This window comes from Cibotium barometz, chromosome 17, assembly GCF_041138505.1.
Source record: "Cibotium barometz isolate CiBa-2024 chromosome 17, ASM4113850v1, whole genome shotgun sequence".
Taxonomy (NCBI): Eukaryota; Viridiplantae; Streptophyta; class Polypodiopsida; order Cyatheales; family Cibotiaceae; genus Cibotium; species Cibotium barometz.
In genome coordinates this window covers 25,448,481-25,520,569 of record NC_141062.1, presented here as the reverse complement: position 1 = coordinate 25,520,569, position 72,089 = coordinate 25,448,481, and the positions used below count along the sequence as shown (strand labels likewise).

General features: G+C 42.4%; 2 protein-coding genes and 1 pseudogene across 2 annotated transcripts; 1 reads left to right on the top strand and 2 right to left on the bottom strand.

Annotated features, from left to right (window-relative positions):
• Positions 1-3,452: 3,452 nt before the first annotated feature.
• On the bottom strand, positions 3,453-4,740 carry LOC147629821 (tuliposide A-converting enzyme 1, chloroplastic-like). The gene has a single exon (XM_086811354.1). The coding sequence runs from the start codon at positions 4,634-4,636 to the stop codon at positions 3,662-3,664; it is 975 nt and encodes a 324-aa protein (XP_086667480.1). The 5' UTR covers positions 4,637-4,740; the 3' UTR covers positions 3,453-3,661.
• An 8,889-nt stretch (positions 4,741-13,629) lies between these two features.
• On the bottom strand, positions 13,630-14,228 carry LOC147629820 (uncharacterized; annotated as a pseudogene).
• Positions 14,229-40,589: 26,361 nt separating this feature from the next.
• LOC147629819 (uncharacterized) lies at positions 40,590-65,041 on the top strand. The gene is made up of 5 exons (XM_086811353.1): positions 40,590-41,716; positions 42,317-42,396; positions 42,485-45,223; positions 45,360-45,552; positions 63,697-65,041. The coding sequence occupies exons 1-5, from the start codon at positions 41,572-41,574 to the stop codon at positions 64,443-64,445; spliced, it is 3,906 nt and encodes a 1,301-aa protein (XP_086667479.1). The 5' UTR covers positions 40,590-41,571; the 3' UTR covers positions 64,446-65,041.
• The last annotated feature ends 7,048 nt before the right edge of the window (positions 65,042-72,089 follow it).

Genomic DNA, 72,089 nt, shown 5'->3' with positions numbered 1-72,089 from the left:
GTCATAACGCGCCCGAAACGCGTTTTCGGCCGGTAAAAATTTCGTTCGATAGAAGAGTATAGTTGCCCTATAGCTTTACTCCCGCGAAGAAAGCTTCTTAATCAGAGATCGTTTGCCGGTGCATCCCTCCCGACAAGGGTGTAGTTGCTAACACAAATAGGGAAGAGTAGATGAAGCTCTTACCCTCGTACCGCTTCCTGTGCTTCTCTTGCTTACAGCTCAGCCCTTAGCATGAACCAAGCTCTGATACCATGAAAAGATGCAGGGGAGAAGAGAGCTTGAGCTCTTGCAAGCACACACACACTCACAAAACCCTAAAAGAGAACACACAAGGTAAGAGGCTGAAAATCTTCTTCACTCTACACTCAACACACTATATACAAAGATAAGAGTACACACGATATGAAAAGGTACTTAACCAATACATACTAGGGTTCTCTATAGTGTGAACCCAGCTAAATGAGCTGGCGCTATAACTATGCCAGTCTCTAGAATGGCTGTCACACAACCTGTCATCCCACTTGGCCACATATCACCCATGATCTCACCAACCATGCCAGTGGTGTAAGTGTGGGGCCTATCCCCCAGGCGGGTCATCAGTGTCCACCGCCTCACTAGTTGAGCTCGATATCTCAACATTAGCTATATCAGTCTCCACTTTCTTACTGGCCATGCCTAAGAAACTGCTCTTTGCCTTAAACCTTCTTTGCGAGCTATCCTCCTTTAGGCTCAATGTGGCCCCAAGAAACTCCACCCATTTTAGAGCAATCTGATTAATATCACCAATCTCTTGGCCTCTCTCATCCCTAATGTGCCGTATTACTTCCATGTTCCCTTTCTCTTTAGCGAACCCAAATAGGTATTTGGCTGGCTTCCTTCTGTTATTAAAAGCTCTCCACTTGTCTCCCTTTTCTCTTTCCCTGGCCAACTTATCATCTTATCTCTTCACTTGAGCTTGGCACTCAATGTATTGATTAACCTCTTTCTTAGAGAGACCTCCAACCTGTCCCTTCCCTTGTAAATGCTCCGATAGCTCACTCCAAACCCTTCTATCCTATCTCTTCTCCCCAACCCTTAGTTTACCTACTCTCCTGATAATTCCATGCATCTCATTAGTTAACCTTCTCCAAGATCCATCCATGCCCCCTTTACGTCTCAATCTTCTAATAGCCTCTTTAGTGAGGGAAACAAACAGCTCATCCTTTAGTACAAGATTATTCACCCTCAGCTTCCTTGTAGGAAATTGTCTGAGCTTATCTTCTCCCCATTTAGTCACATGCCACCCCCATTTTAAGGGCATATGGTCAGATAAGGCTGAACAAGAATCCATTTTTGAAAAGAAGGTATGAGGTACGCATATGGCTTGGTGACTAAAGAAAACTCTATCAATTCTTGATGATGACCCAAAGTATTGGAGGCTAAAGTACGTATGTCCATGTGCAGATTCCCAAGCCGCCAGCTCCCTTCCATCAATAAGACCCATCTTTCCTCTAAGACTTTCCCACTTCCTCTTCTCTTAACCCATCAGAACTGTACTCCCCCCACACCTATCAACATGTTTCTCTACCATATTAAAATCCCCCATAATGATGCAAGGGCATTAAATGCCCAGCTTAGCAATCCATTCCCACATCTCACCTCTTATCTTATGGTGAGCTCCATATACATTGACTATCCACACCTTCTCCTTATCCACCTGAATTTCAACCACCCGAATTTTACCATTGGAATGATTAGCTATAATGCTAGGCTTTAATTCCTTCTTGACAATTGTCAAAACCCCACTGCAACCTGATTTCACTCCCCCATACAAAACCATCCAATCCAAAAACCTATCCTTTCTCAAGCACTTCAAACCGAACAAATTATGTTCCTGAACTGCCATCACTAACATCCCCCAAGCTTTCACTAGCCGCCCAAAGGCTGGATTCTTCTTCTTGTCCCTTAATCCTTTCACGTTCCACATACACCCCCTCACTTCATAGCTCCTATTCAATCAAGAGCAGTAGTGGGTATCATATCCACTTTTGTCTCATCTTCCATAGCTGGCCCCCTCCCCCTCTGTTTTGTTTTGACTTTTCCTTGCCTTCCCTTTAATTTGTCTAAGACTACATCCCCCTTTTCCCCTACCATAGTCCAACAACCTTGCTTGTTAAAAACCCCCTTCCTCCGATACCATCTTCTCCATCCCTTCTTGAAAGGTTTATCACTCGTCCCAACCTTACTTCCCCCACTCGATTCCTCCTTCGTCCTCTCCTCCCCACCCATCTTCACATTTCTAACCATGCCACAGTTTCTCGCAATATGACCAAAGCCACCACATCTAAAGTAGGCCCCAAGAAAGGCGCCAAATTTCAACTTCAACTCCCATCTTTCCCATCTCCCCCAACTCCACTTTAGGCATCTCTGGCAAAGTATTCCAAGTAATGTAGATTTTGTTCGAATGTCACCCATTGTCCAACACTTTAGGCATCTCTGGCAAAGTATTCCAAGTAATGTAGATTTTGTTCGAATGTCACCCATTGTCCTCATCCCTCAAGACAAACAGCACCGGTCCGATTACTCTAGGCAAGTCCCCCAAGTCGACCTTAGCCAGGGTGGAAGCCCCCACACCGGGCACGTCTCACGAACTTGTTCACATCAAATGTGGGGTCGAATGGCATAACATGCACCAGCTTTTGATCCATAAACAATGGGGCTCTGACAAAGAGATCAACAATAGTCTATCCTTTCACAAACATAACATTAAAGAACCCTCTCCCTAAACAGAACACGTGGATACCACCTTCTTATGGAATACTTCCTCATGTAACCACCTCCCTAGCTCCGCCTTACTTGGCGGCCTCCCCGGCATAGCAAGATCGCGTTACACATAGAAAACAGACCTATTTGCCTCCTCACAAGATCAAGGGAGATGTTAGCACATACCTTCCCTCTAGTGAGGTTTCCTTGATGCGCTTGTGCGTTTAGTCTCAAAGAAATCCAATTTGACTACACCTTCTTCACCTTTCTATTGCCCTCTTCATCCTCTTGGCTTCTCTTCATTTCATCATTTGCCTCCCAATCCCCCCATCCACCATCTCCAAAATCATCAAACTATTCCGAAGCATCGGCCATCCCTCGGTTCTCTCTACCTCACACACTTACATGCGCGAAACGTGTGTCAGACACCTAACCTTGTATTGGTGCATGCACCACGTGGTTATTAACTCACCTAGGACACCCACTTGCCTGCCACCACCTAGTGAAATACATTTGAAACACATAGCTTGACAAAGAACCGCACATCACATGTCTTTTTCTTAACACTTGTAACCCTAGTTATTCAACCTTTGTTTAAGCTCGGCTACAATGACTTTTTATTTTGGATTGTGCTAGTGTAAATGAATTGAAGAGTATTGACACATTTCAAGATGTGGTTCATTATGAACTCACCTCGTTCTCATATATAGTAAAGGAAAACAGCAAGGAATAAGATTTATCTCAACAAGTATAGAGACATGTAGTGGTTCATTATTAATTCATGAAGTGCTAAAACTAGAAGAATTAAGACTTTTAAACAAACATATAACTTATGCTCTGTTGCATACATCTGGGCAATATAGTATGACATGTGTCACACAGAGAATGGAAAACTAAAAGAAATGTTATTCAATCGATCCTAAAGGTTGATGAAATGGCACAGCTCGTGGAGAAAGGGGGGGACGTTTTTGGAAAGCGGGGTCAAGAGATGGAACACGTGGTTTTCATCCTCCGAGACGAAGAGCTTGGCCTCTTTGCCCGCTTCCACCAAAGCCTCGTAATAGACGATCCCTCGGTCTCTCAGCCCATCGTTGTTAGCAACCGCAACAAGCGTGCGCGGGAAGGCCGCACGTGCCAGGGAGTGGGCCTCAGAGGCTAACGGGTCTGCAAACGGGTGCTCTTTGCTTACCCCGCTATACTTCCAGACGTTATCCTCTAATGCAGATGCTGCTGCTGTTGAAGCCCCGCACGAGAAAAAAGGATGGATCAAGATGATACCCTGCACCGAAATCTCCTCCAAACTCTGCCCTAACCCTACCCCTCCATCACTTCCAAACCCTAGCCCTGCCGCTTTCATGGCCACATGGTGAGCAATGTTCGCCCCTGCGCTGTCCCCGCCCAGAAAGCACCTCGAGAAATCAGCATGGCTAGCAAGCCATGGATCGGCCGATGACGCCTCCATCTTCGCCTGCTCGTTGAGCCACACAAGGGCTTCGAAGCAATCTTCATAAGCTGCGGGCAATGGATTCTCCGGGGCCAAACGATAGTCCACAGAGACAATCAGGACGCTAGCCTCCACGGCGAGCTTGCAGAGAAACGCATGGTTGAAAGGGAGGGCAGTGCTTCCAATGAGGAAGCCTCCGCCATGGAAGTAGAGGAGAACGGGGAGCTTCTGATTGTTGTTGTTATGGCAGACGGGGGGCAGGAAGAGGCGAGCCCAGGTGCCGTGGCCAGGGTTGAGGGTAAGGTCTTTTGTGGCAACCTCATGGGGGGAGGAAGAGGAGGGGGGCAATGGTGCGGGGTCGTATGGAGCTCGATGGATGGAGCCATCGGTGTAGACGGTGAGCTCATGAAAGGTAAACAATACATCAGAGTGCTCCACAACAGTAGACATTGTAGGGGAAGGAAGGATGAGGATGCTGTGTATGATAATGCGTATCTACGTTCTGGGAAGAGGTGGGGGGAGGGTAGGTTGTTAGACGTTTCTTCACCAAAAGATAAAAGTACAAAGAAATAAAGGAGAGAGAGAGAGAGAGATGGACAATGTCCACTTTTACTTAAACTATGGGCAACACGTGCTTAGCATGTCTTTTGAGACTCCAAATTCAAATTCTACTCAAAACTTGTCAAACGTCCTCTTCCCTTTCCAGAACCTCCACATTCTTGCCATGTGGAGCTTTGTGAAATTCTTCTCCCCTAGGATAATATAGAGAAGAGAAGAGGAGGGATGTACGTGATGTGAGGTGGGATTTCTATCCGAAGGGACATGGTGCCTTGAGGGTATGCTAGTCCGCCCCGAATAGTTTGCCTCTATATGGGGAGGAGGTACAAGGAGAGGCAAAGCACGGATCCATGGTAGGTACCTTAGGAACGCACTCACGCACCGGGTAGGAACGTTACGTGCCTTCCCGGGTGCGGGAGAGGTTATTCCGTGGGGTGCCTACCATGGGTCCGTGCTCTGCCTCTCCTTGCACCTCCTCCCCATATAGAGGCAAACTATTCGGGGCGGGCTAGCATACCCTCAAGGCACCATGTCCCTTCGGATAGAAATTCCACCTCACATGTAAGACTTGAGAGACAAGGACAAATGACAAATAAAAGAAAAGGGAAACTTGAGAGAGATGGATAAATAATACAAAATGATAGGTCACTCCTTGAAAGACCAACTCACTTTGATGCGACATTGCTACTTTAGAGACTAGAAAGAGCACTTTGAGTAACCTTGAAAGACCAACTCACTTTGATGCACATTGAGAGACTACAAAGAGCACTTGATAACTACTACTCACTTTGATGCACCTTGGGAGACAAAACCTACTCACTTTGATACACCTTAAGAGATTAAGGGGAGCACCTACTCACTTTGATACACCTTAAGAGATTAAGGGGAGCACCTCTTTTAAACAAAACTTACTTCGAATTTTTGTTAAAAGGCCATTCTTTTGATACACCTTAAGAGATTAAGGGGAGCACCTCTTTTAAACAAAACTTACTTCGAATTTTTGTTAAAAGGCCATTCTTTTGCAAAGGTAGGCCAAACTAGTTATACAAAAGTACAAAAGTAGGAATAAGATATGAGATCTCTTTAAGTAGGCATGCCTTTTTAAATATGTTATTACTTACAATTTAGACTACATGGGGATATATATATATATATAGAGAGAGAGAGAGAGAGAGAGATGGTCAAGATAAGATATAAAGTCTCCCATACCCTACTCTCATCTCCTCCTCTCTCTCTCTCTCTCTCTCTCTCTCTTGATAAGATATAAAGTCTCCCATACCCTACCCTACCCTACCCTCATCTCATCTCATCTCTCTCTCTCTCTCTCTCTCTCTCTCTCTCTCTCTCTCTCTCTCCACATGCCCACATACATGTGGGTGTGCATGCATGTGTGTGCATTGACAAAAATGAATTAAACCTCCATATGCATGCATTTGTAGGTAGCATACAGGGGTGAAGGTGAAGTGGAATGGGTAGCAAAGGTAGAATGCGATGTGCTCTCTATTATGTGTGTGGGTGTGTTTTTTTTTTAGTGACTTGAAAAATTGTTGTTTTTTTTAGCAAGTGACTTAAAAATTATGTTAGAATATAGGCATGTGTGATCAAGCAATTTGTGTAAAGGCTTGTAATGATATGAACAAAAGCCTAAGGTTGAAAGCCTTCTATAAACGGGTAAAAGATTGTCCTTTTTTTGTGGGAATCCCGTTGATTTAGGGACATGGGAACTTCCTTAGTCTTAAAAGGAATCCATGGAGGTAATTTAGGATCTAAGATGCTCTCGTGTGTGAGCCCTCTATAAATGTAACGCTTCCACCTTTGTTTAGTGGGATAACTAATACTTTCACTTTTAAGTAGTGAGATAACTAATACGATCTTAGTTTTTAGGGCTAGAAGCATGTTAACGTGCTACGCTTTTTTAATAGTTCACATGTGTGAACACGCATTCCTAGTTAGCATAAGTTTAGGCATGTAAGTCACTATATTAGTAATCATATTTAAAACTTCTGGCTGATACAAAAAGCTCAAATGAGCACTTCAAAAAAAAGAATAATCAATGAAAGTTGTGGTATATTGAATTACGAGCTAGTCTTTGAAGCTAGTTAGCGCGGGCGTTACAGCGGAGTGGTGGGGTGATGAAGTGCAAAGGCCAGAGCACCATGGAGCCCGCAAGCAAGGTGGCGCATTCACGTTCTCCTATACACAGAAAACGCAGAGCCCCTTCTGCTTCTCCATCTCCCTGCAAAAGCACAAAGCGATCTCAAGGTTCCCCAATGTCCCTCTAGGGTACTCTCTCTCTCTCTCTCTCTCTCTCTCTCTCTCTCTCTCTCTCTCTCTCTCTCTCTCTCTCTCTCTCTCTCTCTCTTGTGTGGGTTCTGTGTGTTTTCTCTTCTACTTTCGGCTTCAGTACCACAAGAAGCTCCATGCAATACAGTTGAGCACATTTCCATGCAATATAGTTGAGCACATTTCCCTTTACAGTTGAGCACATTTCCCTTTGATGTGTGCAGGCCGATGGAAAGCTCCGAAGGTCGTGATCCCCATGCAGGAAAAATTCTGTACAACTTTAGTAGAGTTCAATGCTGCTTATGGCCTTTCCATGGAGGGTTTAGATCCCAAAATGGTTAGGTGGGAGCAGGTCACTGATGCTGAATGGTTCAGTGTGTTCAAACAAACAAAGGATCCCAGCCAGTACTACCGCATCAAATGCAGTACCATCCACACCGAAATGTATGAGTCGATGATGAAACTGCACTACAATGTATACCAGAAGTCCCCAACCAACATGGAAATTTCCTCTGCATTTGCAAAGGGTTTCGTGAAAGAATTCAGTCCTGCCGTGAGATTGCAAGCGGGACAGCCATTAGGTTCAATTGGGCCGAGTTTGCAGTGCAGTACTTGCAGGATATTCGAGAGAAGGGCTATTATGAGGGCCATGTTAACAAGTGGAGACTACGCAATCTTCAGCTTCCAGCTTCAAAAATTGAGGATGAGTTTGCTGACATCTGCGAGGAAAAGATGGCATTGGCAGGAAAGAGTACTGCCAAATCTACCAAGGCCACACTTCAGCCTCATCAAGATAGTCGACAGGAGATGGAAGCTTCTTCATTTTGTGGGTTGGAGGAATGGCAGTGCATGAAGGCAGCTGTCCTTCAAATGAAAACACAGCTACATTATGAGAAACAGAATCTAAACAATGTGCAAGAGGGCCTGGAACTTGATAGGGCTTTGAATGCAAAAAATGCGAAGGTCACTCCTATTGTCACGTCCATGAGACAGAGGTTGCAAGCAGCTGAGATGGAGTTGCAGGCTCTATTGCAAAGCAATGATGTGGATGCCCGGCGAAAGATGGAGCTTGAAGTCAGAATAGAGACAACCAAAGACACCATAGAGGCTATGGGGTTTCCTCTTCGTGAAGATGACCCCATAGATAGTGACATAGACATAACCTGTAAACTGGTAAGTGTCCGTAAGTTTCATCTCTGCACTTTATGTTTGGTACATGTGCTCAGGTAACTCATGTACTTACCATTCTCTTTTTGTCTTGGTTTTGTAAGTTGAGGTGGAAATTGCAAAATCCAAGGTGCAAAACTCTGAAAGCCAACTTGAACTTCTGATGCACATGCAGTCCAAGCTGCAGGGCTCGTTTCTCCAAACTGCCCTAACTAATCTAGCCCTTGCTAGTTTTATGAAGGATAGAGAGGTGCAAGACAACATCGGAACAAACCTGTGTAGTACTGGCTGTGGTCTTCCCCTTGAGGTCCAACAATTCCTTGCAATGGTCAAGCTCCCTTGTGAGCATAATTATCACCTTCTGTGCTTTGCTGCTACATGCTCCCTTGGGACCGTATGTAGGGCTCCCTTCTGCAAAAAAAGCATACCTACCGCATGGTTGTGCAACCTTGCAACACAACGACATCCAACCACACCAGAGATTCAACCACACCAGAGATTGGTAAGAAACCATACTTGAATGTATGCTTGCTAGCTAGCATACAGGACATATAGTCTGCAAGCTTGATCATATTGGGAATAAAAGGTGTGCTAGTTAGCATAATGAATATGCTAATTAGCATGCCAGGTATGCTAGTTATCATACTAGATATGCTAGTTAGCATATACAGTATGATAGTTAGCATATTGCATATGCTAATTAACATATCCAGTATACTAGTTAGCATACTAGATATGCTAGTAGGATGCTAACTAGCATATACCGTATATGCTAGTTAGCATACCCTGCATGCTAACTAGCATCCTCGTTAGCATACTCTGTATGCTAACTAGCATCCTAGTAAGCATACCCTGTATACTAACTAGCATAGCATATATGCTAGTTAGCATACCCAATATGCTAACAAGCATACCGGATATGCTAATTAGCATATCAAGTAGGCCTACTAGCATATCCAGTATGCTAACTAGCATACGGGATAACTAGCATACGGGATATGTTAACTAGCATGCTAACTAGCATACCGGATATGCTAAAAAGCGTATCTAGAATGCTTATAAACACAACGGATATGCTAGTTAGGATACTGGATACACTAACTAGCATACAAGATACGCTAATTAGCGTAACCAGTATGCTAACTAGCACACTGGATATGCTAGTTGGATGAGTGGATGCTAATTAGCATATCCAATATGCTAGTAAGCATATTGGGTATGCTTATTAGCATACCGGAGTTAGCATACTGAATGCTAATTTAGCATATCCAGTATGCTAGTTAGCATATTGGATTGCTATCTGAAATGCTAATTAGCATATAGGATATGCTAATTAGCATATCTTGTATGCTAACTAGCATACTGGTTATACTAATTAGCATACTGAATATGCTAGTTAGCATATTCAGTATGCTACTGAATATGCTAGTTAGCATACTTGATATGCTACTGAATATGCTAGTTAGCATACTTGATATGCTATTAAGCATGTTGGATATGCTAATTACCAGTTTTTATATGCTAGTAAGCATTTTGGAGCATATTGGATTAGCTTAGAGGTTATAAGGTCTACTAGTTAGCATACTAGGTATGCTAGTTAGCATATTGGATATGCTTATTAGCATATCGGATATGCTAGCTGGAATGATAGTTAGCATACAGGATATACTAATTAGCATATCCAGTATGCTGGTTAGTATACTGGATATGCTAATTAGCATATCCTATATGCTAACTAGCATACTGGATATGCTAATTAGCATACTTGATATGCTATTAAGCATGTTGGATATGCTAATTAGCATATACTGTGCTCTAGTAAGCACCGCTTTTGGGTACACTTGAATTGCTTAGAGATTATAAGGTTTACTAGTTAGCATACCTGGTATGCTTGTTAGCATACTTGATATTCTAGTTAGCATATATGATTATGCTAGCTAGCATACACAGGAATGCTAATTAGCATACTGGCCTAGCTGCACACATAGTTAGCATATGAAACATACTATGTAGCATACATGACATGCTTATAAAGGGTGTAATCAAAGATTTTTTTGTTGCAGGCCTCTCAAAGCCAGTATGCATGACACCAAAGGTAAGGGAAAGGCTGCAACAACTGAGAACCCTTCGACTGAGAAGGGTGGTGAGCTAGATACAATGAATGAAGGAGTAGGTGCGGGATCCCAGCAAATGCAAAGTGCAAGCATGAAAACAACAGAGGAAGGCGGTGACGTGAGCAGTAAATCAGAAGAAGATGATTTTTTTGTCATGGTTCCTCATGCGCGTGCCATGCCTGCTGCAACTGACACAGTAAAAACTTCTCAGCAGACAATGGCTAGTGCCAGTGCATCAGGGGAAACATTGAAGACTAACAGCATAGAGGACCCGCAGGAAGTTGGTGATAACAGCCCTCTCAAGGGTTTTTTGCAAAAGGCTAAGGCAAAGAGAAAAGTGGGCCCGGAAGAGGTACCTGAAGAAACTGCAAGCAACGGTTATGGTTCCCCAAAGAAGATGGAGGACAAAGCTGAAAGCACCAAAGGTGAAAAGAAAGCCACCCGCTCTCAAGAGCTTGCAAAAAACTATGTTAAGACCTTTCCTTTTTTGCCCAGATTCTGTACTGTAAGCAGGCATCTGTCACTGTTCAGTTGTTTAGCCTTTACTTAGTGTTCCCATACCTATGCCCTTCACTCTTATGTCTATGCCATTTTGAAAACCTAATGCCTCTTGTGGCTATCATGTAATTTTTTTTATTTTCTCGGTGAAAATGTCTTTGTGTAATATAATGTTGAGCAGCAGTCCATTATAATTTTCTGCCAATCTATGAACTTCTTCACTTCGTATCGATGTTTCTTTGCAGAGGAAGAGAAACTGGCATTAATTGCCTTGCATGATGTAAATGCGGCCATGCAATGGCAAAAATTATGGAAATGGCGAGTCCGCAAAGCCAAGCAGATAAGGAGACAAAAATTGGAGATTGAAAAGCGGCTCGAACGATATTCACAGCGTGCCCATAGAATTTTTGAGCGCCTAAATTATGTTCACCCATCAGGGGAGGTTATATATGCTGAATGGTATCCTCTTCTAGACCCAATATGGGTGCCTAAGCGACTGTGTGATGAAAAAAGGGCTCTTTTACTAGATCTCAACGGTCTTTTGCTGAGGGTGGTAGAGACTCGCTTCGGTGAAAAGCCCCTTGCATATGCAGATGAAATGTTAAAATACAATGTAGAGGATAAGCAAGTGTTCTGTCGCCAACAAGGACAGCCACATGTTTTTGGACTGGTGTCTTCAGTTCTTCAGTGTGTATATTTGCAGCACAAGCATGCATCGTAAAGTCATAAATATTTGCAGGGCTATTTTTAAATTGCAGGTGCCAAGGATTGCCGGTAGTCCGCAACCCTGGCAGATCTTGAATAAACCTGTGTTTATGAAAGATTTAGCCTTGTTTTGGAAATACAATCCGGCGTACAACGCCCAAAACACGCTTCTGATTGATGATAGCCTCTACAAAGTGTTTCAGAACCCAGCACAAGCTTGGCTCGTTACTCCGAAGCTAGAGGACCAGAGTGCTGAGGAGAGACAACAGTTTCTTATAGAAACTTTGAAAGACTGGCTTTTTCTTTGGCTGCAGTCGGGCGGATGATCGGGCAGTGTATGTGGCTGACAATTTCTTTGATATAGGCTCTAATAACTTCTCTGATGCAGTCATCAAACAGTTGCTAGAGACTGAGAGACAAGCAGAACTTCGTCAGAACCAAAAGGAAGATGACCTAGAAGCAGAGAGAGAGGAGAAAGCTAGGCTGGAGAGGGAAAGAAAAGAAAAGGAACAGCAGAGAGGCGACCTAGAAGCAGAGAGAAAGGAAAAAGGAGAGGAAAAGGAGAAAGTAGAGAAAAAGGAGGGAGCAAAAAAGCCCGGTTTCACTACAAACGCCCTCTGAGGAGGCCTAAAGATTTTTGGCGGGTGTGACTCATTGTAAAATTAAACCCTATGTAATGTTATTTGATGCTGGAAGTTAATGATAATGAGATAATCTTTTCAACAGTTGCCTCCTACTATTCCATTTTTATGTGTTACAGAATTATGTATTGGGGTTTTTTGTTAGGTAGCACACACTATAAAGTAGCAAGTATACAGTTAGCATATACTGTGGTAGTTAGCATACACTATATGCTAGTTAGCATAATCCTGTATGCTAGTTAGCACACTATATAGCAGCTAGTTAGTATACAGTTAGCATATACTGTGCTTGTTAGCATACACTATATGCTAGTTAGCATATACTGTATATGCTAGTCAGCATATGCTGTTTGCTAGTTAGCATACAGTATATGCTAACTAGCATATACTGTATGCTAGTTAGCACACACTATATAGAAGCTTGTTAGTAAACAATTATCATATACTGTGGTAGTTAGCATACAATATATGCTAGTTAGCATATACTGTATGCTAGTAAGCACACGCTATATAGTAGCTAGTGAGTATACAGTTAGCATATATTGTGCTAGTTAGCATACCCTATATGCTAGTTAGCATACACTATATGCTAGTTGGCATATACTGTATGCCATAGCACACGCTATATGCTAGTAAGCACACAATATAAATTAGGTAGTTAGTATACAGTTAACATGTACTGTGCGAGTTAGCATATAGTATATGCTAGTTAGCCTATACTATATACTAGTTAGCATACTATATATGCTAGTTAGCATACGCTTTATGCTAGCTAGCACACACTTTGTAGAAGCTTGTTAGTCAGCATATACTGTATATGCTAGTCAGCATATACTGTTTGCTAGTTAGCATATAGTATATGCTAACTAGCATATACTGTATGCTAGTTAGCATATGCTTTATGCTAGTTAGCACACACTATGTAGAAGCTTGTTAGTAAACAATTATCATATACTACGGTAGTTAGCATACACTATATGCTAGTTAGCATATACCGTATGCGCACACGCTATATAGTAGCTAGTGTGCATACAGTTAGCATATACTGTGCTAGATAGCATACACTATATGCTAGTTAGCATACACTATATGCTAGTTGGCATATATTGTATGCTAGTTGGCATACGCTATATACTAGTAAGCACACAATATAAATTAGGTAGTTAGCATATACTGTGCTAGTTAGCATACACTATATGCTAGTTAGCATACACTATATGCTAGTGTATGCTAGTTGGCATTTACTGTATGCTAGTTGGCATACGCTATATACTAGTAAGCACACAATATAAATTAGGTAGTTACTAGTTAGCATACTTTATATGCTAGTTAGGATACACTGTATGCTAGTTAGCATACGCTTTATGCTAGCTAGCACACACTTTGTAGAAGCTTGTTAGTACACAATTAGCATTTACTGTGGTAGTAGTAAGCATACACAAAATACAAAATAGAATAAAAGACCATGACGCTCATGTCAAAAATCGAATGGCATGCTGTTATAGATTGCTTCATAATCTTCGGGGGTGATTGTGTACATTTACCTTCTCTTTTGCATGTGTTTCATGGGTATCTTGATACAACGTACAAGATTTGAAAGTATGTGAACAATAGGTTGATTGTAATACAGTATGTGAACAACAGGTTGATTGAAAGTATGTGAACAACAGGTTGATTGTAGTCTAGTTTGAAGGTGTATGCATCCACTTGCTTGTAATACAGTCCTTGCACGACATAAGAGCCTTTGTCAATTACATTGTTCCACTCATCAATGTAACCCTGTTTTGCCTTTTCTTTTACTACAATGCACTTTACCAAGTAAAAGTCTACATTCTCATCATTGGTTGTAGCATCCGGATTCACTGCAAAAGTGTCACCAACACACAAAGCACTACTTAATGCATCATGGTGGCCTTCATACACGAATTTTTCATATCCAATGATCTGTCCTTCAAGCGCATCATCAGTCGGAGTGTCTTCTTCATCCTCAACTTCATCAGACAATGGCATCAGAATGTGATAATCCCAAGGCTGCACATGAGATTTGTTAGTGCAGTGATTCCAACTATGGTTCATGCATGCATCACAAAAGCATGCCAATGGTCTTGTGGCAATGGCAGTTGCATCCTGCCGGTTGTGACCGCGAAAAGCATGCAAGGTGCGAGACTTCTCAACCGTGGCACAATTCCATTTAACCTCCATGTTTACATCACCTACTTTGATCTCCCAAAACACACGGGCACATTCCCTTTCTTTTAGAGGATATGATGCAGCTGCTTCCTTTGATAGGTTGGCTTGGCAATAGGCAACCACATCTGCAGCACACTTTAAAGTGGCCCCATTAGGCTTCAGCTCTTCATGTGTCAACGATCTTTTAACAACTACGCCTGCACCGTCATGCTCTCCCTTGCCATGTCCTGATCCAAAGAAGAACCAGCTCATCTCCATTCCTATCAGTCCAGCATACCTTGCAACAAAATAGAAAGGCCTAGCAGCCTTAAACTGTGAGGCAGCACCATCTAACCAGACCCAGTGACGTTTTGGAGTGACACCTTCTCTCTGTAACCAGCCACAATGCAGCATAAAACAATGTTGGACAAACAATGTGTCATGCACTTTGTCATCTGATATGAAGAAGTGGATTTTCTTGACTACTTCCCCTTCCCTGTGGTAGTATGTTATGTGCACAAAAATAGTTACTTGACTTGAGTGCCAATGCATGGATTGAATCTCATTTTGCTCCTTGAATGCATAGTTTTCTGCAAAGTCTACAACCGACACAACCACATCGTCACAGGAAATCTAAGAATACAATCCTTGAACTGTTGTGCTTGCCATCGAGAGATATAGTTATGTTTGATAAAAACTTTCAGCTTGGTCTGTAAGAGTTGAAGAAACTCCCAGCACTGCATTTCTTTAGTCACAAGATCTTTTCTCTTTTTTTTGGTCTCCGTGCTTATCTGTTGCCTCCACATATGCAAACAATTTTACAAAGATATTCTTACATGGGCTTTGTGTCTCTAAGCAGCATGTTTCTAGCTTTTTCACACCACATTTCTTACATTCGCCCATCAAACACTCACTATTGTGGTAACCAGCATCTATCTGCTTCGGGCAGAGAACTGACTCCCATATATGTGTGACACCTTTGTAAGTTTGACATAAAGCCATGCAACCCCTGCTAGTTTCATCACCTCTGACGCAAATGCTGCATGTACATCTGCATTGGGCTCCATGCAGCCCGAATGACTGAGACCGCATATGGTTAAGTGTGTCCTTTAAAAAGGACATCTGCACATGATATTCGCAGCAGCATGTGTATCTATCTTTCAGCCGCCGTACAAAAAATGGCTTCATCATCTCAAACATTCTCATACCTATTTTGCAATCTGGATGCTTTTCTTTGAATCTGTAGAAGAGCTCAACCTGCAATTATGAGAGTTAGAAGGCGATTATTATGCTAGTTATGCTAATTAGTATATAGGCCATGCACGGAAGCATACTGTATGTAACCAGCACTTACAGTATGCTTCCATGCATGTGCAGTATGTTAACTAGCACTCACAGTATGCTAACTAGCACTTGCAGAATGCTAACTAGCACTGACAGTATGCTAACTAACACATTCAATAGGCTAATTGGTACATTCAGTATGCTAAGTAGCACATTCAGTTAGCTAATTGGTACATTCAGTGTGCTAACTAGCACAAACAATGCTAACTAGCACAAACAGTGCTAAACTAGCACAAATAGTATGCTAACAAGCACATTCATTATGCTAACTAGCACATTCAGTATGCTAAGTAGCACTTACAGTATGCTAACCAGCACATTCAGTATGCTAAGTAGCACTCACAGTATACTAATAAGCACATACAGAGTGCTAACTATCACTAATCATATGCTAACTAGCACTTACAGTATGCTAAGATGCACCTACATTATGCTAACTAGCACCTTGAGTATGCTAACTAGCACTTAGAGTATGCTAACTAGCACTTACAGTATGCTAATCAGCACCTACCATATGCGAACTAGCACTCACAGCATGCTTACTAGCATTTACATGCTAACTAGCATGTAGAGTGTGCTAATCAGCACATAGAGTATGCTAATTAGCATACACAGTCTGCTAACTAGCATTTACAGTGTGCCTCCAGGTATGGCTTGTATACTAACTAGCATATAGAGTGTGCTAATTAGCACATAGAGTATGCTAACTAGCATACACAGTCTGCTAACTAGCATTTACAGTGTGCCTCCAGGTATGGCTTGTATACTAATTAGCATTACTAATATGATAAATAACGCACTCTGTAAGATGATCAACATATTAAAGATTTGAACTAGCATATATAGTATAGCATGTTCTAGCATGTAGAGTGTGCTAATTAGCACATAGAGTATGCTAACTAGCATACACAGTCTACTAACTAGCATTTACAGTGTGCCTACAAGTATGGCTTGTATACTAATTAGCATTACTAATATGATAAATAACACACTCTGTAAGGTGATCAACATATTGAAGATTTGAACTAGCATATATAGTATAGCATGTTCTAGCTAGAATAAACCATAAACAACCACAGTGTAAATAACAACCAGTATGCTAACTGTAAAGTTTCACATGCTTTTTAGTGTACTCGAATAATGGTGCTTTGGTTAGATCAATTACCTGAGGTTCATCAAGGAGGTGTACGTACAGGGTGCTTTATGTAATTTTTTCTCCCCATCCTCTTTCGACAAACATCTTTTGTCTCATCCCTCCAAAATGTGTAAACCAGCTCTTTCATATCATCTGTGATTGTGCTACGACGGGCATGTTTTTGACATGCAGCCAATGAAAACATTCCACCGTCAACATTCGATGTCACCCGCAATTTAGCCTTGTACAAGGATCGACGCGAATCTTTAAGGAGTCTCGAGACTTTTGACATTTGCATGTTCTCCTTTGAATTCAACATCATGGACAATGCTGTATGCTTCAAATACAACTCCTCATTACAGCTTGGCTGCTTTACAAGCGCCAAGGTATTACGAACATTGCACATGATTGCACTTTGAATAGTAGACTCCTCTGGACACACTGCTTGCACGACAGGATGATGAGATACTAGATTCCAAATTTCTTGCTTGTCTTCTATACCAATTCCTTCAGTCCTCCTCTTGAACAGTGCCACAATCTCAGACGAGATTTTCTTCTTCTTTTCCTCCTCAAAGGCAAGCTCTCGAACCTGAACCTGCTTAAGTTTTTTCTTCTCTCGTTGTTTCCTCTTTCTTTGTCTCTCATAATCCCTAATGGCAGTACAAGTTGGGTCCTCCAAGTTCGGATTCATTGTCTGTAAAGGATCCCTTCTGCTACCTTCATCTGCTGCCCTTGAACGCGCAAGTAAACCTACCAGATCAGATTGCAAGGTATGGTTCGCCGTAACTCTATGAGATGGGGAGGAAGTGGGCTACACGGAGAGAATGCGAGGCAAAGGGAGAGGGTGAGACTATTTGAGCACCATCACAAAGAGAGAGAGAGAGAGAGAGAGCGCTCATCCACTACACCATGACTTTAGTAACTGAAAAGATGCTACATTTGAATTTGGCGCCGAGTAAATTTAACATTAATTATGGAAAGTTTATTTCAAAATGGACATATTCTTGGCTCTCGAATGTATGCTAACAAGCACTACTAACTAGCATTGTCTGGGACAGCATTTTTTGTGCACGTTAACATGCTTCTACCCTTAGGTATAGATATGCTTAGCATCACTTCTTGTGTGCTTATTGAGTTAAAGGAACTGATGGGGCTGGAGGTTTGGATACAACACTGTTGCAAGGGGTTCCCCCTTGACAAATCTTTGCTCGTCATTGGGACTCCGGCCAAAAGGTGGTTGCCACATCCTTGCATGTGCATCATACTTTCCTTGGCTAGCTAGGGTACTTTACTCCTTCTTGGTGACCTCCCTCCAGGGTTGCTGATGAAGTCAAGGTTTGGGGGGTGGTCTTCGTCTTCATGGGGTGAGTTTTTAGATCTGCATAATGGTTTGAGGGGTTGGCCAATGGTGGCGGTGAGGCGAGTGTGTTGTTTAGTGTTAGAGGTTACCTGAGGTGGTGGTTTCTGTAAGTGGAGGACGAGGCTTCGAATGTTGAAAGATTTGGGGTGTCCTCATCCACTAGTGGTACGATAACCATTTTGAAGGGGAGCTCAAGTTTGCGGTACTTTTTTGCCAGATTGACGTGATGCAATCTTTAGCCGCAACCCATCTCCTCCCGAGGATGATGCTCTCTTTCAATGTACCTGTGAGTCAATCAAAACTATCACGATGAAGGTTTTATCCAATTAGAAAGTCCGTGGTAATGGTTACTGTTTTGCAGATGGTGAGAGGGGTAGGTGGCCTAATGAGGTCCACATCTCCCAATATAAAATTTTATAGGTAGAGTGTCAAACCAGGGCAGGCCATGTAGCTAGGTGGTTTGTTTGGAGGAACTCTAACTCAAGACAAGCTGGTTCCACTCATTCTATCTCGAACATGTCAAGCACGAACATGGATATGATTTCAACACCATCCAATTGTGTAAACCTTGTCCCAAGCTTCTGGGGAAGAGTGTCCATGGTAGCAAGAACATGAATCCAGTCCTCGGAGTCAGCAAGCTCCAGGAGGGACTCATATTTTTGGTCCTCATCTTCACCATCCAACATCTTGTTTTAACAATGCTTATGGATGTCAATCGACGTGGTGTGAGCTTCTACGTTCAAGCACGCTTATGGATGTCAATCGACGTGGTGTGAGCTTCTGCGTTCAAGCATGCTTTGTAAATATTGAATGAAGTAGTCATTGGTGAGAATGCCTCACCCCATGGGATGAGTCTTTCCTATTTTCAAGTTTATTTTTAAGGAATGGTTATGCTTGCGTATGTAAATGTGATTGGTTTCTCCCAATCTCGTGAACCAGCCTTGTGTCTCTTATGGGTAAGGCCTTTCGAGGATCATGGTGTATAATCCTCTTTTGTGAAAATCCATAACCATGAATGTGTGGTGGAAGCTTAACCCTAAGGTCCTAATTTGTATCTTACAAGATGCCTAAGGGTTTGGCTATGTTAGGCTTGACCATGAGGCTTGTGCCTATCAGTGGGCTTCCCTAGGTGGGATTTCCCAGGGTTCAATAATCCTTGGTGATTATGCTGACACTAGGACCACCATCCAAGATTGCAGAGACTGTCATGCCTTTATAAACAATCGATAACATGCCATTCATTTCATTGCCTTTTCAAAGTAGTATCCCAGCTTGTACATGGGCACTTTTGGTCATCATTTTGTTTTAGGTATGGAAGGAGAGTGCTTACTATAGCATGGCTCATCCTCCTCCTCCTCCTCCTCTTCAGGTTCAAGTTCAGCTGTGTGGGCTCTTAAGTTCCCATTCATCCAGTCAAATAAGTCTCTCAAAAGTTGAGAATTCCCTTGTAAAAGAGAACTTATTAGGACTTGAACTTCCAAGGATAAGAAGGCTGCAAGGCATGCTATGCAATATTCAAAGCTCGTCTTGTCAAAGATACCCCTGCCACAACTGGGTGATTATCACTCACCTGGGACAATCCTAGATAGCAATGGTGGCTGATGCCCCTACCAACTAGGGTGATTATCACTTGGTTGGGAGAATCCTAGTTATTAGTGGTTGATTGATGCCCCTACAAACTAGGGTGATTATCACTTGGTTGGGAGAATCCTAGTTAGTAGTGGTTGATTGATGCCCCTACAAACTAGGGTGATTATCACTTGGTTGGGAGAATCCTAGTTAGTAGTGGTTGATTGATGCCCCTACAAACTAGGGTGATTATCACTTGGTTGGGAGAATCCTAGTTAGTAGTGGTTGATGCCCCTACAAACTAGGGTGATTATTACTCGTTTGGGATAATTCTTGAAAGCATGTTCAAATCCCCACTTGTAACATGTTCCTCTATATGGAATGACGTTGGCGTTTGGCATTGGATTCAAAGATGTAGTTGGGGCATTAGATGTGATGGTTCTAGGACTCTCAACAATTCCCTCCAACAATCGAGGTGGAGTTAGATAGAGAAGAGGAGAAGATGTTGAAGAAAGACGAGCAGTCCTCAGGAACTGTCCTCAGGAAGTAGGTTTCTAACTCATAGAATGTGTTCTCTTTCTTTCTTCTCATTTATATAATTCTGATATTGATGTTTCTTGCATGTCATTTCTACAGCAAGATGGAAGGCCCCTAAGGTATATTATCCACTTCAAACCACTTTCTGCTTAACAAAAGAGGATTTCCACACACAGTATAGCCTCGACATAGAAGGCAAGGACCCAAGGCTCTTAAGGGTTTCAAATGTCTCCGAAGATGATTAGTTGTCAGTATTCAAGCACACGAGGGAGACAGGTGCATATCGGATTAAGTGCAATAGTATTCGAGCAGAGCAGTAGTATCAGATTAAGTGCAGTAGTATTTGAGCAGAGCAGTTCCAGGACGTTTTGATATTTTACAAGGTATACCAGAAACATCCTACGAACATGGAGTTTAATGCCTCATTTGCTAGAGCATACGTGTTGCAGTTCAGTCCAAGTGTTGTCAGAGCAAGAAAGGCAATATCTTTTACTTGGGTTGTTGTTGCCGAGATCACAATAATGATCTTCGAAAAGGCGGCTACTTTGACAACCATTTCCTCCGTTGTTTGGAAGGTAAACAATGGTGGCGTGGACAGTGCCGTGGAGGACAACAAAGGGACACAACTCCAAATTGAAGAAACTCCTAACTCAAGAGCAGCAGCAAGCCAAAGCTTAAGTTTCTTGCATGCAGATTATATGTCTGAGAGGCCTTGAAGATGAAAGCATTAATTGAAGGTGTAGAAATAAGAATGAGAGAGGCCAAGGATGCATATGCAATTTGTGAGAAGAAATTGGAGGCTGCAAAAGTTCAGAAATTGAGTGAGGAGAAATTTGCCAAAGCCCTCAAGCTGTTAAAAGAACAAATGGAAACAACACAATCCAAGTTGGCTTCCTTGCCTGATGAAGACTCCATCACAAGAACCACTTAGTGAGCAGCTAGCAACACAGAAGTCGATGTTGCAGGTTCTTGGAGGAGGATCAACAGATTTTGTGGACCTATCTGTGATTGAGGTGAATTTATTAGTTTTTTTGTTTTTTATATTTATTATATGTGTGTACATTTTGATTGACTGCCTTATGTGTATTTTCTATATGGATATTGATTGACTGCAAGTTGATATGGAGCTATAGGCTGATGTACTTAAGGAGCTAGAAATGCAGCATGCTTTTGCTTATAGAGATGCCTAGTAGAGTCGAAGCAGGCCAACAAGTGTGCCTCTTCCCATCTCCACCTTCTCTAGTCTCCCACACCATAGACAACCTTACTGTAGACAGCAGGAAAGTGTGCTGGGTGTGGGCAGGGTTTTAACGTCAACGAAACCCTGATGTTGGTAGTACTTCCATGCAAGCAGACATATCACTCAATGTGCTTTGCATCATTATGCACTCTTAGGGATCGATGTATATTTCCCTATTGTACTATGGTGATTCCACGTAGTGCTCATTTGAGTGTGGTTTGGAGAGCAGGTAAAGACCTTTGTTTCATTTTTACATGTATATAGTTTGTCACCAATATGCTAGTTATCACTCACATGTATGGTAGTTGATAGGATCCAGTATGCTAGTTAACAGTCACTAACATGTTAGTCAACAGTCACCTATGTTAATTAGCACTCAACATGTTCTAGTTAGTAGTCACCTATTCAATAGTATGCTAGTCATCAACAGTCACCTATATGCTAATTTATAGTCCCCAGTATGCTAGTTAACACTTACCAGCATGCTAGTTAATAGTGCCAAGTATGCTTATTTTGCTTGTTAACAGTCACCTGTTAACAAGCATGATAGTTAATAATGCCTAGTATGCTTGTTAATAGTCACCTATTAACAACCATAATAGTTAACAGTGCCCAATATGCTAGTTTATAGTCCCCACTATGCTATTTTATAGTCCCTAGTATGCTAGTTAACAATGCCCACTATGCCCACTATGCTATTTTATAGTCCCTTATATTATGGTTGTTAATAGTCACCTATTAACAACCATAATAGTTAACAGTGCCCAATATGCTAGTTTATAGTCCCCACTATGCTATTTTATAGTCCCTAGTATGCTAGTTAACAATGCCCACTATGCCCACTATGCTATTTTATAGTCCCTAGTATGCTAGTTTAACAATGCCCACTATGCTTGTTAACAGTCACCTGTTAACAAGCATGATAGTTAACAGTACCCAGTATGCTAGTTAACACTCCCTAGTATGCTTGTTAACAATTTCCAACATATTATTTAACAATCACCTATTCACTAGCATGCTAGCCAACAACCACCCATGTTAGCTAGCACTTAAATATGTTTAGTTAACAGTCACCTGTTCATTAGCATGTTAGTCTCAATAGTCAGCTATGTGTTAGTTAGCACTCAAGTATGTTTTGTTAACAATCACATGCTCACTAGTATTTGACTAGGTCTGTTAGTTAGCAGCACTCATATGTAGATAGCACCCATACGCTAGTGCAATCAACTACTCCCTAGACTCATATGTAGATAGCACCCATACGCTAGTGCAATCAACTACTCCCTAGACTCATATGTAGATAGCACCCATACGCTAGTGCAATCAACTACTCCCTAGACTCATATGTTAGATAGCAAATGCTTTCCAGTTTGTACTTATGTTTTCTAGTTGGTTTGTCTATTTTTGTAGCTCCGTTGACATGCAGCTCATCAAGATGAACAAATGCCCAAAATATGTTTTCACGTGGGAAAATGGAGAGCAGCGTAACAGCGGGTCATATGCACATACATGATAAGGGTGGTGAAGACAACGGCTCTTCTGTAGATTTAGCCAATTTGAAGAATACTACTGATAGTGTCAGTGTTGACATACACCCTATTTACGACATGTCAAATTTGGAGCAGAAAGGTGACATACATGACCTGAATTATAGTGAGACACAAGAGTTGGAGGAGGAAAAGGTACAGGATGAATCAAACCACTTGCAAGAGGACACACTACCGTCTGCCCCATATGAAGAAATTGCAGATGTCCTGGAGTTGAAAAGTCACGGATATGATCTAAAGATTGTGAATGTAGGAGATAACTCTCCCTTGGGACACCTTGTAGGTCAGATTGCAAGGAAGAAGGGTCATGAGCACATGGTGAGCCGAGCATCTCCTGCAAAGAAATGGAAGGTCACGGTAGGTAGTACAACAAAATCCCAGAAACCAAAATCACCTAGTGTAAAAGTTGGCAAAACTCGTGCATGCAAGAAACTATGAGGTCACAAGGCTAGGTCTTTCTTTTGTTCATCCTAGTAGCTGCTCACCTCATGGAGGTGGTGTATTTTGTAGTTCTCAATTATATTGGAACTATGTTTTGTAAACCAACGATATAATAAAAAATGTCATTTTTTAATCCATAAGTTCCAATTTTGTGTGAGTGCCTAAGTAGTGCAACTTTGTTTGCATGATACTTTGTTCTAGTTATGTGGATGCCCCCATGTTTATGTATTGCAGTTGACTGGTCAGTAGGGGGTTTAATGCATGTTCTTTGGGTGCCTCAAGTTTTGTGTTTGGATGCAAGTTTTCAAGACTATAATCAATTTAGTGAGGTGTTTACACATCTAAACATACCAATCATAGTTGATGTGACGAACCGTTAAAGCAATTGTTGGCCCCTGGGTGTCACAGCCGATAAAGAAACGAAAACAAAAGAAAAGAAAACAAGTAGTCAGGCAAGTGGAAGAAATAGTGATTGATCGAGTGCTACCTGCGGTAACATGTGAAGAGCTACCCCAGAAACCAGCTTCAGAGGAGAATGATTGTAGAGCATTGATACTCGATCTTAATGGTGTGCTGTTGTGCCATTTTAAAGAAGGTGAATACATTCCAAGGTATACAACATGGATGAAAGAGGTGACATATGCCCATAGAGAGCGAGTATTTGTCCATGAGGGAGCCTCTACATTTTTGCTATGGTGCATGGAGAACTTCACTGTGTTTATATGGAGTTGTGCGAGGTCAAAGAATGTAAGCAGGCTGCTAAGGGCAGCATTTCCAAAGTCTGCAACCAAATTAGCAGGCCATATTTTGTCCCAGCAGCATTGTCAAAGACAAAAAGACAACGCAAAAGTTCCTGGAACAGAAAAACTGATTTTTTATAAGTGCCTGTCTGATTTCTAAAGCCACTACAAGCATTTTAACGATTCGAACACTTTGATAGTTGATGATTCAGCTTACAAGTGTTTCAAAAACCCACGTCACTATTGTTAAATCATTCCAAAGCTTGTAGATGTGGAAATGTCAGAAATCGCAGGGTTTCTTAATGACAAGATTCTTAATTGGATTTGGCATTGGTTGCTTGCAGAGAACCGTCCAGAGTATGCAATCACCAATCTTATGTGTACACCCTTGGATAAAGAGAGCCTGGAAGTGTTTTACATGGCAACTAAAAGTAGCTTTAGAGGGATTTTGTAAATTTGTGGCCCAATATGTAATCAATACTTCTTTTCACCTCTTGCGGCCTTTTCGAGGGGCTTTTGTAAAATTTTGTAAATTTTTGGCCCAATATGTAATCATTACAATGAATATACATTCAAAGAATGTGCAGTCTATTAAAGTGTGTATAAACTAACATGTACAATTTATGAAAGAGTGTTGTTTGTTCAAATGAGTCACCTGTTGATTAGTTACAACATTGACCTATTCTCTCTAGTTAGTCAATATGTTTAGTTAATAATCACTTGTATGCTAGTTAATAGTTACCAGTGCTAGTTAATAGTCCCTGGTATGCTAGTTTACAGTCACCTGTATGCTAGCTAACAGTTACTATTGCTAGTTAACAATCCCTGGTAAGGCTAGTTAACAGTTAGGAGTATGCTAGTTAATAATCCCCAATATGGTAGTAGTTAATAGTATACTAGTCTTCTTTTCACTGGGAAAACAAAGAGGCACCTATTCTGTTCTCTCTAGTTAGTTAGTTAGCAGTCTCCTGTATGCTGGCTAGCAGTTACCTGTATGCTAGTTAACAGTCATATGTATGCTAGTTAACAGTTACTAATATGTGTGTTAATAGTCACCTTTCCACTAGCATGCTGTCAACAGTACCTATGTTAGTTAACAGTATACCAGCCTTTCGTTCTCTGTCAAAACAAAGAGGCACCTATTCTGTTCTCTCTAGTCAGTTAATAGTCACATGTATGCTAGTTAATAGTTTACCAGTATGCTAGTTAACAATCCCTAGTATGCTAGTTAACAGTTACCAATATGTTTAACAATCACCTTTTCACTAGCATGCTATCAACACAAGTCACCTATGTTAGTTAACAGTATACCAATCTTCTGTTCTCTGGGAAAACAAAGAGGCTAGTTAGTTAACAGTATACATGTATGCTAGTTAGTTCTCTAGCTAGGTAGTTATTAGTCATGTGTATGCTAGTTAACAGTTACCAGTATGCTAGTTAACTGTTACCTATATGGTAGTTAGCAGTCACTTGTATGCTAGTTAACAGTCACCTGTATGCTAGTTAACAGTCACCTCTATGATGCTAGTTAACAGTCACCTGTCTTTTTTCTAGGAAAACAAAGAATGTGCAATCTATTGAACTGTTTAGGTTTATGTAACGTTTCAACAACTACCTTTCAAAATAAAAATCGTATTAAAATATTTATTATTACCTTAACACTTTATAAACCTCACCCATAGAAAGAAACATGGTTTATAGGCTTATTCTCACTATGCCTTTATGCTTCACTTCCAAATTTTGGAAATGAAGAGACAAAGTAACCACTAAGTACAAATCTTGTCAAGTCTTAAGGCTTCCTAATGTTACTTATTCTACCTTTCCAAAAATTATGCTTCCTCATGTTTTGCCTAGGGAGGAATCATGCATTAACTCATACAGGAAACACTTGTATTTCTAGGAGCAAGGTACGTGATTCTTAAAAATCATAAGTATTTCTTATGCTTACCCAATCTTGGAGGGAGTAACCACCTTAAAGAGGAATAAAGTAATTTGGATGAATTGACACACCAAGTGCTATTAGGAAAAAACTATCAAAAATAACTCTAGAGCTAGGAGCAAATAAGAAAGGTTAAGCAAATGCTTGATGGTATTCTTCTAGGGTCTTACTGATCCTGGTTCTAGTTGATTCCCTAGTGATTTTCTAACTAACCTGGGCATTTCTTCTGATTTTTATATGGCCAAGGGCTTACTTCCTTCTTTCATTATATCGTGCTATATCAAAATACTCGTTCATGGACTCAAAAAAACCTATGCTTGATAACCTTATGCATCGGGTGTTAAAACCTAATTTAATAGGTTTTTGACTTGGTCCCCTAATTTTTTACATATTTTTGGTTATGATGTAAAAAGAAAAACAACCCTTATGTTTTAGAAGAAGCTACTCCATCTAATTATTTATACACAAAGATTAAGTATTTGATTAAGCTTATTTTAGTGTAAAAAGTCTTGAAAAACAAATAATGAACAAAAGCTTCAAATATCAATGGAAAAGATGAGTATGGCACTTACTTGTAGCTTGATTTTCGATGCTCCAAGGGTACTCCTCCATGCCGCTAATGCTCCAAATGAGATCAAAATCAATAAAAAAACAAAAAAGTTAGCCTAAACAAATTGGTGGATTTGTATTCCAACCAAGCAATGATAAACACTAAATGCAATAGTATAGCAAGGCAATCCTAAGCTAGGGTGCCTCCTAGATAGCAGTGCCAAAGTTGTTTATTACCAAAATGGGAAGTCTTATGCCTTTCACAAATTAGAATGAATGTAAGCCTACATATCTTCTTTCCTTTTCCCCCATTCTCTTCTGCATCCTCTCCCTTGAAAAAGCAGGTAAGGGTTTCCTATATGTTAGGATTAGTTTTTTTAAAGTTTTGCAAAAAAATTTCCCATGTTTTGCAAGTCTTTTTAAGGTTCTCTCCTCATTCTTGCCCTTTTCTACAAGTAAGTAGACTTGTTCTTTCCTTCTTCTTGTACTTTTACTACGTATACACTATTTTTCCATTTTTATTTATTTACTATATGTTTTTTTTTGTGGGTTTTCCAATTTCTCTTAGGTTTGGCACCGCACTACAATAATTTAAGTAACCAAGTTATCCACGGGTAAGAGACTTGTCTTTTGCATCATCTTTTCTTATAATGATTATGGTTTTGTTGCACCCTCAAGTGCTTGGGAGTTTGTTTTTAGGCTTGGGAGCATGCATGCTCTCATGGGCTCTTATGAAAGAGAACATAAGGGTATGCATAAGCTCTCTTTCTATTCTTTGTTATATTTCTAATGTTTTCTTATATATTTTGGTTCTTTATTTATAGGTTGTCTTTATTGAAGCCTAGAAGCAAGAAAGCTCCGCACAAGCAAGCAAGCTCTCCATGGGTAAGCCTTAAACATACCATGTTTTCTTATAATTCACCCTTGGGTTCTATGGGAGCATTTTCACTATTGGTTTCCAAGTCTATGCATAGTCTTATGCATGGACTCTGTGCATAGGGTCTGCAATTTTAAGACTATGTAGCATAAGAGATAAGACTATGCATAGTGTCTTGCATAAGACTCTATGCTCTGTGTCTTATACATGTGACTCTATGCTCCGATTCTATGCAAAGAATCTATGTGAAGACTCTAGGCATAAGATTGTATGCATAGAGTCTATTTCATAGTCTTATGTACAAGAGTCTATTGCATAGTATTATGAAAAATAATAGAGTCTATACATAAGACTCTATGTATAGTATTATGGATAGAGTCTTTTGCAAGTCTTATGTATAAGAGTCTTTTGCATAGTATTATGCATAGAGTCTTATGCATAGACTCTATGCTTACACTCTATGCATAGAGTCTATTACATAGTTAGTCTTATATGCATAGAGTCTATCACATAGAATCTATTATATTGTCTTATGCATGGACTCTATTACGTAGTCTTATGCATAGATTCTATGCAGATTCCATAGTAAAGTATGTGCATGAGGCCTTGCTCTATGTGATTTGGACATTACTGTTGTGTGTTCTTTTTTAAATCTATGGACTCACCTCCTAGACCATGGTCTAGTAATCCACAAGATTACACGTAGGATGAGATATAGAACATCTTCGTGATGCTCTCCCTTGAGCATCTTGTGAGGACTCTACATAGAGACTATGCATAGTCTTATGCATAAGACTCTATACATATAGTCTATTGCATAGTCAGTCTTGTACATAGACTTTATGCTTAGAATCTTATGTATAGAGTCTGTTACATAGTCCTATGCATGGGCTCTCTTGTGTAGTCCTATGTATGGACTCTGTTGTGTAGTCTTGAGCATGGATTCTCTACATAGAGCCAATAGTTAAGTCTATGCATGAGGTGATTTGGACATAGGTTATGTGTGTGATTTTCATATCTATGCACTTACCTCCTAGACTATGATCTACTAATTTATGTGTGTGTGCTTTTCATATCTATGCACTTACCTCCTAGACTTGCCAATAGTTAAGTCTATGCATGAGGTGATTTGGACATAGGTTATGTGTGTGATTTTCATATCTATGCACTTGCCTCCTAGACTATGATCTACTAATTTATGTGTGTGTGCTTTTCATATCTATGCACTTGCCTCCTAGACCGTGATCTACTAATCCATAGGATTACACATAGGATGAGATCAGAAACTTCTTCAAGATGCTCTCCGCTATCAGCGAGACGAGAAGTATCAAGGATTCTCTCCCTTGAGCAATAAGAGGCAACCAAGCTAGAGCTTCACACAACCATTCCATCATTCCACATTATAGACTAGATCGATGATAGAGGATTACATGCAAGATGAGATCCAAAACTTCTTTAGGATGCTCAGCCCTTAGCAGTAGGAGGCAGCCAAGATGCTCTCCCCTAAGCAATGGTAGGTATCTAGGATGCTCTCTCTGAGCAACAGGAGGCAGTTAGGCTAGAGCTTGGCACACCCAGCTCGTTTCGCAGCCCATTGTCGAGCATTGTAAACACGACAGAGAGAGTTCATGTCGTAGGTCTCACCAAAGTGGAAGCAGCCACCATGGTGATTGTACGAGTGGTGGTGGTAGGGGTGGTGGTAGGGGTGGTGGTGGGTCCGATGCTCATACTCTACCACATCATTTCACAAGAGAGCTAGCAATATGTTAGTTAAGGCCACTATGGGCCCTACTCCAGACATTTGTAGTCTTATTACTCCTCCTCGCTCTCCATATACCCCCACTCCCTTAACTACTGAGGAACCTTTTGGCTACTCTTATCGATGCTACAATGATGGATCCATCATCGACGTCCTATTGTCTTCACGTGTATATTGTCAACTATTATCAATACAGTCTAGCCATAATATCCTCACAAAGTGGAAGGACCAACCTAATAAGAAGAAGAGCTACATCCTTGACCAACTTTATCAAGAGTTACAGCCCAACAAAGACATCAACTTTAGTAGAAACTGGATGCTCGTGATGAGGATGATGGCCATAATAATGAGCCATTGAAGATTGGAAGTACAAGATGAGATTAAAGAGGAGGTAAAAATAAGCCCCATGTATCTCGATGTAGATGATTGGAAACTGAGATACTTGACACCTCGGACAAGTATAAGCAACAACGAGAAGCAGTTAGAGTGTATCTCGAATCAAGGGCTTCTCTTCTTGGTGCCCTCAGAAAAGGCTTTGCCTTTTCTGAGGGCAAGTATAAGCAACAACGAGAAGCAGTTAGAGTGTATCTCGAATCAAGGGCTTCTCTTCTTGGTGCCCTCAGAAAAGGCTTTGCCTTTACCTTTTGTACTGGTAGTAAATGCATGATCTCTCACATGCATTTTGTTGAGATTGCTTCTCTTTTGCAAGAGTACTATAACCAACTCATCAAACGTAAGTACATTAGGATTACCCTTCATCATAAGCAAAGTATGGATGCAAAACCCTAATATGAATCTGATAAAGCTGTAAGACCATTCGACACCACTGAACTATTCAAATAGGCCTCATTAATACATGCAAGTTGCTCCTTGAGATATTTAATCCTTGTGAGGTACTCGTCCATTAAATCTTCCTCATTCATAGCTTGAATTCTAACTATTTGTGTAAGTAGGCCACTCGTGTGTCATAACGCACTTGGTAAAGCACAACAAGCTCATCCAAGCCTCCTTGGCAATTTTACATAAGCGAATATGATAACTAATGCTCCTTTTGCCACTAATGCATGTGCATGTGTATCCTTGCCATTTAACCCAGCTTGTTCTCCCCATTGTGGGAGGTATAGATGGAGATGCCACTGTTATATCTGAACTAGTGTCACTATCCAAATTACCTATACTATCCTGTGATAGTGAGAGAGGGCATGTCCCAATGCCAATAACAACATTCCAAAGCCCTATGGAAACCAATACCTCAATGGGTGATTGGTCCCATCAATCTTATCCTCAACGAAAAGCATCCCAAATACATCACGGCTTGCCATTTTAGCCTGTAAGTAATGAATCTCTAACACAAAATATAAATATCCTAGCTATGTGTAGTAGTATTAACAATGCCCCATTAAATGCAACTGAGATAGTGTATGAAAAATGGCAAAATGTAGAAAAGTTACTAGCAAGAATGCAAAGTGTATGAAATATGGTAGAGTGTAGAGTGTAGAAATGTTACTAGGAAGAACGAGGACAAAGATGATGATGATGTTGAAGCTGCTGATGTGATGAGCTCGAAGATGCAGCGTCAAAGACAATGATAGCCTTGTCTGCACACCAAATGCTACTATATATAGAAAACCCAAAATCAAATAAATGAAGTTCGAATTGACACTATCCTGATGTTGAGATATCAAGCTCAACTAGTGCTATGGACATTGATGACCTGCCTAGGTGATAGCTTTCACACTTATAGCATTGGAAGAGTATGGTTGATATACCGCCATAGTGGATGAGAGGTTTCCCTTATAGTATGTACTCTTATCTTTTTAGTTTTATGGTTGTAGAGAAGAGAAGAAGATAGAAGAACATCTCTCTCTTGTATGTGTGTGTCTATTTTCTTGCAAGAAACTCAACCTCTCCCTCTTCCCCACATTCTCTTTACCCGAGATGTTTGCAAAAAACTTACAGCATCAAATGAGTCCCGAAACATGTCTGAAATGTCGTGAAATGCATAAAATTTTTGTTAGTGTTGTTACATAGTCAACAACATAGTCAACAACATACTATACCTTCTCCACCTAAGAGGATAACTTAATTTGAGACAATCAAAAGAGCAGCTCGAAGAGAGGATGACGGGTGAGGGCTAAGAGAACTTGCTTTGATACTAATTGTTGAAGATGAAGGTAGCAACATATAACAAGCAAGGAGAGATAGATGTTACCATATTATAGTAGTGATGTGTGTGAACACACTTAGGACCGCCGGGGCACTTTTTCCCTCACTAGGAGGTTTTTTCCCCCGTGCATTGTATATACGCCCATTATCTTCTAGGGCTGGTTATCTTTCATTTTTGGCACTCATAATACACTACTGTGTTGTGCTCAAACTTCCTCATCTTCTTGAAGTTGTGTGTGCATTCCTGCAACCCTAATTCCAACAATTGGTATCAGAGCAGGCTTCCTCCTCCCGGGCAGCATCACCGGCACTTGCCGCTTCATCTCCTCCGATTGCGACGAGGTTTCACGAGCGTCTGCAGGTTAGTATATGCCGTGGGATAGCCCGTAGGGCTAGTTCGTTTCAGAATTTTGATCTGAAGTCATTTCGCCCTCCGTTTTTGCATTCCAAGTACTGCGCAGGCAAAATCGTCCTACTGTGCAGATTTTCTGTCAAGATTAAAATCTGCAGGACAGGTGCCCATTCGTCTGTTTTGGGCTGTGCTACATAGCACAGGTCGATTTTATACAGGTTTACCTCTTACAGACAGCATTTACATCTAGTAGTACAGTCATTGGCCATGGCTGACAACAATGATGTATTCCGCATGTTGGCTGCTGAGGATAAGTTGGATGGCACCAACTATCCATTGTGGGCATATATGATGCGACATGTATTGGTAGCAAAGGGGTTATGGAACATTGTGCAGGGTATTGATGCACGTCCTATTGTGGCTGGGAATGCTGCAAATACATCAGAAACAGGTACTGTTGATGATGGTGCAGGCACAAGTGCTGTAGCAGCTGTTCGAGAACCACCACTTTCAGCAGAGCAGATTCGTTGGGATGGTAGAGATGCGCAGGCTCATGCCTTGATTGCGCTGTCTGTCAAACGTACCATTATCCCACATATTCGCTCCTGCAGGACTTCTAAGGATGCTTGGGATGTACTTGCCACATTGTATCAGGCAAGAAATGAGGCTCGTGTTGCTTATCTCCGAAAACAGTTGGAGAGTGAGCATATGAACGAAGGTGATTCTATGGATAGCTTTTTGACAAAGATCAAGGATTTCAAAGAGCAGCTCATTTCTGCAGATGAAATCCTGTCAGACAGTTTACTTGTGCAGACTGTTTTGAATGGTCTACCAGATTCTTATCAGGGTTTTGCTTCCACTCTTCGCTTGATGATGAAAGGCAATCCCAATGCCTTATCATTTGAGGAGTTAGTTTCTGTTTTGCTGCAAGAAGACCAGTCAAGGCAAAACAGGAATATTATGCGTGTCGCAGATCAAGCTTTCGTTGCTAGTCAGAGAAGCGGGAAAGGTAAAGCTGGCTTTTCTTCTAGTAAGCAGAAATCTGCAAATGCTGCGCAACCAAAGAAGGAAGACAAAGATGAGAAGAAGGGTGACAAACAGAAGACATTTTGCAAGTACTGTAAGGGAAATGATCATGTCATCAAAGCGTGTCCTAAGCTGGCTGCGAAAGAGGCTAAGAAGAAAGAGGCTGGTATGGCTGTTGTTGCAGATGCCTCTCCTTCTAACAATGAATCTGCTAATGTTGTGCTAGATACAGAATGGGCATTCAATGCGCAGTGCAGTTATGACCCATCTTTGCATGACACATGTATGTCTGCAGTAGATTCAGATGTATGGTACTTTGACAGTGGTGCCACTAAGCATATCACCTCGCAGCGCAGTTTATTCACTTTCCTTGAGTCTGCTTCCACAGGGAATACTGTCACTTGTGCCAATAACTCCTCTTATCCCGTTGAAGGAGTTGGACAGATTGTGCTGAATGTTGCAAATGGCAACACCTTTACACTTTTTGATGCATTGTATGTGCCAGGGATCAAAAAGAATCTGCTGTCAGTCTCCGCATTTGCCAAAACAGGTTTGGTTGTAAAATTTGTGGATGACAGATGTACTGTTCATGATCTCTCTTGTGGTGACATCATTGTAGCATCTGGTTCACTATGTCGAGGGCTGTATAAGCTCAATATGGATGGCAAATGTGTAGAGGATTCAGCATGTGCTATTATGGATACGCAGGCTATTTCAGATGCAAAACTGTGGCATGCACGTTTTGGTCATCTGAATTTTGCAAGTTTGCTGCGCCTGCAGAAATCTGAAATGGTGTCTTCTTTGCCTAAGCTTGAGGCACCTGTCAAGCATGTTTGTGAGGGCTGCATATTGGGTAAAATGCAGCGTGCTACCTTTCCCAAAGATGGATCAGTGAGAGCTGAACGCAGATTGCAGCTTGTTCACAGTGATGTTTGTGGTCCCATGCAAACTCCATCATTTGGAAACTACCTTTACTTCGTGACTTTCATTGATGATTTTACCAGGCATGCATGGGTATATCCTTTGAAGGCAAAGTCCGAAGTGTTTTTGTGCTTCAAACAGTTTTTGGTTATGGCTGAAAATGTGTCAGAAAGTAAGATGGGCACCCTCCGTTCAGATCGAGGGGGGGAGTATATGTCTTCAGAATTCAATGCATTTCTGGCTGAGCGTGGGATAAAACACCAATGTACAGTGCCGTATACACCACAGCAAAATGGTGTGGCTGAGAGAAAAAACAGGTCTCTCATGGAAATGGCAAGATGTATGGTTAAGAGTCAAAGTCTACCACATGGTTTTTGGCTTGAGGCTGTCATGTGTGCCACTTATGTACTAAACAGGTGTCCCACCAAAGCATTACAGGTTGTCACTCCATATGAGGCTTGGCATAGCCGCAAGCCATCTGTTGGCCATTTACGTGTTTTTGGTTGCCTGGCATATGCATTAGTGCCTGTGCAACATCGCAGAAAATTGGATGACAAAGCTGTCAAATGTATTTTTGTTGGATATAGTGCTGAGAGCAAAGGCTATCGTTTGTATCATCCACAGACAAAGCGCATTTTGGTTAGCCGTGATGTTGTATTTGTGGAAGATGCAGTTCAGCCCTTGGTTTCATGTACTAAGGAGACAGATATCAACTCACGTGATGTCTATGATACATTGTTGCCTCTTTTCAGTGGTGCACAGTCAAGTGCAATACCTCATGAGGCAGTTTTTCAGCCTATGCAGGTTTTAAATGATAGCACAGATCAGCCTATATCTGATGCAGATGTGCATGATGCACTTGAGGATGAGAGACAAGAGATTGAGGGCTCTAGGAATATGCCTAGATGGCTGGTGCAGACTTTGCGTGACAGCAAGTTGGATGCCCCTTTGTCTAGTCGCACTCGTTCTGGCTCTCATGGTGCCTCTTATGCGTCAGATTGTTATGCATTGGCTGTTTCTAGTATGTGCGATGAAAGTGAGCCTGTTTCATTTGATGAGGCACAAAGTTCAGAAAATTGGATGACTGCTATGCAAGCAGAATACGATGCTATTATGAAGAATGGTACATGGTCTTTATGTGACTTGCCCCCTGGCAAGAAGGCCATTGGCACTAAGTGGGTTTACAAATTGAAGCGTAAGCCTGATGGCACAGTGGATCGCCATAAGGCTAGGCTTGTTGCAAAAGGTTATGCTCAAGAGAAGGGCATTGATTTTGATGAGACTTTTGCTCCCACATGTCGTATGACCACTGTTCGTAGCATCTGTGCATTAGCAGCTCATAATGGTTGGAATGTACATCAGCTGGACATAAAGACTGCGTTCTTAAATGGAGATTTGCATGAGGAGGTGTATGTATCGCAGCCTCGTGGTTTTGTTCAAAGAGGGCAGGAAAACAAAGTGTGCAGGTTAAAAAGGGCTTTATATGGTTTAAAGCAAGCTCCACGAGCTTGGTATGAAAAAATACATGCATATTTGACTGCACATGGGTTTCAGAATAGTCCAACAGAAAGCACTTTGTATGTTAAACGTGTGGATGGTGTACATCTAATCATTGCTCTCTATGTCGATGACATGCTACTCACAGGACCAAATGAGAGTCATATTGCTGATTTTAAGGCTGATTTGAATGCCTCTTTTGAGATGTCAGATTTGGGGCATTTGCATCATTATTTGGGGATACAATTTAAGCAGTGTGATGGAGGTATTGCTTTGTGTCAGACAAAGTATATTGAAACATTGTTGCGGAGATTTGGCCTTGAAGACTGCAAGCCTATTGCTACTCCAATGGAGACAGGTTTGAAGTTGAGTCTTCATGATGCTGGAGATCACTTTGATGTCACACTCTATCAGACAGCTGTTGGTTGCCTCATTTATGTATGCATTACGAGGCCAGACATTCAGTTTGCAGTCTCACAGGTGAGCAGATTTATGCATAGCCCAGGCATTAAGCATTGGCAGGCAGTGAAGCGTATCTTTCGCTATTTGAGTGGTACTCGGCATCTTGGGTTGTTTTATCCCAAGGGGGGATCATTGCCGCCAGATTTACATGCTTTTTCAGATTCTGACTGGGCTGGTTGTTATGACACACGCGTGTCCACGAGTGGTTTTTGCTTCATGCTTGGAAGCTCATGCATATCATGGTTGAGCAAGAAGCAGCCTACTGTGGCCACTTCTAGTTGTGAAGCTGAGTACAGGGCAGCTTTCACAGCTACGGTTGAGTGTGTGTGGCTCAGACGCCTTATGGCTGATTTGGGTGTTGGGCAGCCATCTGCCACCACCATCTTCACTGACAGTCAGAGCGCATTGGCAGTTGCGCGGAACCTAGTGTTCCATGCTCGTACGAAGCACATTGAGGTGCACTACCATTATGTCAGGGAGAGACTCTCTGCAGGAGAGATCAGTTTGGCTTATGTGCCAACACAGGATAACCTTGCAGACCTTTTCACAAAGGCTCTGCCTCGTGAGAAGTTCGAAGCTTTTCGCAAAGCTTTGGGCTTACTCCCTTTTGTGGATTCGTCCACATAGCTAGACACTTCCCTATACATGAGTGCTAGCTCTTGTTCACCGCATCACTCCAGGGGGGATTTGTTACCATATTATAGTAGTGATGTGTGTGAACACACTTAGGACCGCCGGGGCACTTTTTCCCTCACTAGGAGGTTTTTTCCCCCGTGCATTGTATATACGCCCATTATCTTCTAGGGCTGGTTATCTTTCATTTTTGGCACTCATAATACACTACTGTGTTGTGCTCAAACTTCCTCATCTTCTTGAAGTTGTGTGTGCATTCCTGCAACCCTAATTCCAACAATAGAGAGTAGCACAACACTCAAAGTAGATTGATGAGAATGAGTGAAGTACAAGTGAAGTGACATGATAAGGTTACTTACACAAACTAGATTGATGAGAATAAGTGAACTACAAGTGCCATAATACACACACTCATAAGAGTGTGTACATATGCTCAGGGAAAAAAACCTCCTAAAGAGGGAAAAAGTTTCCCATCCCATTATTAGTATACGTCCACAAATCACTACCATATAAATGGTGACATGAAGTGTCTTCATGTCACCATTTAGGGTGTATACTGCTTTAATGTCGAACATAGTTTGATGTTTTGGAATTTTAATATTGAGGAATTGAAAATTGGCTATCATTTCTCCACATCGAAAATTGAATCCTCTATTTTGCCAATTTCTAAATCTAGATTATAGTTGTTTTGACTAGCTTCTTTCAAAACCATAGAGAAGATATTAAATTATTAGCACTCAAAAAAGCACCAAGCTATATTACTAAGTTCTAAATTATAAAACATTTCAAATTCTCCATCTTAAATGCTTGTTGACTCCATAAATGTTTTCATTTTCTTCCTTTCATGTACCATGATATTCCTTTCTCAGTATGGCCTTTTAACCCCCCAAATCAGTATTCATTAAAAAAGAACCTAAAATAATAGCATGGTACTTTCTCAAATTGAACTCAAATGTATATTTACACCTTATTTATTGTATTACTAGAAAGAGTTCTTCTTGAATCTTTGTGGTCTTGGAAATGCATAGAAACACAAAGATATTTCTTTACTTCGAAATAAAATTATAATTTATTCCTTAGAATTTCTCATGGATGTGATAAATGAAGCTCCATAAATGTTTATTTTGAAGGACAAGATCAAGGATCATAAAAGATATTGTCATGTAAAGAGATAAATGACACACATGACAAAGGAAGGGGATAAAATATATTTCTAACATCCTATACAATGCGAAAGAACAAGAAGTACATTTGATGGGGCCAATTTTGATGTGAAACACAAGACATTGATAAGCAAAAAGCTTAATGACTTGTCCATCCACATAGAAGAAACTATTATGTACACATCCATGAGAGACTTTCTTTTAAAGTAAGTAAAAGGTAAAAAGCTTAATGACTTGTCCATCCACATAGAAGAAACTATTATGTACACATCCATGAGAGACTTTCTTTTAAAGTAAGTAAAAGGTAAGAAGGCATGGTTGGTAAGTAATAATTTTCCAAAGTGTGCCTTGTCATGTCACAAGGGGTGCATTTTACTTACTACCTATCGTGAGGGTATTATATACGGCAACATGTTAGTTGGAACATGTTCTAGCTAGAAAGTAGTAGGCAGCAAGATAGACTAGACTAAAAAAGAAACATGCGTGTAAGGTGACATGTTAGGTGCAACTTTCAGGTGATTTTGATAACATTGCATTGCATTGGACAAAACTCATGTGAGGCTTTCAATTGAGGTTGCAAGGTGCTATGGGGTGTTGAGACATCAAATCAAAATAGAATTGAAATTGGTCATTGAGTGTAAGAAAAAGACCGGTAGAGTGGAAATATATACAACATTTGAAGAAACATTTTCAGATCATTTAAGTGTTTTAAATCCTTGTGATAGACCCCACAACTATAAAGACTTCTTGAGTGCAAAATCATAAGATTGATATTACCTTTAAGGAGAGCTTTTATAAACTTCTACAACCACCAAAGGGCCATTGGGTCCAAGAAACCAACTTGAACAAGAGATTGAACACATGAGAAGTAAAATTGATTGATTTCCTAGATGTGTTTATATAGTTTGTATAAACTTTCAAATAAAACGGGACATGGGGTCTAGGAATAGAAGTTGTACAATAAAAAACATGAGAAATGGCATTGTTGAACCTCTAATTATATCTCAATAAAGCTTTTACAAGTTTAAAAGGGCTATCAGGCCTGGAGAAGTTGCTAAGGCTGCCCTAATTATTTAGGATATATCTTGGGCTTTAGTCAATGAAATTCTTGAGGCATCATAAAAAAGAATGCATGATATCACCCAATACTTTCAACTATCTTTTTTACAATGAAAATTCTTGAGGCATCATAAAAAGAATGCATGATATCACCCAATACTTTCAACTATCTTTATATTTACAATAGATGTTTTGTTTATTAGCTTCTAATAGTTGTCAAATAGCATTCATCTCAATCGCATATGTATTGGTTGTCCAATAGTATTCATCTCATACTCACATAAAGATACATGTAAAGTAAATCTAGTTTTCATTACCCTCATCAATAAGGTGAAGGTAAGGCACATCGATCCAATTTGTCCAAAGCCCATTAATTGGGAAAATAATCCTACATTAATAGACTCTTTGAAAACTAGGAAACCATGTCCATAGTTCATCTTCTTCTTCATAAGTGAGGGAATCATGTTAGCTTACGTTAGCTTTGCTCTTTGATGGTGAGATGAACTTACTAACCAACATAAGTCTTTATAAGAGGATGAGTAAAAGAAGGTGAATATATATTTCCCAGCCACACGGGAACTGCTGCACTCAAATGCTTAGGGGGGCTAATGATTGAAGTACTCTCATTTCTTAAGAAGCACGCCCCACACTCACGTCTTGTGTCTCAACCATGTCCCATTCTCCTCCTCCACACAGAGAAAGAGCATCCCCTACCTCCTCCATCTATCTGCCCTCAAGCATGCCCCACCCTTCATCCTCACATCCTCCTCCTCCTCTTGCACATCAACCATGCCTCCCTCTTCCTCTTCCTCCTCCTCCTCCTCCTCCTCCTCCTCCTCCTCCTCCTCCTGTGCCTCAATGACACCCCACCCTTCTCTCCTCTGCACATAAATAGAGAGTGTCATGTTGTCCTACAAATAGGTAGGTAGGTAGGTAGGTAGAGAGAGAGAGAGAGAGAGAGAGAGAGAGAGAGAGAGAGAGAGAGAGAGAGAGAGAGAGAGAGAGAGAGAGACTCCTCTTGCAGGCTATGTCAAACCTAGCCGAGAGAGAGAAAATGTGCATGGCCTATTCAGAGTTCAAGATATGGAAAGTGAGTAGGGAATGAGGGAGATATAGAGAGGAGGGTTATGTGAGGGGGAAGACATTTAATTCTCCCAATTGCGAGAGATTTTTCAATTTCCTCCTCACTCTCTCCCCCCTCTCCACTTACTCCACCCTACACTTCCCTCGCTCATGCCCTCTTCCCCTACCCTTATTTTGCAGGCATGTAGGCGAATCCTTCATTTTAGTCAATGTAGGCATCAAGATTGCTTCTCATCACAACAAGTGGGCCCTTTTTTGGAGGGGGGTGTGTGATAATCCCTCTACGCTAAGAGGAGTTGCCTGAAAGCAAAGCTCTCATTTAGTCGATGTAGGCATCAAGATTGCTTCTCATCACAACAAGTGGGCCCTTTTTTGGAGGGGGGTGTGTGATAATCCCTCTACGCTAAGAGGAGTTGCCTGAAAGCAAAGCTCGAAATTGATGCTTCACATATACCTTCACGATGAGAGAGAGAGAGAGAGAGAGAGAGAGAGAGAGAGAGAGAGAGAGAGAGAGAGGTTGTGTACGAGGAAGGATGGCCTCAACTCTTCCATTCTTACTAAATGAAGAAGCTTCTTTGTGCTTTCTTTTTATTTTTGACACACACAAATTATTAATGCTAATCATAGCTTTTCATAAGGTTCAAGTGGCACCAAACAAGGATATACTTTAGAAATTAATTTGAAGAAGAACAAGGGGGACCTAATAATAATTACTAGTACTCAACTCGCACGTTGCTGCGATATGTAAAAAAACAAGGATATACTTTAGAAATTAATTTGAAGAAGAACAAGGTGGACCTAATAATAATTACTAGTACTCAACTCGCACGTTGCTGCAGTATGTAAAAAAACATTAAGAAGCGAAATGCAGGAATGGAAACGGGAATACAAAGGGTCAATCAGTATACAAAGGGTCAATTCCAATACAAAGGATCAATCAAAGGGATTTTTTCCTCTTATTTTTTAGAAATCCAAGATTTCTTTTTTCTGTTCTCTCCTCTCCTTGGTTAATATGTAATATAAAGATAGATTAGCAATAATTGGTTTAGTGAGAAGGTAAAGGTCAAGCATATTTAATGGCACGTTTTCAGAGATTCACCATGTCACAGCAGCGTCAAAAGTCTCTGAAGATTTGTAGTGCATTTTGAAAGCTTGCCTCAGCGTTTTTGAAATCGTCGGGGAAAGCTAAATTTGGCGGGCGCCTTGCTAAATGTAGAGGCGAAAAACGCATCGTTTGTTTTGAAAAGGCGCCGCTACCTGGCTTTAACTCTTGCTAAAATACAAAGCTTTTGGCCTGCTTTTTACTGGCCCATTCTTTTTGTTGTTGCTGCGTTCCTTCACCTTGCTTTTCTAGCAGCTTTTCGCCTGCTTCTTTCTCCCTGCTTTCGTCCCCCTGCAATCGTCCAGATCAGCTCATTTTCTTATGCTAGAAATCCAGCGTCTCGAACCCATTTCATCTTTTTGGTTCTCGAGGAAGCGTGAAGCTGGGTTTATGCACAGGAGCTAGAAAAAAAAGCTGATTTGGGTGCTTTAAAAAAGCAGTAAATCAGAACTGGTAAAGCAGAGGGGGATGTACTGGGTCCTTTGAAAAGCAGAAACAATTGAATTGGCTCTTCCTCTGCAGCTGAGCTGTTTTTACAAAATTTGGGAATAATCCAAAAGCTTGAGTTGTCTTCTTTTACTATTTTCTTTCCCAATCTTTTTTTGGTCGAAGAAGCAAGGGCAGGACCACTTCAGCGACATTAGTCTCCTTCAGCTTCTATTTTCTTTTGGCTTTGTTTTTTGTTTTTGTTAAAAAAAACAAAAAATAAAAACACCCATTTCTTCTCTTTCCTTTGCTTTCATATCGTGATGGCAAGCAGCCCATCAAGCATACCTAGAAGGAGAAACAGGCCTGGCTGCATGGGGGGCGTTGCTCACCTGTTTGATTTCAACCAAGCTCTGGCTGGAAGGAAGCTGCTCACTGAAAAGAAGTATGACAAGAAGTATGGAGCAGGTAAGTGCACAACCCCTACGCATAAAGATAAATAGTGCTTAATTCTGTGCTTCTTCCTCTCATTTTTATTGAGGGCAAGACATGGGCTTCTCAACATACAAAACATGCATAATTCTATGGTTTCCTTTGCTCCCTCCCTCCACACACTATGCTCCCAACCCCTGGCAATTGCAAAATGCCTCTTGTGTGCACGCCATCTGTTGTCCCTTGCTTGTCCAGTACACAATTTCTCTGCAACTATGGGGACGTGTGGGCAATGGGCGTTGAGTCTTAGCTTCAAGCAATGCTTATGAATTGCTCGTATCAAGCCCATGCCTACATGTATGCAATGGTTTATTCCTGCCACAAACCCGGCTGCTCCATGACATAGCTGATCTTCCATCTTGGTTGCACACCTATGGCTCATCATCTGGATCGGGCTGTATGTATGTACTGGGTCTTCAGGCATTATATTGCCTGTATATGAAGTGTAAGTAAGATGTACCTAACATGGATGCTATAGTCGTTTCAATTGTACATCCAGCTGGGTAGTGTGTATCTGCCATGTTTTTCTTCTTGTTGTGTAGCTGGAAGGGCAAAACATTTGCTGTATTTTGCCAGGTCTCGAGCCTTCCAGAAACACTCCTATTGATGGCCTGGAAGAACCCAAATCCAAAATCAGCAGTAATGGAGAGTCTCAGGTAAAAAAATTATATTTCTATAAGGTTTGCTTGTTTCATTGGTTTGATTGCATCATTTGAAGCGTGCTTTTGAATGGTGTGGGTGCAGTTTGGAAAGAGTGCATCAGTTTCCAGAAGATTAAGTGAAGTTCCCATTAAAGCTCTGATAGCCGAAGAGATCTCAGGGGAACTTGCAAGGGAGCCGGAACCAAAGAACCGAGCTCCTAGTGTTGTTGCACGGTTGATGGGACTCGACGCATTACCTAGTGATTTAAAGAGTGAACAAAATGCACACAGAGGCAGTGGGATGGAGAATCTTGTACAAAACCCACCAGAAAGGCGTCAGCATGGAAAAATGCCATCGCATGGCCCCCTGGCAAGTGTGAAAAAGGCCAAACCTCTGCCTACTCGCAGCATGGCCAACCACACTGCTTCAAAAGTGTCAGACCAGGAAGAATGTATACTGGGCTTTGAATCTCTTTCATTGCAAAGCCATTCACATGAGCAAGATTTCAAAAAAGAATTTGAGGCATGGCAGAACTGGAAGTCAGAGAGTCATGTACAGACACAGGTGCTGGATGATCTGGATTCACAGTTGGCTGCTAAGCAGATGCTCATTAAGAAGAAGCTGAGCGAAGCTAAGCTAGGGCTTTTGTCGAAGCATAGTGGCCCACAAGGGAAACTCTATGAATCAAAGGAATTCATGGACGCCATAGATTTCTTGCAGGCTAATAAAGATTTCTTTGTAAGGTTTCTGGAAGAGCCAGACTCTCTGTTTGCAGGGCATCTGCAAAACAATGAAGAGCCAGGCAAGGTGACACAATTTGCAAAACACACACGACCTCATGCAGATGGGTCACTGGAAAACGGTATCAGGCCTCAACCTTGGGGGAAAGAGCCTCTGGAGTCAGTGAAAAGCCATCAAAAAAGCTCAGGAATAGATTTTCCAGTCGAAGAAAGGCTCTCGGACAGCTGCTTTGTGCCACCATTTCTGACTGAAGCTCAATGGAAGCAGATGCTTATTAAGAATAAGCTCAGTGCTGCTAAGCAGATACTAAAAGAGAAGAAGCTGAGTGAAGCTAAGCTAGGGATTTTGTTAAAGCATCGTGGCCCACAGGAGCTCTATGAATCAAAGGAGTTCATGGATGCCATAGATTTCTTGCAGGCTAATAAAGATTTCTTTGTAAGGTTTTTTGAAGAGCCGGACTCTCTATTTGCAAGGCATCTGCGAAACAAGGAAGAGAATCCAGTGCCAGAAAAGGTCTCAGAATTTGCAACACACATGCAACCTCATGCAGATGGGTCACCGGAAGATGTCATCAGGCCTCAACTTTGGGACAAAGGGCCTCCAAATTCAGTGAAAAGCCATCAGAAAAGCTCAGGAACAGATTTTCTGGTCAAGAATAAGCTTTCGGGCAGCTTCTTTGCACCACCATTTTTTACTGAAGCTCAAGGTAAGCATGAGGCTTCTCTGCGGAGCATTGAAAATAATGTAAGCAGCAGTGCCAAGCACCAGCAAGCGCTCACCAGGATAGTAGTGCTGAAGCCGGGTCCTGGAAAGGTCCGGAACTTGATGTCTATATCCCAGAACAGCTCCAGGTCTCCTAAGGACTTTTCTAATGCAATGGAGGTCATCAAAAAGAACAATATGGATGTTCTCCATGAACTCAGAGAAAGGCTTCAGCAAGAAGAAGACAGGGAAAGTTTGAGGAAAACCCGATCTAATGTCAATGTGCATTACAAACCTTCAAAGGATCCCAGAGAGATAGCTCGAGAGATAGCGAGGCAGGTGAGGGAGAATGTTACCAGAGACCTGATGGTTAACTCAAGGAGTACAGTGCCATCGATGAGTGGGGTCAGCCCAGGCGGGAAAATACAGTTTGATGAAATAGCCAATGAAGCTGGGGGTATGCCAGGTAGCAGCAATGGGGAGAGTTGTATGCGAAAAACCCTTGATCGATTCAAACCACTGAATGCTGAAAGGTCCAATGTGTGCCTACCAGAGCTCGAGAATGCTGTGTTAGAAAGGAGGAGTCATCTTGATGACCATGGCTGGCCTCCTCATTACCGGAGAAATCCAGGCAGGCATAGTGTAGATGCTACTAATGCAAGCCAAAACCATTGGATTATACCGACCCATGTGGAGGTTGATGGTGATTCAATCATTCATTCCCTCTGTAAGTCAGAAGCTGATGCTTATGCAAGAAATGAAGAGACGGTCAAAGATGATATGTGTAGAACATTACTGAGATCAAGATCTGTTCCCATGGGCTCATCCTCTCTTCATAGAAGCCAAGGGGAGTTCCAAGGGGAGGATCCAGGAATGCAAGTAAGTGATCTTTTTGTAGCAGGTGCAGCGAAGGGTGCAGCGAAGGCGGTGGTTGCAAACAGGTCATCTGATGCAACCACATGTCAGGTTGAGCCCTCAAGGCGATCCATCTTCAGCAGAAAGTGTTCAGGATCGAAGGGTAGCTTTTCCAAAAGCAGGAAACAAACTAGCAGCAACAAACAGGTGGATGAAATACCTTTTGCATGCAAAGAGCCTCCTACCCAGCAGTCAAGTAGAGATGCTTTAGCTGAAAGTGAAAAAAATCAATGCCAGATAGATGATACAGGACCAACCCTTGACATTGATTCGTCTGCATCCTCGTTTGAAAACTTTCTATCCTTGGAGGCCGCTCTTATGGAAGTAGACTTGGTTGGGGCCAAGGTTATTGTTCACCAGCCTTCCGGTATGGGATTGCCTGCCACTGGCAGTATTATCTTAGGAAGGCCTATGATATCAGAAGGTGAAGAGAGAAAAGATCAATATGAGCGTGAATGTATAGGGATTGTGGAAGACTCTGAAGTAAGCGATCTTATTTCTTATTATTTGCTATACATTGCAAAGGCAATGCTTTGCAACAGTAGTAATTTGTCACTGTTTTTTGTGAGTAGCTCTAGGGATGTGCAAATTGTTTTATTTTACTTTCTAACTTTGGCAGACTTCAACACATAGCCCATCACCAAGCCCAAAGAGACTAGCAAGCTTGGCAAGTGATGGAACTATGAGCATCAACTCCGAAGTTAGCAAAGGTCCGTCTGAACAGCCCAGTCCAGTGTCCGTCTTGGACGTACCTTTTCATGAGGAGTCAGCAAGCTCCGTGGAATTTGCAGAGATTAGCGCTGGGTTACAAGGTAATAACTGGTTATGATAAACCTAAGCAAGCATATTAGTCCTCTTTTAGTCAATACTGATTTGGTCTCGTTCTCATGTGCAAAATATCTGTGGTAATGCGGAAGAGTAGGTGGCTCTAATTAATGGTTTGCATATCTGCTCATCACTGAGTCGTTCTCTCTGAAGCCGCTTACATGAAAAGTTGAAAGACAGTGTCTGCTCAACCTACACCTTGGAGCGTTTTGGATGCTCCACATAGGCCTCAAGTGTTGTTCTTAATGATGGAATTGTACTTTATGATGGCTGCCATCCAGCGTAGGTTGGCTTGCACATAGGCAAACATCGTTGGCTCTTGAATTTGCAATCTCTTTGTCACAAAAGCATGATTCACAAGGTTGGTGCAAGTCTGGTTTTGCTCATGTATTCTCCTAGATCTTCAGATCTCTTCGGAGGGCATGCAATTGATCAATGTGTTTGCATCATCCAAAAGCTGCATTTACCAGTGGCAATGGCTCAGCCTGAGGTGGTGTAGCACACTTTTTTTCTTCATCTTCAAAGTCCACCACGTGTGGACCAAGTACCTCTTGCTTCAGAGCATCAACTCTAAGCAACCTCGGCTTTCTTTTTGAGCATTGTCATTGGATCAGATGACACATCTTAATGCTTTGTATGTTGATCACTTTAAAGGTTCACAAGTTGTAATACTACTATCATAGTCACAAGGGACGGGGGACGGGGACGGGGACGGGACGGGGGACGGCCATAAGTAGGGAACGGGGACGGGGGAGGGAACAGCACTCAAAAAATACTTTTTTTTTAAAGTTTTTCTACTCTACAGTTATTCTACTTTGGAAGTACATCAAAATGAGCACAAATTTACATAAAATGGTAAGCTTTTGAGTCATATTAACACCGGATGGTGGCCGATTGTGGCCAGATAGCATGAGACGATTCTGGAGAAGGTTGGCACACTGCCAACCAGGCTACATGCATATGCGGTGAGTTATTATACACCTACTGCATATGGGCTGTAAATTTTGGATCCGTTGCGGCGCGCAGTTTCACACCAGCCTACTTGGGGGAAGGTGCGGAGGGGGGCGTGAGCCCCTCTCTGCAGGGGGTCCGGGGGGGAGATGACTCCCCCCCGGCCCAAAGGGCCGTTTACGCTAAAGCCTAAACTCCATGCTTGTAGCCTTGTAGCCTTATATAGATATTAGATAGGCAAGAGAGAGGCAAGGGCAAGTGAGAGAGAGAGAGGCAAGGCCCAAGGCCCCAACGCTCAAGCCTAAAGGCCAAACCTCAAGGCAAGAGAGAGGCAAGGGCCAAGGCCCAAGCCTCAAGGCCCAAGCCTCAAAAGCTCAAGGCCTCCCCAAACGGCCAAGCCAAACAGCTAGAAACAGCCCCGCAAACGGCTAGAAACGGGCACAAGAAACAATAGAATGTCTCCCTGCCGTCCCCCCACAGGGCCGTCCCCCACAGCCGTCCCCGTTCCTACTGCCGTCCCCTTCACCGTCCCTTGTGAGGGACGCCTCCAGGGGGACGTCCGTCCGTCCCCTGCCGTCCCCGTCCCTGCGCCGTCCCGGCGTTCCAAGCCTCCGTCCCCTCCGTCCCTTGTGACTATGACTACTATAGTCTTTGGCAAACCACATCATGGAGGAGAGCTTTTTCAGCTGAGTTACAGAGGCTTGAGGGGGAGTATGGTTTCCGGCAAAAGCAAGTTTCGAAGAAAGAGAACCCTCAAGTCCAGTGGGGCAGTAGTTAGCCAGCATCTCCAAGGCAATAGCACGTACGATGATGGCTTATATGACATTGGCAAAGGTTATGATCTGGGAGACTTCATCCTAGATGGTGTGGTTCCAGTAGAGATATTATTTCCCGGGATAGAGCTCTTAGAGCAAGATCCCGATATCGAGCAGATTCCCAAGGAGGTTTCTCTCTCTGAATCCTGTCGGGAGAAGGATGAGGTCAGCATGTCAGTTTGGGAGGAACTTCAAGCATGAGCCTAAGCTTTAATACCATGATACTACATGAATACTCAAAGAGTACTTGCTTGCATACTTAAAAAAAAAAAGGTTACATATATGTAGCATGCGCCGAGCTAGGACCGTGTGAAACAACGAAGCCTTTCTTTAGACTTGAGTTTAGTGAGTCTAACAGCATACATGAATCTGAAAGAGATGTAGTAGAGATGACACCAGATGGGGTCCCGAATTACCCACTGAAGGCCCCCTCCATGCAAGCACGAGTATTTGCTTTATTTCTTCTTCTGGAGAATTGTAAACAAGCTGAACTATGTTCACAAGATTGAGCGGACACATTGACTAACTGACCGCCAAACGCAAGGACAAAGTGACCAAACGTTGGGCCGACTGTACATAAGCTTAGGCGATTGTGAAGCTATCTTCGAGAGTAATACAACGAAGCCTTTCTTTAGACCTGAGTTTAGTGAGTCTTTAACAATCCTTTAAAACAGTATACATGAATCTGAAAGAGATGTAGTAGAGATGACACCAGATGGGGTGCCGAATTACCCACTGAAGGCCCCCCCCATGCAAGCAAGAGTATTTGGTTTATTTCTTCTGCAGAACTGTAAACAAGCTGAACTATGTCCACAAGATTGAGCGGACACACTGACTGACTGACTGCCAAACGCAAGGACAAAGTGACCAAACGTTGGGCAGAACTGTACATAAGCTTTAGGCGACTGTGAAGCTATCTTCGAGAGTAATACACCGGCCCGAGACTGAGGGAGGGTGTGCTGAAAACTCCTGAAGAGACTGAGCTTCTTTGCCTTGGGCTGAGAGCACAAGTATGGCTGTAAGTATGCACAGGCACAAGCCTAAGCATACATGCTTGAGTACTGATGTTGATCTTTGATTTTCTGACTGATGTTCTTGGGACTGAATTGCTCTTGCCTCTTTTTATATGACCTATGGGGGCTGGTCAGCTGCCTGAAGAGGCTGTCGGCCTGCAATAGATACTCACGACTGGCTGCAAATGGCATTAAATGCCTTATGTGCATAGTCGGCTGGTGCAAGACTTGGTCGGGCTGTTGGGGCTGGTTAGGCTGCTGGCCGACACAGTCTGGCTTGGCCGACAAGCTGTCTGGCTTGGCCGACTGGTTCCCCAAGCCCATAAAGGGCTGCCGACTGGTCTTATGTGCATGACAAGGGGCTTGACTACCCCTTGCAAGGCTAGCCACCACTTGGGCTGCCTTGGGGCTGGCCTTAGGGCTGGGCCTTAGGGCTGGCCCCTTCTACATGTAATGCAACTATATGCCTAACATGCAACTACTGCTACGGTTGACCTTTACATGCTCTTGAATGATGAACACTTACTGAATTCTCCACACTGGCAAATTCTAGACAATCTACATACTGGCTAAATCTTTTCCCTGTATCTCTAACACAGTGGACTCTTGGACTGCCTGAATACTACCTTTACGAGAGAGATGCTGGAAATTCAGTATATTTCATATGGTACAAAAAGGTACCTACATCCACAGCCATAGGCTGCCTTTCTTAAAAGGTGAAACACACCAAAATAGTCCTAGTCTAGGGACCCTAAGGACCCACTCCATAAGGGAGTGAATGGTCTAACTCAATGAGCATCTGCGCCTATTTATAGGCCTTTGGACACTTGGACTGCAGCCGACTGGGCCTTTTTCTCCATAAATGCTGGTCCGCCACCATAAACGCTGAAGCGCATGCAGCCCCTTCTTCTGGTACAGCCGACTCCCATGTCATGCAGCTGACAGCAACTGTCTTTCAGCCGACAGCCCGACAGGTCATCCTTATCCTCTTCATGTCCTTCTCCTAGTCCACTACTGCCATATCTGCAGTTTGTGCTCGAAGTCCTGGTTTTAATGCTCTTTTTCTGGTTGCCCCTTCTGGACTAGCTACTGAGAATGTTCATGGCAATGCTTGCACATGACATCATCGCACACTCAGCTGCCTTTCTGACAGCTCTACTGGCCTGAAGATGGGAAATAAGTGGGATACCTTGAATACTCCAATCCCCACGAATACTAGTAGGCTCAGGCAAACCTTCAACGATTGTAAAGGTGTCCTGCCTCCAATCAGGAATGGGCGCATATTAGCGGAACCACTGAATCCCAAGGATCATGTCGCACCCGAGAAGGGGTGCGACAATGAAGTCCCTTTGAAACTGGGCCTTTTGAAATGTGAAGGCAAATTGTTGAGCTTTCTGAGAAATATGAGTACGTAGGCCGAGAGTGAACCCGTCCACGTCCAAATGATACGACAAGGGCACATTTCATCTTGGTCGCCAACTGCGGAGAGATGGCATCTTCTAAACTGCCCATGTCAAAGAGAGAACAACAAACTGTTGCCTCTTTGTTGTGCCATAAGCTTTGATAAGACCTTTTTGACGCTCCTCAACTCCGCTATCTTGCTTATCATCAAATACCACTGCGGGTACTGCATTCAAAGTGGGCAAAAGTGGGCAAAAGTTGAACAACATTGTGTCAGAATACGCAGCAGAGATGAAGACTAGATTTGGGAACACGAGCAAAACGCAGTGCAGAAAATCACAGCACAAGAGAGAGAGAGAGAGATAGAGGCGTGTAACTCTGCTCTATATACACAAGAAGATCCCGAGAATGATACAAAATGGAATGGGGGCCATGGGGCCATTTTATATGGCCCCAAATACCCAGTCGGCTTGTGCTAAAGGCAGCCGACTGACCCTGAACCTCCACGACCAGCAAATACAGCCAGTCGGCCAGCTGTCAGCAGTCGGCCATCATAGATATGGAGTTGTGGACCAGTACCATCAGTCGGCCAGCACAGATGTGGAGTCGTGGACCAGTACCATCAGTCGGCCAGCTCATAGGCCCTCCTGCCAACCCTGGGAAGCCATCCAAGCCATAGAAATAATAGGGAAAAATATGGGAAAAATACGGAGAGTAGGGAAAAATGAGAAAACACCTCATAAGGGTGGGCACACCCACAACAAAGGCCCTGGTGTATAAAAATAGACAGGAGATGACTTCTAACACCCCCTCTGAGCTCCTGGCTGTGAAACCAACCACAAGGAGCTGGGATGCCGCCTGAGCAAATCCTGAGATAGCGACTTTGTGAAGAGGTCCACCGTTCTCTCCTCTGTCGAACAGAACTCTAGCAAAGCAACGATCTGTTCACGAACAAAGTGCCTCTGGATGACCATGGTTTCCTCCAGTGGAAGCCCAATCCTGCAATGCAACCTCTGCATCCTCACCACCTCACAAGCAGCATCACAAGCAGCCCGGTACTCTGCCTCTGTCCTCGACAAGGCAAAAGATGACCGCCTCGTACTGCTCCGTAAAACTGCTCCTGGGCCTGATGTAGATCTCCTCGTGTCCGGATCTCCTCCCCAAACTGAGTCACTCCAACCGTGGAGTCAGACTCCATCAATCAATCCCCCTCCTGTGTAAAAGAGTCCATGATCCTTTGCATGCCGCAGAAACCACAGGAAACGCAATCCTGCCTCCCAAAGAGTCATCTGCAACCATGAGCTCAACTGCCTCATCAGGAAGCTCCCGTCCAATCTGGTGTCTATCAACCAGATCAATGAACCATTCTGCTTTTGAGTCAAAGAGGCATCACACTGCTCACAAGGATCAACACCTGTTACGGTGCAAAAACAAGTCCTCGAAACCTGATGAAGACCACGCAAGGCCTTTTGAAACTTGTCAACCACCCCCTCTGAATCCGCAACCACAAAGCCTGGAGTATGCACCTCCTTCTGCAAGTAATCAACTGCCACTTGCTTGGCTTTCCGAAAGGTCCCCGTGGAAAGAACATCCTCATCTACAGGAGGTTCTTTGTCCCGAATACTACGAGACATCAGAGCATAAGTTAGCTGTTCAGTTTCCTCTGACTGGCAAACACAAGAACTACCAACATCAGTACTGGAGAGTTTTTGCCAACTGCTGCCATCTACTGGCAAGCTATCCACCATCTGGTCCCGGAAAGTCTGCACCTGCAGGTGTCCACCACCTCCAGGTGCACAAAAGTCGGAGTCTTCATGATTGCTGCTGAGGAATCGTCACCCTTCTCGGTCTTCTACTTGGGACATTGCCTCCAATAGTGGCCTTTCTCGCCACAATCATTACAGGTCCTCTCTGCCTTTAGTTTCTCGCGGTCAGTAACGGACTTCTTCTCAGAAGACTTCTCCGACGAAGCCTTCCCTTTGCCCGTGTTACGGCCTTTCGACCGTTGGCCAGTTAAGGCCTCCGAACCTCCACCCTGAGGAGGGTTCGTGAATCGTTCCTCCTGGTCCAGGACCATGGGCACAAGCTCCTCCCACGTGATGGTGCTGAGCCTGCTAGCGGTAATCAAAGACGAGTAAAATGCTGAGTACTGAGAGGGCAAGCGTGACGGCAACGTTATGGCCATGTCCTCTGACGATATCTCCTTCCCAGTTTGAAGAACTTCTTGCTGAAGAGCTTGCAGCTTGTTAATATGCTCCCGCATCGTCGACGACTTTGCAGGGCTCATAACCCGCATCTGTACTTCCAAGGAAATCCTCTTCATGGGCGATACCCTGTTGTAAAGAGAGGCCAAATGCTGCAATATACCTCTGGCCAGTGTCATATGCTTTACATGATTGATTACCTGCGGTGTGCAGTTGAGAAAGATAAACGAACGGATCCTGGCGTTGACATGACCCCACATCTGTGTCTGAGCCTCCCAGTCCTTTCGGATCGACGGTAACTCCCCTTCCTCTACCTCCGGCCGTGGAACCCCAACAACGACGAAATCAAATGGGCGATACCCTGTTGTAAAGAGAGGCCAAATGCTGCCATATACCTCTGGCCAGCATCATATGCTTTACATGATTGATTACCTGCGGTGTGCAGTTGAGAAAGATAAACGAACGGACCCTGGCGTTGACACGATCCCACATCTGTGTCTGAGCCTCCCGGTCCTTTCGGATCGACGGTAACTCCCCTTCCTCTACCTCCGGCCGTGGAACCCCAACGACGACGAAATCAGCGAGGTCGTAAGACTCCAGAACAGATTCCATCATAACCTTCCATATGCCGTAGTTGTTCCCGTCCAACTGACGGTCCACCGGGAACGTGGGGAGTGTCGGGATCTTCACATGCCTCTCGGCCATCTCAAACAGATCTGCCATTGCGGGGATGTACTTTGAAAAGGGTGGGTGGGTGTTAACAAAGAAGAACTAACACTTGCAAGTGGCTGTCCAGCAAATCAGCCCGCCGTCCTCTTGCTTCTCCTCTTCTCGAACAGTTCCGAACAGTCCACCAATCAGCAACACAACAGTCCCCCTCTTGCTCACACAAATCCCAAGAACTATCTAGAGCCTAGGCTCTGATACCATGTCAGAATACGCATCGGAGATGAAGACCAGATCTGGGAACACGAGCAAAACGCAGTGCAGAAAATCACAGCACAAGAGAGAGAGAGAGAGATAGAGGCGTGTAACTCTGCTCTATATACACAAGAAGATCCCGAGAATGATACAAAATGGAATGGGGGCCATGGGGCCATTTTATATGGCCCCAAATACCCAGTCGGCTTGTGCTAAAGGCAGCCGACTGGCCCTGAACCTCCACGACCAGCAAATACAGCCAGTCGGCTCGGCCAGCTGTCAGCAGTCGGCCATCACAGATATGGAGTCGTGGACCAGTACCATCAGTCGGCCAGCACAGATGTGGAGTCGTGGACCAGTACCATCAGTCGGCCAGCTCATAGGCCCTCCTGCCAACCTGGGAAGCCATCCAAGCCATAGAAAAAATAGGGAAAAATGGGGGAAAAATACGGAGAGTGGGAAAAAATGAGAAAACACCTCATAACGGCGGGCACACCCACAACAAAGGCCCTGGTGTATAAAAATAGACAGGAGATGACTTCTAACACATTGGTGGTTGAGGGTGGGGGTGGAGGAGGTGGTACAGTTGTGGCGGAAGCCACGATAGAGGCTGGTTGTTTGCTCTTTTCCGCTTGCCATTTGGTACAATCCTTCTTGGCATGTCCCGTGTGGTGGTAGAAAAAACAACGGTTCTCTTTGAAGTACCGGTCCTTCTCATCTGACTGCAGGAATCCTCTGATAAGGCCCTCCTTGATCTTTTCTTCAGGGTTCTTCTTATCCATCTTGTCGCTCCTTCCTGGAGCTATTCTGGCCCTTCTTCTTTTGATCCTTGTTGTTGTTGTTGTTGGGAGCCCCCTTACTTGACTATTGGTTAGACGCCTAGTTTTGTTGGTTGGTCTGCATCTGTTGCTGAGGTTTGGGGGTGATTGGAGCGGTCTTGGACTTGCCTCCATTGAGCATCATCTCATGATTCTGTGCAAGAGCCATGTTATATGTTTGAGGTTCAGAATTTCGAAGGTTTTGCTTGATTCAGATTTGGGAGATGGACAAGTATCTTACTGGGCCACCATACTCATGGTCGTGGTCTAACCATAAATTACTCGGTTTAATCCTAACTTTTATTCCTAAGGATTTTTCTTCTAATTAACTAAAAAATTAACCGTGACTTCCAACCATAAGGGAAAATTCCAACTTTATGAAAATTAATTCCTTCCTGGCCACAATAGAATTAAAAAAATAGTTCTATACGAGAATAATGAGATTTTAAAAAATAACTCTTCTTCCAATTCACCAGTTTGTTCCTCTTTGCAAGATCATAGAAACCCAAGACAAAGTCCATTTGGCGGCTCCACACCTCACAGGTGATGCAGTCACTTGTGGTGGCAACATTGGTCCTGTTTGCACATAGATCCCTACACTGACTTACCGGACTATGATTGGGACACTTTTGTGTCAAATTTGAAGACCAGGTTTCTACCTCCACAGTACATGACAAATCTAGAAGATGAGTTTTACAAACTCACCCAGAATGGTTCCCCTATGCTCACTTACTCCAACAAGGTAATCACATCAGCTCAACAGTTGGGGAAGTCCGTGGAGGAGAAGCTCAGGCAGTTCATTCGGGGATTGGATCCAAACATTCGGTTCCTGCAACCAATCAATCAATTAACATGTTTCTGCAGGCACCCATGTTACAGTATGCATGTCTAGGTGTCGTAGATGTTGGATTTCCCAGGTATTTCTCTCATTGTTTTCCCTTTTTATTAAATCGATTGCTCTACAGAAGTTGTACAAGGTTTTTTGTTGGCATTATGGTTTGCATATGAAGTCATGTATCAGAGGGGATGAGTGTCGCGTGCACGCTCGTGCCATGGCTAATCTTTGGCATGAACAGCATTAATCCGTGATTAAGTCAGCATTTAGCATCATTAGCAGCATCAAAGCAAAACCATCAGCAGTAGCACCATCAGTTCAGTAGCATCATTAGCATCAACATAAGCATTAGCAGTAGTAGGACATCATCATCATCAGCCACATCATCATCATCAGCAGCCTCATCATCATCATCATCATCATCATCATCATCAGCATCAGCATCATCGTTATCATCAAAGGGAGGTGGAACCTTGTCGGCTGCCATCAGACTACTGTAGCCAGCAGAAGGTCCCAACTAGCCGACAGCCAAGCGTCAGAAGGAAAGGGCAACATGGCTGTATAGCAAGATAGTTAAGCGTAGCATTATGGGGATTTTCCTCAGTACCATGTCTAGCAGCAGCAGGCCGACTGCCTTCAAGACTGGTTGACCAGCTCCTCTAGGCATATATAAATACATCGTCATAAATTAATCATTCTCATAAGTCAAGCGTCAGAAGGAAAGGGCAACATGGCTGTATAGCAAGATAGTTAAGCGTAGCATTATGGGGATTTTCCTCAGTACCATGTCTAGCAGCAGCAGGCCGACTGCCTTCAAGACTGGTTGACCAGCTCCTCTAGGCATATATAAATACATCGTCATAAATTAATCATTCTCATAAGTCAGTAGACATTATGTAGGGCCAGAGGTCAACCCCTTTGGGGCTGACCAAGGGCCTAATCATGTACATCCATTTAGCAACCTTTTTGTACCATGATTTTGAGACGGAAAAGTTGTATGCTAAGTATACGAAGTGTGAGTTCTTCAAAGGAGAATTCATCTATCTAGGACATTGGATTTCTTGAAATGGGATGCTAGAGATCTTGAGCGGATACAGAAGGTTTTGGATTGGCCAGTTTCTCAGACTGTAAGGAAACTTAGGGCTTTTATTTACCGTCTTTCTTAAGAAGTTGGTGGTGAGGGATTATTCACAGTTAATCGTACCTTTCATGGACCTCCTTACGGTTAGAGGACGTAAGTCCAATAGCTTGATCTCTTGAAAGGAGAAGCTTGACGAGGCTTTTCGAGCTCTCAAGTTTAAGGTGAAGGATGCACTTGTATTGGCCTTATTGGATCCTAGCAGATCATTCGTGGTTTAGACGGATGCTAGTGATTTCATGATAGGCGTGGTGTTGTTCCAAGATGGCGGACCCGTGGCATTTGAAAGTAAGAATCTTGACTATACTGAGGTCAGATGGCACACTCACGAGAAAGATTTGTATGCGCTCCCAAAACTTGGCGACGTTATCTGTATGGAAGCAAGTTTGTTGTATAGAGCGGCCATGAGTCGATTAAGTACATATGTGATAGACCTGAGTTGAGGGGGAGGAAGGCACAATGGACTGAGTTGATGCAAGAGGTTTCTTATATAAGAATATGGCACAGCGGAAAGAGATAGCAAGACAAAGCACAATAGACAATGCAATAGATACACAATGGAGAGAATTTGAAATTCTGATTATACCAAAGAGGTACAAGTGATGGTGCTGTCCACCCGTGCGCTCTCAAGTAGAGCTTCGATGGCGATCTAGACAGACTCTGGATGGAGTATGTACGAGGTATAGAAGGGGGTGGATACTCACAAGCATTGGATACCTTAGCTCATGGAAACCATGTCCATATATAGTACTGTAGGCGGTGTGGTAGACGCGTATACAACGAGGGCGGTTACACTGCATAGACACGGTCACCACCTACGTATCAAGAACGCGGCCCACCGACCACCGCCCACTAATGATGAACCTAGTATCCGAGGGAATATTATAGGAAATATTCCTCATACTGTTGCCTCGGGGGCTTCAGCCCTCGAACCCCCACCAGCGGGGGCTGTTAGCCCCCTTGGGACCTCCCAGTTGGGGCGATGCCCTAGACCCCAGTTAATGCTCGTATCCCTGACCATCTCCTAACCATGATCAATGGTCACAATAATGATCCCATCGGCGTCTAAGCCGGGGTTCCCACTAAAGACATGCACCATTGCTACTCCTCATAATGGGGGCCTAACAAATGTGCATTATACATCAAAGTGAGATACATGCTGAGAGGCAGGCATTGAGTGTATACTAACACCCCCCCTCAATGTCCACTCGAAGATGAACTAGGTTTTTGGCCCAACGCCAAGTCGATAAAGATGCCGAGTGAGTTGGTCCTTCCCAAGAGCCTTGGTGAAGATGCCGGCGCAGTTTTGCTCTGTAGAGCAATACTCCAGCTCCACTATCTCATCCTCTATCAGCTCCTGTACGTAATGATACTGAATCTCAATGCGCTTCGTGCGAGCATGAAACACAGGGTTCTTAGACATAGCCATGCAACTCTGATTGTCGCACCTCAAGATTGTAGCCTCCTTGATCTGAACTCCCATGTCAACCAAGATTCTCCTCAGCCATACTACCTCACATGCAGCAAAGCAAGCTGCCTTATACTCAGCCTCTGTGGAAGAAAGTGCCACTGTAGGTTGCTTTTTTTGCTGGTCCAAGAGAAAGCACCAGAACCAAGCGAAAAACAATATCCAAAAACTGATTTCCTAGAATCACAATTTCTTGCCCAATCTGAGTCACAATAACCTGTCAGAGTGTCACCCATGCTGTAAGTGATGCCATACTCAAGAGTACCTCTGGTGTACCTAAGTACCCTCATCACTTCCTTCTAATGACTGTTGGAAAACCTGCTCAACACACCAATTGTGAAGCTGATATCAAGTCTAGTGTTAGTGAGAAAAATCAAACTCCCCACCAACTTCCTGTACTTCCTGATGTCAACAAGTGATGAAGAATCCTCTACAGAAAGCTTCATGTTCACTTCCATTGGCGTAGACATAGGCTTGCAGTTTGTCATCCCAAATGCTTTGAGAATCTCCCAAGCATACTTTTGCTGCAAAATGAAGATTTTACCTGACTCTTGCCAGACCTCAATCCCCAAACAGAAATGCATAAGACCCAAGTCTGTCATCTCAAACTCATGGCTCAGCATATCCATTGTCTTCTGGATCATCTCTTCATTGTCACCTGAAATGTTTAAGTCATCTACATACAAGACAACCAAAACAATCTTGCCATGACTTTTTAGAACATATAAGTTAGCATCAGAAGCACTTCTTATAAACCCAATCTTTTTGAAAAATTGGTCTATCCTGTGATACCATGCCCTTACATAGTTGTCAGGTACGATACCATAAGGTTCGTAAGATACGATACCGTGCGGGAAAATAAGGTACGATATAATTTTTTTTCTTATCGTACGATAAAATACAGTGTTTTAAAAAAATACTTATAAACTTAGGTATTTCCAAGTCCAGATATGGAGTATTTTAGAAAGGAGGGAAGCATCATAGTACGGAGCAAGCTCAAACAGCCATAGATAAGCAAAAAAAAGTACCATTACCTCACAAAAAATTTAAATTTTTTTGGGGAAAAAAATTTAATTTTTTTTAAAAAAATTATTTTTATAAATGAAAAAATCCGTATGAATCCGTACGAGTACGTACGATATTCCGTACGATAACTAGTCGTACGCCGTACGGAAACAACCCTGAGCCCTTACAATGCCTTCTTCAACCTGCAAACTTTGTTTTCTGATTTGGGCATCTCCAAACTTGATGGTTGAGCTACATATACCTCCTCCTAGAGATGGCCGTTCAGAAATGTTGATTTCACATCCATGTGAAAGACTGGCCACTTTTTGTGAGCAGCCAAGGTAAGTACCGCCGTGATAGTTGTCATACGAGCTGTGGGAGCAAAGGTTTCATCAAAGTCGAAACCCTCTACCTGTGCAAATCCCTGTGCAACCAACCTAGCTTTGTATTTTTCAAGTGAGCCATCAGCCTTATACTTAGCTTTCCAAACCCATTTGGTACCAATTACCTTTCTGTTTGGTTGGTCAACTAGCTCCTAGGTGTTGTTCTTTATGATGCTGTCATACTCAGACTGCATCGCAGCTTTCTGCTTTGGATTTGCTAAGGCTTCATTCAAGGTGGTTGGCTCCTTCACTGTTCCCATTATCTCAGCCATCAAGGCCATATTGACAATGAGATCAGATGCTCTTCTGTGCTCCTCTATTCTCCTTGTTCTGTGTGGTGCATCTGTTGAAGATTCGGGCTTCTCAGGTACTGGATTACGCTCATCAAAGAGCTGTTGTGCCCACTTTGGAAGTGGCTTTCCTTGTGGTGCAGCAGCTGGCTGTTGTGATCTGTGAGAGTCTTCATCCTTTGAAAACTCCTCCTCCTTGAGAGGAAATCTGACTGGTGGGTTGGGCTCATGGTGGACTATTTCTCTAGCTGATGATAGAGTGGACGGACCTCCTTTCTCCACTGAGTGTGGCTGTTCTGCAAATACCACATCTCAGCTGGTCACAATCTTCTTTGTCTCTGTATCATAGAGCCGATATGCCTTCGACTCTTGACTATATCCAAGAAAGATACACTTCTTGCTTTTGGCATCTAGCTTGGTTCTGGATGCATTTGGAATATGCACATAACATTCACAGCCAAATGTTTTGAACTGAGAAACTGAAGGTTTCTTACCAGAGTAGGCCTCTTGAGGTGTAACATCCTTGAGTGCCTTTGTGTAGCTCTGATTGAGGACATAAATTGTTGTGTTGACTGCTTTAGCCCAAAATGTATTGGGCAAACCCTTTGCCTTCAACATGCATCGAGCCATCTTCAGGATAGTTCGATTGCGGCGTTCTACAACACCATTTTGCTGAGGTGTGTGAGCAATGGTGAGTTGGCGCTTGATGCCATTCTCCTTGTAGTAGCTGTCAAATTCCGTTGAAAGGAATTCTCCTCCTCGATCTGTACGAAACTTCTTCACCTTCTTTCCTGTCTCATTTCCACAAGCTTATGCCACTGTTTGAACTTGCTAAAAGCAAATAAACCCACATCTTCCTATTGTAATCGTCGACTAACAGCATAAAATAAGAAGATCCCCCTAATGCAGTAGTAGACATTTTACCACAAAGCTTAGCATGTACTAGCTGTAGAAGAGTCTTTGCGCGATTGCTGCTTTCCTGTGGAAATGCCTTGCGTTGTTGCTTGCCCATCATATAGGCTTCACATGGTTCCTTCAATTCTGAAAATGCAGGCAAATTGGCTACCATACCCTTTTTCTGTATCTCCTTTAGCACGACAAATCCAATGTGACCAGATCGCTCATGCCAAAGCTTGCTTGTGCTCTTATTTGCAGACACTGTAAGGGCACTCAGCTCATAGAGATTGTTGTGCCTTACTCCTTTGCCGACTACCTTGCCAACAACATCTAGAATTTTTGCTTCAGTTTTCTTGAAGCGTACTTCAAGCCCACGATCTGTCATCGTAGCAACTGATAGTAGATTTCTCTTTATCTGGGGTACATAGAGCACATTTGACAGCTTCTTCTCTTCACCTGTAGCTGCCACAAAAGATATGGTTCTAGACCCTTCGGCTGGACATTTAGCATTATTTCTAACAACAACACTGATGGGTTCCTGTAGAGGCTTCCAGGAACTATACCAGTCCTTCTTACTGGTCATGTGTCAGGATGCTCCACTATCCAAAATCCATGAATCATCAATTGAAGCCTGAGCAGATGAACATACCTCTTCAATGGCGGACCCAAAGTTCAACCTCGGTCTCGACATTGTTGATTGACTCCTTTCCCTTCCATGAGGACTTAAAGGTGCCGTTCTTCTCGTCAGTCTGCTTCTTTCTATAGTCTTTGATAGCGTGATCCATCTTGTCATAGTAATAACAGCTCCCTTGAAACTTCTTCTTCTCAACAGAAGATGTCGTGCCTTTGCCTTTAGCATTGGCCGAAAATGCAGCATCACTACCATCGCGGGTCTTTAGCCGCATCTCCTCCTCAAGTAGCATAGCACTAAATTCTTCAAAAGATGGTACTCTAACCTCAGTGTTTAGTGATGTAGCCAAGTCGTCATACTTCTGTGGAAGAATTCGGATGCACCTCCGGGCCAACTCCTCACTAGTGTGTGTAATCCCTACAGCAGCCATTTGATCTTGTAGATTTTTGATCCGTGAGGTAAATTCTTCAGCAACTTCTCCTTCGGTAAACTTTTCAGCAGAGCAAGCTGATTCTCCATGTTCAAAATCCTGGTCTGATTGCGGGTCTCATATTGATTTCTCAGTATGATCCAAGCCTCTGTAGTCTTGGTAGTATGTTGAATTAGAGTGAGAACACAATCACTTATGCTGGTGACGATTGCACAAAGTGCGTCAGCATTGCGCCTTCTCCATGCCCGAAGAAGTGTAGCATCTGGAGGAAGCATGTTTGTAGGGTTGTTGGGGTTGGGACTTCCCACTGGTTCTGCATCCATTCCCAGAACAGTTTCTAGGAGCTCATAAGAGTCTAGAATGGCATTAATTTTGAATTTCCAAAGAGTATAGTTCGTCCCATCAAGCTTGCCTTCCATAAAGGCAGGTGGACGAATGCGCAAGACTGGTGCAGGTGCAGCAGCAGCAGCAGTAGAGGTAGAAGCCATTACTCCTAGGGTTCTATGCAAAGAAAGACTAAACTTTATGCACTATTCTTGCCAAGAGCACCTAAGCTCTGATACCATATAAGAATATGGCACAGCGGAAAGAGATAGCAAGACAAAGCACAATAGACAATGCAATAGATACACAATGGAGAGAATTTGAAATTCTGATTATACCAAAGAGGTACAAGTGATGGGGATTGCGTATCTTGTGGTTTCTGCAGCATGCGAAGGATCATGGACTCTTTTACACAGGAGGGGGATTGATTGATGGAGTCCGACTCCACGGTTGGTGTGACTGAGATTGGGGAGGAGATCCGGATACGAGGAGATCTACTTCAAGCCCGGGAGCAGTTTTACGGAGCAGTAAGAGGCAGTCATCTTTTGCCTTGTCGTCGACAAAGGCAGAGTACCGGGCTGCTTGTGATGCTGCTTGTGAGGTGGTAAGGTTGCAAAGGTTGCATGGTAGGATTGGGCTTCCACTGGGGGAACCCATGGTCATCCAGAGGCACTTTGTTCGTGAACAGTTCGTGCTGATGACATCTTGCTAGAGTTCTGTTAGAGTTCTGTTCGACGGAGGACAATACGGTGGACCTCTTCACGAAGTCGCTATCTCAGGATTTGCTCAGGCGGCACCCCAGCTCCATGCGGTTGGTTTCACAGCCAGGAGCTGAGAGGGGGTGTTAGAAGTCATCTCCTGTCTTTACTAGACACCAGGGCCTTTGTTGTGGGTGTGTCCGCCCTTATAGGTGTTGTTCTCATTTTTTCTCACTCCCCGTATTTTTTCCCACATTTTTCCTATTTTTCTATGGCTTGGGTGGTTGCCATGTGGTGGCTGGAGTTCTCAGGTATACTACCCGACGAGTCACTGTTCTGGTCGACTCATGACAGCTGGCCGACTGCTGGTTGTGGCTGGACGTGGGGCTTCAGGGCCTGTCGGCTGCCCTCTTGCTATTTTGTATTTGTATTCCGGGATCTTGTGTATATACAGTAGAGTTATACGCCTCTCTCCCTCTCCATTGCTGTCTATTTCCTGCATTTGCTCTTGTGTTTCGAGATTTAGTCATCATCTCCGTTGCGTATTCTGACACATCAATGGTCACAATAATGACCCCATCGGCGTCTAAGCCGGGGTTCCCACAAAAGACATATGCACCATGGCTACTCCTCATAATGGGGGCCTAACAAATGTGCATTATACATCAAAGTGAGATACATGCTGAGAGGCGGGCATTGAGTGTATACTAACATCTTATAGACTAGAGTTGCCTTCGAATGTGAAAGTTCATCTAGTCTTTCATGTCAATTGAGTTGACTGAAAGAGATGCTGGGAGCTGAGGATAACCTTGTTACTCTTTAGGAACTTGTTGAGGTTGGAGGACTTGCCCTATGTTCCACATGAACCCAAGAGGATTATAGATTTCAGGGAAAGACAACTTACGAACAAGTTGGTTGATTCTTGAATATAAGATTAAGTGGAAAGATAGGACGGAGGAGGACTAAACTTGGGGCTCGGCTGTTAGTTTGAGTACTGTTTATACATGAGATCTTGTATTTGAAAATTTATGACCTGCAGCTTTAGAGTTTAGGAGGAAGGTCCAATAGCCATTTGGCATTCCACCTTTTGAATCACGCTTTTATGACATACATCCATCCTGATGTCAAGAGCTTGCTTTTGATGGCCTTTGGTGGCATTGTTGCATACATTGTATCTAAGGTTTTTTCAGTACCATGTACTGTATGGAAAGATTTGGAAAAACACGAGGTCAATTTTGTTGTTGTTCTTCGTGTTTCCAAGTCAGTTGCTTGCTTCTTTTCTTCTTCTTGCTTGATATGGATCTTCTCATACATTACATTTATCTGTAACTAAGTATAGTTTTCTCTTTAGTGTATTAAATATAAATATGCTCATGTCTATCACATACCCACAAAAAAGTGCATTTTTGTCCCTTTGAAAACTACGAAACTTTTCAGGCCCAAAACATATTTCAAAACCCAGAGGCATAGGTGTTTCGCCCGAATTTTTGTTTTTTTTTTTTGGAGGGGGGGCTTTTGCCGGTTTTTTTGTGCGCCTATTTTGCAGCCCCACATTGAGCATCGGAGCCCACTCACATCTGTACTCCATATAACAGGACCTGCATGACCAAGGCATTTTTAATGGCATGGTCAAGCCAGGTGCTACCATTTGTTAGCCATATGATGGCACCACATTGCAGACTTGAACCCAGGATCTCTCAGGTAGAAGCTTGATATTGCACGAGAGAGAGAGAGAGAGAGAGAGAGAGAGAAGAATATGATATGCTATATGGGCATTGGAATTATGCTGTCTAGGTTGATGTCCATATTTGTCTACAACCCTCACGGGCATGTTAGAAGTAGACTTTTTGCAATATTGTGTCCTTGCTGCTTCTAACATTCTGTACCACTCTCCCTTTATATATTGCAGAGTTGCGGATGCGTCTTCGGCTTCTCAAGCTTCTTGACCCCCATGAGGCATTGTCAAATTCAGAAGCCTATCAGGAGGAAGATGAGAACCCATCCACAACTAATGATCTGTATTCAAATATATCTGATCCTGACATTTCAGGGCTGGATTGCTTCTCAACTCATATCAAGAATTCTGATTTGCTAGTAGATGGGATGGATTGTCCAAAAGGAAAAGAACCCGAGCTGCTTTATGTAAGGAATCTACTTGTTGCATCTGGATTTACCGGCGATAATGCTGCCATTTTGACCCGGTGGCACGCGCCTAGTCAGCCCCTAGCCTCTTGCATCTTTGAAAAGATGGAAGACAACTATAAAGCTGGTCAGATTGACAATGAAACATGTACACAAGAGGAAGGTGTGTTGGCGGGCTCTCACAGCCGGCACCTTCTCTTTGACAGAGTCAATGAAGTTTTAGTTGCAGTTTTAGGACCAAATGTGAACTGCCGCATGTGGTGGAAAGATCCATGTAAATCAACAGTCCTTGCGATGCCATCTGGAAAAGATCTCGTGTGGCGGGTTTGTGCTGAGATTTGTAATCTTTCTTGCCCTCAATCTGAGGCTCAGGATACGTTGGGAGATCTGGTGGCAAAGGATCTTGCCAGGAAAGATCGATGGCAGGATCTTGGGATCGACATTGAGATGGTTGTGCTTGAAGTGGAGAGAGCCATTTTCAATGATATGATCCAGGAGACACTGATGGTCTTCTAAGCCTGCAGCTGGACATGCCTAATTGAGCTATTAGTTACAGTGAAGGCTGACCCCAACCAAGGGAGATGAAGCTTGTTTTCTCCTTTCTTGTGCAAGCAAAACAAGGATACAAAGTAACAAACAACCTTTCAGGAACAAGGGCGTTCACCTTCCTCTATAGCCACGTGCCGAGCACATGAGTGCAAGTATTGTCTCAACTCCCCCATGTATTTTGATGAAGATGTTGTGGGGATAGTGCCCTGTTGAGCTCATAGCTAAGATCCATGATCTTTGTGATCACTTTGCTGGATGTGTAGTAGCAGAGCTCTGACTTTGTGCTGGTGTTTGCAAAGTAGCACACTTTTTTTTATGCCATATTCATGCACACACTCTCCCTTTACTCTGAAGACTAACGTCTCCTCTCTTCTACATACTTCTTCATGCTTTGTTGTTGGCAATATGTAGAAGGGATATTTATGTTTACCAAATCATTTCTAGATTACAAGGTTTGTAGATGCCTTACGAGTGCAACTTGGTTGTGGAGCTGTAATGAATTTGAAAAGGATTCACATTGTTTTGTTCAATGCAATGAAATGTAGCAAAGCAAACCTACTTCAACCTTTGAATGAATGATCTCGTGCTTTCAACTTTTTGAAAAATCAAAGCATAGGAGAGTTCACATTAGCTGGGAAATCTTTGCGAGTGTCTTCGGTATCCTCAGCCGAAAGTTGAACTCTCTCTAATGCTTTATGGGAAGGTAAGGCCACAAACACTATCAGGTGTCTTGTCTATAGTCCACCAAAGCTTCATGTTCTCAAATAGCTATCTGTTTCTACGGTCGAGTTTGGAGTGGCAAGAAACTCTAGCCATCGGTTTTAAGGTCTAGAATGTTGTGAAATTGTGGCAAGAAATGTTAAATGTATAGAAATCCTAGTCCTTTCAAAAAAGTTGAAAAACTAAGTGCCATTACTTAAAGACTGTTGAGGGCAAGCATCTACTGAACAAGCTTGGGCATCTTGAGTACAACCATTGCAAGCTGCCAAACAAAGTCCAATTAAAATTGTGCAGACTTAGGGTGGTTTAAAGCAAGTGATGAACTTCATGATTAAAGAAGGTAATAATATACTAATTGTACTTAGAGATTCTGTACTTAGAGATTAAGGCTAGAGCTTGTTGACCCACTTTTTGCCACGTCCCCCCCCCTCCCCCCTCGTGTCTAAAAGGCACGGTGCATTTAAGAGGGGGTTCAAGTGGGATCGACGGCTGAGGGGGCCCGATTTTGGACGGGGCCGATCTGGGCCATCGGATCCCCGAAAGTAAACTAGGGCCGCTCGATAGTAAACTAGGGTCCGAAAGTAAACTAGGGCTGCCCCGCATAACAAAATCATATATTAATAAGGGCCGAGTACACTAGCTAGCAGAAATTATAGCCTAATGGTAAGACTATGGCCTCCCTAGCGGCACGTCGTGGGTTCAAATCCTTTCTTTTGCAATTTGAGACTTGGGTAAAAAAATTATAAGTCCAAACTCGGGAACTGGAGTAAACTAGGCAATTTGGCAAGCCCCCGACTTTACTGCGGGGTGGCCCTAGATCTTTTATAAACTAGGGGAGGTGAAGGATCCTAGTTTACTTCAGAGGCCAAGTGCGGACATCACAAAAAAAACTCGGCCTATGAAGTAAACTAGGGATCCTAGTTTACTTCACAGGTCGAGTTTTTCACCAAAAAAAAACTCGGCCCCAGTTTACTTTTGTGGCCGAGTTTTTTTCGGCCCCAGTTTACTTTTGGGGATCCGACGGCCCTGATCGGCCCCGCCCAAAATCTGGCCCCCTCAGCCGTCGATCCCACTTGAACCCCCTCTTAAATGCACCGTGCCTTTTAGACACCAGGCCCCCCATCATATCACCTCACCCACCACACTTCACGTGCAAGAATGTGGAGCCCAGATCTTGGATTTTCCCCCAGGACAGGAGGACTGAAGCTGAAAGAGTTCAAGCAAGTAGATTAGCTAGTAGTTAGCATACGGAGGAAGAAGATTAGAAGGAATAGCTAGCGTGGTGGTGTTGTCGCTGCCTATCCAGCCCACCTGAACAAGTCCCTTCATGGGCAGAGAATTTGTGGCGAAACTAGAGCTAAGCATCGACTCCAAAGAAGTACTTCCAATGTGGCTCAGCACAGTATATGCCTCTAACCTTGATTAATGAGAACTTAGTGAGAAGCTTTGTTTGATGAGTCTCTTATTAAACTCGATAAAAGTTGTTAATACCTTGATTAATTTCTCTCTTTGTGGTTAGCATTGTGTTGCTTACTCATTGAATGGGTTTCTAGCTTATGTTTTGACATGCCAAATGGACTCATTGATTTTGTTTTAATAAATTCGAGTATCTAAGCATGACAATAGTTGGGTGATTTTTGAGAAAGTTATACCCTTCTCACATGCCAAAAGCAGGCCGATAAGTAGATTCTCAACCTAAAAAGGGTTTTCCTTTCTCAAAACACATCCAAATACCCAATGAGTTCATATAGAATGTTAAAATTGTAAAATTTTGCATTTGGAAATAATATTTTTAGTTATGAGGTTTGAAAAGAAGAAGTTAAAATTCAAAAAACAATTTGTAATGTTCTTGTGTGTGCATTCCTACTTTGAGTTTTTGGTGAGATTAGCACACTATTGGCATGCATATTTGATGAATTTAAAGATTATTTTTAAAAAAAAAGGGAAGCTTAAAAACACAATTCTTAGTGAAAAAAATGGGAAGCTAGAAAAGCTCACTATTTTAGCTTGGAAGCTCACCAAATGGTATTCCTTGGAAGTTCACCCCACAAAATATCACCAAATATTATTCCTTACATTAATGACGTGTGAAGGTCAACGTACCATACACTCTTAGTAATTTACATCAATAAATTCATTATGTAAATGATATATTGATGCATACTTTCAAGACTTTCATTCATAATGTAAGCGATAGATTAATGTATACTTTCAAGATTTCCATCTTCTTGGATTGCTCTTTTCATGTGGCACACTTCTTCTAGATAAACATATTCTTTTTTATTATTCCTGTCCTCACTTTGACTGTGTTTTGTTTTGATCATAATCCTTTGATCTAATATTAGAATATGATCATGTTTGTACTCAAATCAAAGTCTACAATCTAATGATTTCTAAAGAAACATATTCATGTGCTTGAATCTTAGTAGGATGAAATTCTCTAAGGTGAGAATAAGAGAAAATCTTATCTTACTATGATTGGAGATGAAGATTGTGCAGATGGGTGTAAAAGAGGAATCCTTTCCTCTCTAAAAGAGCGCATAAATTTATAAATCATAAATCTGTTAGAATTTTCATAAGTTTGAATCCTAGTAGGATGTAAAGAGGGGGCTTTCTTTTATAAAAAGGGAGCATAAATCAATAAAATTGTAAATCTATTAGAATTTGTAAAATCTTAGTAGGATGCAATTCTCTAAAGTGTGAAGACAAGAACATCTTATCTTACGATGATTAGAGATAAAGATTGTATTGAAGATTTTGGATGTAAAGAGGGAGCCCTTTCTCCATAAAAAGAGAGTAATGTTCTATTTTCAATGAATGAAATCATTTTTATTATTTTGGAACTTCAAATCTTATCCACGATGTAGGTTTTGTGGAGCTTGTTTTTGTTGAGATATTGAGCTCAACTAGTGCTGCAGACATTGATGACCCACCTGGGTAATAGTCTCCGCAGTTATGCCACGCACGATTAGTGAGATTATGGTTGATAACCACTTTGGAGTACTAGATTTATGGCATAGTTAAAGCACCAGCTCATGTAGTTGAGTTCACACTATGGACCGACCTTTGTAAGTTATAGTAGGAGAGTACTTTCCCATATAGTATGTACTCTCGTTGATTTTGGAGCAACACCTTTGGTAGCTATGAGAGCTACACGTAGACATGGAAGTTACTATCTCAGATTGAGGCAGTCCCTTGGTTGAAGGAAGAAGACTATATTGTGTGTGGTTAAATTTGTTAATTGTGTTTTTTTACGTTCTAGCATGATACAGGGTGCATTTTGAGCCCGTTTTAGATCTGCAAGTTTTTCAGGCACTTTGTGAAAGTGTCGATTTTGATTATATATGCCCAATTTCTCGTTTGGTGCAATGTTACGACAAAAATTTGGTTGTAGGAAAATCTATGAAGAGAATCTAAATGTTGCAAGTGTTGATAAATGTATGTTTATATGGCTGGTTCACATAAAGTTGCAGTGTAAGAGGTTTATAGTACCGTTGTGTTGGAGATTGTAGATTGGCTACTAGAAGTGTATAAGTTTTTTGAAAGAACCATTCGGTAAGTTGTTGTAGGTAATCATGTCTGACAGTCTATCTAGGCACGGAAGTTCAGGTTGATCAATTTTCTTACGGGAAAAGAATATTGGGAGTTCATCACAAGTGATGAAAAGAAGCTAGAGATTGATGAAGAAAATCTGGCCCCACAACATGTGCAAGCATTGGCATGAAAGAGCCAAAAAGGCGCTGTATTGGTTTATTGTCATCAATGTGACAAATTTTATGATTATGCATGTACACGATGCACAAATGCCTAAGGAGCCTTGAGACACCTTCGTGAAGATGTACAACACAAACACTCAAACGTGAAACATGCAGCAAGATGCACAAATGCCTAAGGAGCCTTGAGACACCTTCGTGAAGATGTACAACACAAACACTCAAACGTGAAACATGCAGTAAGATACAGATAAAGTAGGAGTTACATAATGTGACCAGAGGAAAGTAGCGTATAAATGATTACTCGGTGAAGGTTAAAGGGCTTGCAGATGTCCTTGTTTCTATTGGATCACTGATGATATGGCGTCCGTGACCTTGAATGGTCTTGGCAAGGAATACAACTAGTTTCAAACCTGCATTAGAGTTTGAGAGAACTTTCTTGATTTTCAAGAATGGATTTCTCTCCTCATCCATGAAGAGATAAATATTGGGGGACGTTCATCCTCTGGAAATACAAATGAACATGCCTTCTACTTAGATACAGGCAGAGGTAGAGACATATTGTCATTAAAAGCACAAGAGGTGTTGGTCGGTTTGGAAATCGAAACCACCATACGGTTGGAAGAGAGAGGGTGAGATGGTTAGCAAAGAAATCAAAATATATGAATAACATAGAGTGCTAGGGTGAGATGGTTAGCAAAGAAATCAAAATATATGAATAACATAGAGTGCTATTACTGTGGAAAACTAGGGCACATGGCAACGGACTGCTATAAAAAGCAGAATGATATCAAAACTAAAAAGTTATAGTAAGGCAACTATGCATCATCAAGTAAATAGGGTTATGATAGAAGTGAGCATTTGTTTGTGATGCATCACATGCTCAGTTCCATGATAGGAGACGTGCCATGATTGTGAGATATTTGGTATGTGGATTCTGGCACCTCTAACCACATGATCAGTCATGGGGGTGAGTGATTTCAAGATATGTAGAAAATGGAAAAACTAGGATAATATGTGGAAATAGGTGATGATATTGTGCATGTTGGTAAAGAGCCATTATCTATGCAAGATGAACAAATGTACTTGGTAGATGTACTTCATGTGCCAAATATTACAAAGAACTAGGTTTCTACTTGGTAGATGTACTTCATGTTCTTAATATTACAAAGAACTAGGCTTCTATTAGTTTAGTAGGGTCTGCAACAACAAGTGGTTTAATCCTCAAGGGTGTCTTATGAAAGACTTTAAAAATCAGTGTCGCTTGGTTGTAAAATGTAACATAAATGGCAGGATGTTTACTTTGGATGTTAATATGCTTGAGGTAAAGACAACAATGTTTGTATGTGGGACATGTTTCATTGTAGATATTGACATATGGTACAAGCACATTGGTCATGTGATTATATAACGAGACTGAAGTCTATGCAAGCCCAAAATATTATGGGTGGTTTGCCAAAAATCAAGGTTGATGGTATGCATAAAGTATGTGAAGCATGCCAACTAAGCAGGCCAAACATGCCTTCCCGTATAAAAAGCATGTCAATGCAAGGCCATTGGATATTATATATTTGGATGTATGGGGAGGACTGACCAAGATTACGACAATTTCAAGTTGTAGGTATTATATGTTACATTCGTTTGATGATCACACTAGGAAAGTGTGGGTTTATTTTATGAAGGAGAAAAGTGAGGTGTTTGGCACTTTCAGAGATTTAAAGCCTTTGGTCGAGAAGGAAAAAGGTATACAAATAAAATGCTTGAGATTAGATGGTGGGGGAGAGTATTTTTCCAATGAGTTTAGTGATTTCTTGAGAAAGAAAGGAATCAAGAGACAATTTACATGCAGGTACACTCCAACAAAATTCCAGATAGGAAAAATAAGCACGTTGTAGAATTATTTTTGAGCAGAAGTAGCAGCAAGTTTACATTATGAACGTGCCCCACTACAACCATCTGTTCACGGTATGACGCTTGAAAACTTTTTACACGCATAAAACTAGATATATCTCACTTGAAAGTGCTTGGATGTATTACATATATATGTGCATGTCTTCGCTGAAGTGGTAACAAAGTTAGATCCAAAGGTAGAGAAATGCATTTTCATTGGTTCTTCTTTGGCTATAGATATTATAACCCTACCACTCGTGAGATGTAAGTGAGAAGATATGTTACAATTGTTCATGGTATGACGCTACGCCTGAATAGACATTTACATGCATAAAACTAGATGTGTCTCACTTAAAGTGTTTGGATGTATTGCATATGCGCGCGTTTATGATGAAGTGAGAATAAAGTTAGATTCAAAGTCATCTTCATTGCACCAGTGTGATGAAGGCAACGGAAGATGCACATGTAAGAAGTAATGTTGCTGTCCCATATACAAAGTAGTAGTCATAGGTGGTGTGCTTAGTGGACCGAGAGAGTCATCTAGCAGTGGATCCAATGTTAGTTCATGTTCAGGCAAGTTGAGGGGACAGATGTAGGTACAAAGGCATCATACAAAAAAGGGAAGGAAAAGGTAGATCAATCTTTTGTGCTTGATCTATATCAGCAAGTTACTCATATATGGATGGTGGCTCTAGTGGCTTAAAGCAAAGCCTTGATGAGGAGCTTGGCATTATGTCTCAGTGGTTACTCCTGGTGCAAGGAGAACCAGCATTATTTAAGGACACCTAGCACTGATCCAGGTGTATGTAGGTCTACAAGGGTTAGATACTTTGTTGTGGATAGATTGAGATATGATATGATGGATATACATCCCATCATTATGCATACATGGTTAAAGCAATATAGGAGTTGGAGCTCACTTGTTTTGAGCAGGCCCTTGGAAATAAAAATTAGGAAGATGCCATGGATGAGGAGATGGCAGCATTGGACACAAACGCAGCATAGGAGTGCAACATTGGATGCAAATGCAACATGGGAGTTAGTGACTTTACCTAAGAAACAGAAGACAATTAGATGTAAGTGGGTATATAAGGTCAAACATAACTCGAATGCATTAGTGTGAGCAGGTATAAGGTAATATTAGTTACCAAGGGTTATGCTCAGACCTATGGCATTGACTCTACGAGGAGAAATTCATCCCGATTTTGTGAGAATGGTAGCAATTGGGAGAGTTATTGCTATAGCATGTAGCAAAAGGTTAGTCTTTACAGAGCAGATGGATGTAAAG

Excerpts from the sequence above, each read along its gene's own strand:
- LOC147629821 (XM_086811354.1), bottom strand. The coding sequence starts at position 4,636 with ATGTCTACTGTTGTGGAGCACTCTGATGTATTGTTTACCTTTCATGAG.
- LOC147629819 (XM_086811353.1), top strand. The coding sequence starts at position 41,572 with ATGGCAAGCAGCCCATCAAGCATACCTAGAAGGAGAAACAGGCCTGGC. Across the intron at positions 41,717-42,316 it reads TGACAAGAAGTATGGAGCAG|GTCTCGAGCCTTCCAGAAAC; the intron begins GTAAGTGCACAA and ends GTATTTTGCCAG. Across the intron at positions 45,224-45,359 it reads GGATTGTGGAAGACTCTGAA|ACTTCAACACATAGCCCATC; the intron begins GTAAGCGATCTT and ends TAACTTTGGCAG.